Source organism: Dendropsophus ebraccatus, chromosome 9 (genome assembly GCF_027789765.1).
Source record: "Dendropsophus ebraccatus isolate aDenEbr1 chromosome 9, aDenEbr1.pat, whole genome shotgun sequence".
Taxonomy (NCBI): Eukaryota; Metazoa; Chordata; class Amphibia; order Anura; family Hylidae; genus Dendropsophus; species Dendropsophus ebraccatus.
The window spans coordinates 117,912,125-117,984,213 of record NC_091462.1 but is presented as its reverse complement, the minus strand read 5'-3'; the positions used below and the strand labels follow the sequence as shown (position 1 = coordinate 117,984,213).

Genomic DNA, 72,089 nt, shown 5'->3' with positions numbered 1-72,089 from the left:
GTTATGTACAGTATATTCCCTGTTATATCGCTGTTATGTACAGTATATTCCCTGTTATATCGCTGTTATGTGTATTCCCTGTTATATCTCTGTTATGTGTATTCCCTGTTATATCATCACTCTTATGTGTATTCCCTATTATATCGCTGTTATGTGTATTCCCTGTTATATCTGTTATGTGTATTCCCTGTTATATCATCACTCTTATGTGTATTCCCTGTTATATCTCTGTTATGTGTATTCCCTGTTATATCATCACTCTTATGTGTATTCCCTATTATATCGCTGTTATGTGTATTCCCTGTTATATCTGTTATGTGTATTCCCTGTTATATCACTGTTATGTATATTCCCTGTTATATCGCTGTTATGTGTATTCCCTGTTATATCACTGTTATGTATATTCCCTGTTATATCGCTGTTATGTGTATTCTGTTATATAGCTGTTGTGTATATTCCCTGTTATATCATCACTCTTATGTGTATTCCCTGTTATATCCCTGTTATGTGTATTCCCTGTTATATCGCTGTTATGTGTATTCCCTGTTATATCGCTGTTATGTGTATTCCCTGTTATATCGCTGTTATGTGTATTCCCTGTTATATCTGTTATGTGTATTCCCTATTATATCGCTGTTATGTGTATTCCCTGTTATATCTGTTATGTGTATTCCCTGTTATATCACTGTTATGTATATTCCCTATTATATGGCTGTTATGTGTATTCCGTTATATCCCTGTTATGTGTATTCCCTGTTATATCTCTGTTATGTGTATTCCCTGTTATATCATCACTCTTATGTGTATTCCCTATTATATCGCTGTTATGTGTATTCCCTGTTATATCTGTTATGTGTATTCCCTGTTATATCACTGTTATGTATATTCCCTGTTATATCGCTGTTATGTGTATTCTGTTATATAGCTGTTGTGTATATTCCCTGTTATATCATCACTCTTATGTGTATTCCCTGTTATATCCCTGTTATGTGTATTCCCTGTTATATCGCTGTTATGTGTATTCCCTGTTATATCGCTGTTATGTGTATTCCCTGTTATATCGCTGTTATGTGTATTCCCTGTTATATCTGTTATGTGTATTCCCTATTATATCGCTGTTATGTGTATTCCCTGTTATATCTGTTATGTGTATTCCCTGTTATATCACTGTTATGTATATTCCCTATTATATGGCTGTTATGTGTATTCCGTTATATCCCTGTTATGTGTATTCCCTGTTATATCTCTGTTATGTGTATTCCCTGTTATATCTCTGTTATGTGTATTCCCTGTTATATCATCACTCTTATGTGTATTCCCTATTATATCGCTGTTATGTGTATTCCCTGTTATATCTGTTATGTGTATTCCCTGTTATATCACTGTTATGTATATTCCCTGTTATATCGCTGTTATGTGTATTCTGTTATATAGCTGTTGTGTATATTCCCTGTTATATCATCACTCTTATGTGTATTCCCTGTTATATCCCTGTTATGTGTATTCCCTGTTATATCGCTGTTATGTGTATTCCCTGTTATATCGCTGTTATGTGTATTCCCTGTTATATCACTGTTATGTGTATTCCCTGTTATATCATCACTCTTATGTGTATTCCCTATTATATCGCTGTTATGTGTATTCCCTGTTATATCGCTGTTATGTGTATTCCATGTTATATCACTGTTGTGTATATTCCCTGTTATATCATCACTCTTATGTGTATTCCCTATTATATCGCTGTTATGTGTATTCCCTGTTATATCTGTTATGTGTATTCCCTGTTATATCGCTCTTATGTGTATTCCGTTATATCGCTCTTATGTGTATTCCCTGTTATATCGCTCTTATGTGTATTCCCTGTTACATGGCTGTTATGTGTATTCTGTTATATCGCTCTTATGTGTATTCCCTGTTATATTGCTGTTATGTGTATTCCCTGTTATATGGCTGTTATGTGTATTCCCTGTTATATCACTCTTATGTGTATTCCCTGTTATATCCCTGTTATGTGTATTCCCTGTTATATGGCTGTTATGTGTATTCCCTGATATATCACTCTTATGTGTATTTCCTGTTATATCACTCTTATGTGTATTCCGTTATATCACTCTTATGTGTATTCTGTTATATCCCTGTTATGTGTATTCCCTGATATATCGCTGTTATGTGTATTCTGTTATATAGCTGTTGTGTATATTCCCTGTTATATCATCACTCTTATGTGTATTCCCTGTTATATCCCTGTTATGTGTATTCCCTGTTATATCGCTGTTATGTGTATTCCCTGTTATATCGCTGTTATGTGTATTCCCTGTTATATCGCTGTTATGTGTATTCCCTGTTATATCACTGTTATGTGTATTCCCTGTTATATCATCACTCTTATGTGTATTCCCTATTATATCGCTGTTATGTGTATTCCCTGTTATATCGCTGTTATGTGTATTCCATGTTATATCACTGTTGTGTATTCCCTGTTATATCGCTCTTATGTGTATTCCCTGTTACATGGCTGTTATGTGTATTCTGTTATATCGCTCTTATGTGTATTCCCTGTTATATTGCTGTTATGTGTATTCCCTGTTATATGGCTGTTATGTGTATTCCCTGTTATATGGCTGTTATGTGTATTCCCTGTTATATCACTCTTATGTGTATTCCCTGTTATATCCCTGTTATGTGTATTCCCTGTTATATGGCTGTTATGTGTATTCCCTGATATATCACTCTTATGTGTATTTCCTGTTATATCACTCTTATGTGTATTCCGTTATATCACTCTTATGTGTATTCTGTTATATCCCTGTTATGTGTATTCCCTGATATATCGCTGTTATGTGTATTCCCTGTTATATCCCTGTTATGTGTATTCCCTGATATATCGCTGTTATGTGTATTCCCTGTTATATCCCTGTTATGTGTATTCCCTGTTATATCGCTGTTATGTGTATCCCCTGTTATATCACTATTATGTGTATTCCCTGATATATTGCTCTTATGTGTATTCCCTGTTATATCTGTTATGTGTATTCCCTGTTATATCTGTTATGTATATTCCCTGTTATATCTGTTATGTGTATTCCCTGTTATATCCCTGTTATGTGTATTCCCTGTTATATCCCTGTTATGTGTATTCCCTGTTATATCCCTGTTATGTATATTCCCTGTTATATCACTGTTATGTGTATTCCCTGTTATATGGCTGTTATGTGTATTCCCTGTTATATGGCTGTTATGTGTATTCCGTTATATCGCTCTTATGTGTGTTCCCTGTTATATTGCTGTTATGTGTATTCCCTGTTATATCGCTGTTATGTGTATTCCCTGTTATATCGCTGTTATGTGTATTCCCTGTTATATCACTCTTATGTGTATTTCCTGTTATATCACTCTTATGTGTATTCCGTTATGTGTATTTCCTGTTATATCACTCTTATGTGTATTCCCTGTTATATCACTCTTATGTGTATTCATATCAAAAATTGTATAAAAATCCGCAGCACTCAGGTGGTCGGTGATTTGCTGGGTAACAGCTACCTCACCTTTGATCCAAGAGGTGTCTATTCAGACAATGCAAACAAAATGGTTGCGGCACTCCAGACTTCAGTGAAAAAGTGTTTATTGCGTCAAAAACACACGGAAAAACAGCGACATTTCGCTTTCTCAAGCCAGTGAATACATTCATGAAAAACAGTGATATATATATGTGACAAAGTAATTACAAAATCTAGTGCATCTGTGTATGCGTGATGCGTCAACCTGTTGACCAATCACGTTATATCAAATTAGCATAGTGCGTAGGGGAAGAGTTTTCCACAAACAGGTGAGAATGGGCATACAAAGTATACATTCGTGATCATAAAGTGAAGTTTAAAGAAGTAATAAACATTGTACTAATCAGAGTAGATCTAGTTCGCTCACATACACAACAGCAGTTCCCTCAGCATCGACCGCAATGTAAGTTTCTTGGACCGCACGCTCAAGTGGAACGCACGGCCATCTTGGATGTGTCAAAAGAAAGAGGAGGTGTTTTGGTATCCAAGCATATGTAAATTGTACTGAAGGCATGTGCAGAACCCGCTATACGGCCAGTTGCGCTGTACTGAGACCTGCCAATTAACACAGATAACCATCGATAGACAGATGGACAAAGGGACATCCGGAGGGCATCCTCGTTCACGGGAGCACACACGTCAGGACATCACCAGTTCTCTGTGGGGGCTCATTTTGCAGCGGCCAAGGGTTCAGAGCAAAGTTGCCTTGTTCCAAATCGGTAAGTATCTTGGTTGCTGTTCACACCTCATAACTAGATGATTGCAAAAAATATACTTGGTGATGCTGCAGGTTCTTGCCGGTGTGGAGCCACCTAATCCACTCTGAGTGATAAGCTTGCAAACATAGTAGTCTAAGATAGAAAATAGGAAAAATTATTTACAAAAACATATTAAATCATATGTAAATAGTAAAATCTCAGCATAAAAGATGTATTCACAGATCATCGGATAATGCTGTATCCGCATACATCGAAAGATAATTGTAGCTACATCCTAGTTATATATTTATCTGGAATAACAATATCGGGGTAGAATCTTAAAGTCTACATTAAGTCCTTGGGGCCTGAGGGAGTTCAAACGGAAAATCCATTCTAGCTCCCTACGTTTTAACATGGACACTTTATCACCTCCACGTGTAGGAGGAGATATTTGATCAATGAACATCATTTTCAGATCACCTTCTTTATGATTTTTTTCAAAAAATTGTTTTGGCACAGGGAGATTTTGTTTACATTTTCTTATATTATAACGATGTTGGTTCATTCTCGTTTTTGCATCATAGGTCGTTTCCCCTAGGTAAATTAAATTACATGGGCACCATAAGACGTAACCTGTCCCTGGATGTATAAACATGTGACCCCTCTGTACATGTCTACAGTGTACACAGTTACCACATGGATAGCCCCCCCTGACTCTGGGACCCAGAAAGGTAAGTGGTGTTTTCTTGCGTAATGTTACCTCTGTCTTGACAATCATGTCTCTGATATTAGGTGCCCTCCTATAGGACATCAAAGGTCTGTTGTGAAATTCCTCAATATGTGGATAACTATGTTGGATAATGTGCCAATATTTGTTAACTATCCTGGCTATCTCCGGACTGAGGGAGTTATACATAGTGACAAATGGAATACGTTTTCCCGATGTTGGGTAAATAGATTGGTTCTATCCAACTCCGCTTCCTCATTTTTTTGTTGCTCAGTTAGGGATTTAGGGTAACCCCTTTGGTAAAAATGGTTGGCTAAGACTGATACAGCCCTCTCTCATTTATGTTCATCTGCCACTATCCTCTTAGCTCTTAAAAACTGGCTTTTGGGCAGGTCCCTTTTCATTTGTATAGGATGATTAGATTCATATCTCAGCAGGGTGTTTTTATCAGTGGATTTAACGTACATATCTGTCATTAATCTCTTCCCCTGTTTGTATACCAGGGTGTCTAGAAACGCAACCGGTGAAGAGGAATGTGTCATGGTAAATTTTATATCTTTATCAATCCTCTTCAGAAAGTCCCAAAATTCAATAAGTTCCACTTCTGTACCCTTCCAAATCAGGAAAACATTGTCTATGAATCTCCACCACCCCAGGAGATTCCGGGAGTGGTGGGAGACAGACAGATGTTTCCTCAAGATGATCAACAAAAAGATTTGCGTACGTTAGTGCGACGGGACTGCCCATGGCAGTCCTGATCCGCTGCAGGTAGTATTGTCTATTGAATGTAAAATAATGACATGTGAGTATCATATGTAACAATTTCAATAGGAAGTCTTGACATGGAATTGAAAGGGAAGTTTTAGGAAGTACATTTTTAATGGCTGTTATACCTTTATCATGAGAAATTGAAGTGTATAAACTAGCTATGTCCATGGATGCCAAGATGGCGTCCTCCGGAACCTCTATCATTGATTTTACTGATGAAATCAGAAGTGTCACAAATGTATGACTTCATTTTGCCAACATGTTCTTGTAAAATTCTGTCTAGAAATATGGCAGAATTACTCAAAATCGAAGCCCTCCCTGAGACGATTGGTCTCCCAGGAGGGTTTCGTGTGTCTTTGTGTATTTTTTGGTAAAAGGTATAGTCTGGGGGTTAGTGGGTGTTCTACCCATAGGAAATTGCATAATGTATTGTATATAATGCCTTCAACAACTGCTGAATTAATAATGTGTTGTAACTTATGTTTTACAGAGTTCAAAGGATCATGATCAGCAGGTAAGTAGGTCTTTCTGTCGCTAAGTTGTCGTATGGCTTCATTGATGTATTGGCTAGTGTCCATTATCACAATCCCTCCCCCCTTATCTGCAGGTTTTATTGTTACTTCGTCCATGTTGATTATTTGTGTTAAACTATTTTTTCTTCAGATGTCAAATTGGGTCTCCTCAGAAAGCCATCAGGGGTATTTTTTCTGAGGCTTTCCAAATCTTGTTTAACCAGTGATGTGTAAGTTTCCAAAGCATGTGATGTAATTAATGGCACAAAGTCACTTTTAGAAAAGAGATTAAGATTTTCTGCAGATAATTCACAAGAAGACAATGATATAACACTATCCTTAGGATCACTGACAGTATCACTCCAAATCTTAAAGCGCAACTATAAAATATTTTGACCATTCAGTATTAGTTAGCTTAGGTCATGATAAGACTTTTTGCAATATACATTAATAACCTAAAATGAACAGTTTTTTAAATACATAAGGCTGACTATGCCCTTACAGCTCTGTCTGGCTCTGACTTATTTCTGCATTCCTGCTGGACACGCCCCTCCCTGCAGATCTGTGACAGGAGAATCAGATAACAGCCCTGACACAGAGAGAGACATAAACAAAACCTCCTCCCCCCCCTCCTAGCAGCACGTTCTCCCCCCTCCCCCCCTCCTAGCAGCACGCTCTCCCCCTCCCCTCACAGAGGTGACTTAGCAGAGCTGAGGGTGTTGTGTGTGAGGAGCAGCGCAGGGGAAGAGCTGGATGGAGGGACAAGTTTATCCAGTGCCACCATGACTCCAATGTACTGCATGAGGGAGAGTGGGTGAGTTACTGAGGGGAGGACTACAAGTCCCAGCACAACACAGCTGTAGTCCTTCCATAGTACATTTAACATTCACTATCAGATGTCTGCAGCAGGTGCCCCCACCTCCATGGCTGACATTATCCTACAGAGCTTTGAGAGCAGATGACTGTATCAAATCCCACTGTGTGTGATACCATCTGCTGGAGCTCTGTATCTAATCTTACATTGTGATACTGTATGTTGGGGCTGTATCTAATCCTGCTATGTGTGATACATCTGCTAAGGTGCTGCTCAGTGAATGGAGGGACCCAGCCAGGGAGATAAGAGATAGGCCACGCCCACTTTCTCTCAGCCAGGAGAAAAATTCATTTATTCTTCTCAGCCAAACAACTGGGGATATCTCAGCGAGAGCACACGCTATCAATGCAGTTTAGGGCTCTTTTTAAAAGGTAACACATGGGCTTTTTATTTGAGGAATTTCATTTTTTGGCTACTGAAATTATAGTTGCGCTTTAAGTTTAATCCTCCTTTAAAAATAGATATAAATCTAATTCCACATCAAACCATTTAGTGATAGTATCAGGACAAAAAGATAATCCTTTACTCAAAACATTAATTTGTGTGTCAGAAAAATTAGAAGATGAGATATTTACCACTGTCATAGTAGGTTCAGAGTCCATTAATTGCTCTTGTTTTCCTCCCTCTTTTTCTCCTTCTCCAGAAACTTGCGGGTCACTTGTGTCCTTGCGGTTTTGGCTGAAGGTGTTTTTGCGGTATCGACGTCTTCTTTTCCCTCCACGTCTGGTTGGACGCTTGACCTTGAGGGCAGACGCTTGCGCTGGACACAAGTGACCCGCAAGTGTCTGGAGAAGGAGAAAAAGAAGGAGGAAAACAAGACCAATTAATGGACTCTGAACCGACTATGACAGTGGTAAATATCTCATCTTCTAATTTTTCTGACACACAAATGAATGTTTTGAGTAAAGGATTATCTTTTTGTCCTGATACTATCACTAAATGGTTTGATGTGGAATTAGATCTATATCTATTTTTGAGGAGGATTAAACTTAAGATTTGGAGTGATACTGTCAGTGATCCTAAGAATAATGTTATATCATTGTCTTCTTGTGAATTATCTGCAGAAAATCTTAATCTCTTTCCTAAAAGTGACTTTGTGCCATTAATTACATCACATGCTTTGGAAACTTACACATCACTGGTTAAACAAGATTTGGAAAGCCTCAGAAAAAATACCCCTGATGGCTTTCTGAGGAGACCCAATTTGTCATCTGAAGAAAAAATAGTTTAACACAAATAATCAACATGGACGAAGTAACAATAAAACCTGCAGATAAGGGGGGAGGGATTGTGATAATGGACACTACCCAATACATCAATGAAGCCATACGACAACTTAGCGACAGAAAGACCTACTTACCTGCTGATCACCATCCTTTGAACTCTGTAAAACATAAGTTACAACACATTATTAATTCAGCAGTTGTTGAAGGCATTATATACAATACATTATGCAATTTCCTATGGGTAGAACACCCACTAACCCCCAGACTATACCTTTTACCAAAAATACACAAAGACACACGAAACCCTCCTGGGAGACCAATCGTCTCAGGGAGGGCTTCGATTTTGAGTAATTCTGCCATATTTCTAGACAGAATTTTACAAGAACATGTTGGCAAAATGAAGTCATACATTTGTGACACTTCTGATTTCATCAGTAAAATCAATGATAGAGGTTCCGGAGGACGCCATCTTGGCATCCATGGACATAGCTAGTTTATACACTTCAATTTCTCATGATAAAGGTATAACAGCCATTAAAAATGGACTTGCTAAAACTTCCCTTTCAATTCTATGTCAAGACTTCCTATTGAAATTGTTACATATGATACTCACATGTCATTATTTTACATTCAATAGACAATACTACCTGCAGCGGATCAGGACTGCCATGGGCAGTCCCGTCGCACCAACATACGCAAATCTTTTTGTTGATCATCTCGAGGAAACATCTGTCTGTCTCCCACCACTCCCGGAATCTCCTGGGGTGGTGGAGATTCATAGACAATGTTTTCCTGATTTGGAAGGGTACAGAAGTGGAACTTATTGAATTTTGGGACTTTCTGAAGAGGATTGATAAAGATATAAAATTTACCATGACACATTCCTCTTCACCGGTTGCGTTTCTAGACACCCTGGTATACAAACAGGGGAAGAGATTAATGACAGATATGTACGTTAAATCCACTGATAAAAACACCCTGCTGAGATATGAATCTAATCATCCTATACAAATGAAAAGGGACCTGCCCAAAAGCCAGTTTTAAAGAGCTAAGAGGATAGTGGCAGATGAACATAAATGAGAGAGGGCTGTATCAGTCTTAGCCAACCATTTTTACCAAAGGGGTTACCCTAAATCCCTAACTGAGCAACAAAAAAATGAGGTAGCGGAGTTGGATAGAACCAATCTATTTACCCAACGTCGGGAAAACGTATTCCATTTGTCACTATGTATAACTCCCTCAGTCCGGAGATAGCCAGGATAGTTAACAAATATCGGCACATTATCCAACATAGTTATCCACATATTGAGGAATTTCACAACAGACCTTTGATGTCCTATAGGAGGGCACCTAATATCAGAGACATGATTGTCAAGACAGAGGTAACATTACGCAAGAAAACACCACTTACCTTTCTGGGTCCCAGAGTCAGGGGGGCTATCCATGTGGTAACTGTGTACACTGTAGACATGTACAGAGGGGTCACATGTTTATACATCCAGGGACAGGTTACGTCTTATGGTGCCCATGTAATTTAATTTACCTAGGGGAAACGACCTATGATGCAAAAACGAGGATGAACCAACATCGTTATACTATAAGAAAATGTAAACAAAATCTCGCGTGCCAAAACACTTTTTTGAAAAAAATCATAAAGAAGGTGATCTGAAAATGATGTTCATTGATCAAATACCTCCTCCTACACGTGGAGGTGATAGAGTGTCCATGTTAAAACGTAGGGAGCTAGAATGGATTTTCCGTTTGAACTCCCTCAGGCCCCAAGGACTTAGGGTACTATTACACGGAACGATAATCGGCCGAATTGGCCCGATTCGGCCGATTATCGGTCCATGTAATAAATGCAACGATCAGCCAATGACAACGATCATCGGCTGATCGTTGATATAGGTTAGACCCTATTTTCGTCGGGCGCCGACCGCGCACCGTGGCGTGTAATAGCGGTGCGTGGCCGGCGACTAACGATATACATTACCCATCCACGTTCCAGGGCTGCTCCTGACGTCCGCTTCTCCCGGGGTCCCGTACGCGCTCTAGCTTCACAGAGGCCTGTCAGCTGATAGGCCTCTCAGCCAATCACAGGCCGCGGCGGTCCCGGCCTGTGATTGGCTGAGCGGCCTACCAGCTGACAGGCCGCTGTGAAGCTAGAGTGCGTACGGGACCCCGGGAGAAGCGGACGGCAGGAGAAGCGGACGGCAGGAGCAGCCCTGGAACGTGGATGGGTAATGTATGCCAGTTTAGCAAGGGCTGCAAGGACATCGGTAACGATGTCCTTGCAGCTCTTGTCAAACGATTATCGGGCCGTGTAATAGGCCCAGTAAACGAGCAACGATCTAGCAGATCGCTGCTCGTTTACAGGTATTATCGGGCCCTGCTCGGTCCGTGTAATACCACCCTTAATGTAGACTTTAAGATTCTACCCCGATATTGTTATTCCAGATAAATATATAACTAGGATGTAGCTACAATTATCTTTCTATGTATGCGGATACAGCATTATCCGATGATCTGTGAATACATCTTTTATGCTGAGATTTTACTATTTACATATGATTTCATATATTTTTGTAAATAATTTTTCCTATTTTCTATCTTAGACTACTATGTTTGCAAGCTTATCACTCGGAGTGGATTAGGTGGCTCCACACCGGCAAGAACCTGCAGCATCACCAAGTATATTTTTTGCAATCATCTAGTTATGAGGTGTGAACAGCAACCAAGATACTTACCGATTTGGAACAAGGCAACTTTGCTCTGAACCCTTGGCCGCTGCAAAATGAGCCCCCACAGAGAACTGGTGATGTCCTGACGTGTGTGCTCCCGTGAACGAGGAAGCCCTCCGGATGTCCCTTTGTCCATCTGTCTATCGATGGTTATCTGTGTTAATTGGCAGGTCTCAGTACAGCGCAACTGGCCGTATAGCGGGTTCTGCACATGCCTTCAGTACAATTTACATATGCTTGGATACCAAAACACCTCCTCTTTCTTTTGACACATCCAAGATGGCCGTGCGTTCCACTTGAGTGTGCGGTCCAAGAAACTTACATTGCGGTCGATGCTGAGGGAACTGCTGTTGTGTATGTGAGCGAACTAGATCTACTCTGATTAGTACAATGTTTATTACTTCTTTAAACTTCACTTTATGATCACGAATGTATACTTTGTATGCCCATTCTCACCTGTTTGTGGAAACTCTTCCCCTACGCACTATGCTAATTTGATATAACGTGATTGGTCAACAGGTTGACGCATCACGCATACACAGATGCACTAGATTTTGTAATTACTTTGTCACATATATATATTCATGTTTTTCATGAATGTATTCACTGGCTTGAGAAAGCGAAACGTCGCTGTTTTTCCGTGTGTTTTTGATGGAATAAACACTTTTTCACTGAAGTTTGGAGTGCCGCAACCATTTTGTTTGCATTGTTATGTGTATTCCCCATTATATCACTCTTATGTGCATTCCTTGGTATATCGCTCTTATGTGTATTCCACTATATGGCTGTTATGTGTATTCCCTGTTATATCGCTCTTATGTGTATTCCCTGTTATATCGCTCTTATGTGTATTCCCTGTTATATCGCTCTTATGTGTATTCCCTGTTATATCGCTGTTATGTGTATTCCTTGGTATATATCGCTGTTATGTGTATTCCCTGATATATCGCTCTTATGTGTATTCCCTGATATATCGCTGTTATGTGTATTCCCTGTTATATCCCTGTTATGTGTATTCCCTGTTATATCACTCTTATGTGTATTTCCTGTTATATCACTCTTATGTATCCCTGATTCCCCCGAGGACCATTATCCAGGCTGAAGTTGCAGATATTTGCCCTGTATTCCCTGTTATATCATTGTTATGTATATTCCCTGGTATATCGCTCTTATGTGTATTCCTTTATTAGACTGTTATGTGTATTTCCTGTTATAACAGGGAATATACATAACAGGGATATAACAGGAAATACACATAACAGCCTAATAAAGGAATAAACATAACAGTGATATAACAGGGAATACACATAACAGATATAACAGGGAATACACATAAGAGCGATATAACAGGGAATATACATAAAAGCGATATAACAGGGAATATACATAACAGGGATATATATCGCTTTTATGTATATTCTGTGTTATATCGCTGTTATGTGTATTCCCTGATATATCACTCTTATGTGTATTCCATTTTACCGCTCTTATGTGTTTTCCCTGTTATATCGCTCTTATGTGTATTCCCTGTTATATCACTCTTATGTGTATTCCCTGTTATATCACTCTTATGTGTATTCCCTATTATATCGCTCTGATGTGTTATATTGCTTTTATGTGTATTCACTGATATATCACTCTTATATGTATTCCGTTATACCGCTGTTATGTGAGTTCCCTGTTATATCACTCTTATGTGTATTCCCTGCTATATCGCTGTTATGTGTATTCCATGTTATATCACTGTTATATATTTTGACTGTTATATCGCTGTTATGTGTATTCTGTTATATCCCTGTTATGTGTATTCGCTGTTATATGTATTCCCTGTTATATCGCTGTTATGTGTATTGCCTGTTATATAACTCTTATGTGTATTCCATTATATCACTCTTATGTGTATTCCGTTATATGGCTGTTATGTGTATTGCCTGTTATATCACTCTTATGTGTATTCCCTGTTATATCACTCTTATGTGTATTCCGTTATATATGGCTGTTATGTATATTCCCTGTTATATCACTCTTATGTGTATTCCCTGTTATATCACTCTTATGTTTATTCCCTTTTCTATCGCTCTTAATCACTGATAATGCTGCAATCTGCTTTGTAGCGTGTAGTGTTAGCCTGAGAATATGGTGTCAGGGCTGCGGCGGCGTGCCGTGGTCTGAGCCGCCGACGCACCCACTCTCCCTCTCGTCTTGCTGCTGCAGCCGCTGGAGCCCCTATGCAGGGGCTCACCGCTGCTGTAGTTTCGGCCCATGGGGGCGTCTCACCGTCCCTCAAGCCTGCTCCCCGCCGTCCCAGCCGGCGTGCGCGTCCCCACCTCCTAGGGCGTGCACGCACCGGCCGTCGCAGATTTAAAGGGACAAGTCGCCCTTAATTGGTAGTTGCACCAAACACACTGACATTATAAATATCCCCACCTGCCCTGGCCTTGTTGGAGCCTCTGCATGCTTCCCATTAGCGTGTGGACCAGCTCTCTGTTGTTCCAGCCCATTGTCCCTGCCACCTGAGGTTCCAATCGTGACTGCTATCCGTGTGACCACCTGCCTTCCTGCCCGCCTGCTTGCCTACTGTTCCTGCTACACCTCGTCCGCCGTCACTACCAAGCCAAGCCAGCATGTTCATCCCACCTTGCGGTGGGCCCTTGTGAAAACCAGCGGCTCCTTAGACTCCACTCTCTGGTACTGTTTACGCCATCGCTGGTGACGATCCAGTGGATCCACGACTCCAGTCATTACACATGGGCGCAAGGATCGAGATAAAAGAACAAGCCAAGATTAAATAAAGAAGGTACCTTTGGGTCGCCCCAGAATGTTTAGAGACCACACATAGCTTCTCTCTACCCAGCTTTCACGACTAAACCCCTGGGGCCTAGAGAGGAGTGAGATGGCATTTGATTGGGTCATGCGATCCGGAGAATGTAACTGTTATGCACCTAGGAGGCATGGTAACTCGTTATGGAATTACGGTTCCTGTCCACGTACATATTTTCTCAAATCCAATTCCAAGCAGCTAGATTCCAACAGCGGGAGGTTCTGATAACAGAGCCTGGAGCCTATAGACTATGAGAGGTGGGAGATCTAACACCTGGAGGGCTATAGATGGCTCAACACGGTATTCATCTTTAGACCAGATTCTTGTTCATCTATAAAATTCTCCACCCGAGAACACCTAAGACATGGTATGGTGGATGGAATGAGCGTGTCACATTAAGATGGTGCAGGTAAGGCCACCTCTGCTTCTGGACTGTAGATCATAATTGATGGCGATTATAGGATGAGATACAATGGGATTAAATGCACTAGAAAGGGAATAACTAAAGTGTAAATCTACTTTACATAATTAATATTCCACTTACCCAGTTGGGCGTAAATCTCGGCTCTCTGGAAGCTGTCCATGGATGAATATCCTCTGTTGTCCACTATGGTGATGTTGTTGGTGAGGTCGTAGGATTTCCTTACCATGGTCATGGCTCCTCCATCTTCTCTTTCTCCAGCTTCAGCAATTTTTGCGAACCTTCCTCTCTCATCGATGACGTACTTACAGGAGTTGATGAATGATGATTTCCCGTGACCGCTGTAACCAAAGAGCTGGAGGAGAACCCGGGAGTATCCCTGATTCCCCCGAGGACCATCATCCAGGCTGAAGTTGCAGATATTTGCCCTGAGTTGGTTGACGTCCATGTCTGTACACGGCTTCTTCTCCTCTGAGTGATATCTACATAAGGTGCAGCAGCTTATATACCTCTAGAATACTTTCACTTTCCTGAACTGAAACTGAAATAGGTAGAAATAAAATGTTTTGGCCTGGGGGGGGGGGGGGGAAGAATAGGAAAATGAACATAAACACAACAAACCCTTACACGTGTGGTATCTGGGTCTCAGAGAGGCAGTCCAATTGGGCTGACTCCTGGTAGTAGTGTAAGATAATAGAGTGCATGCCTCCAGCTCCGGCCATTGTAACATAGGACCAGTAAATAAGTCCGAAATACAAAACTTTATTGTTCAAATGCATTACATGTACATTAGGTCATTCCCATAGCTCAAGCCAGAAGGAAAGCGACTGTCTAATGTGAGTTCTCGAATGCTTCCCTCACAAACAGACTCCATGCCAAAGCGCCTCCCTGTTTGGTTTTTGATACGTCTTCTGTTGCACCTACTTGAAGACTGGATACATCTCCTTGGTGACTTTCAAAGAAATGTCTGGACAAACCAGATAATGATTTAAGTGGCACCAACCTCACGGCTGTGGAAACGGCTGCCACATGTTCTGCTATATGGACCTCGACTTTCCTCATTTTACAGTCAACATATTGTATAATGGCCATTCGAGTTCCACATGGCCATTCGAGTTCCACTTAGCACCCTCCAGTCGGGCTCCACTGCTGGTCCTGGGGTTGCTTTTCTTTGTGTCTTCTGGCGTCTTCTTCCTCCGTCTGGTTCTTGCTGCAATGGTGTCTCTGGCCACTAGGGTCTGCATGTGGCCAACTGCTCTGGAATAGTAGAGGCAGCTTGTCTCCACGTGCTAGTGCCATCTGCCAATCCACTATGACTCCTGTCTTGCCAGTTACTGTGCTGACTCTAACGCTGATGACCCGGCCTGCTGACCATGTATACTCGGCCTGTTCCCTGGTGCCTTGCAGTGACTTTGGTTCTTAGGAACCAGCTGCTGCTCACACCAGGACCAGGTGCTCTCTAGATGCAGAAGATCAGCTTCTGCATCCCGGGGCGAAACAAAGGGAGAAGACATAGAGGGCACTTAGACTCTATTCCTTGGTGTGGTCCAAAGCCTAACTGGTTGAGCAGCAGAGAGGGTCCACACTGACCAAGGTGTCAGCAATGACCAATTGACCCGACTACTTTGTATGGGGAGGATTTCATATCGTAATGGAACAATGCGTTATCGGACTATTCATTCAGACTCATGTCCATGTCGCTGTTCCTGAATAGTGTTGAATGGAGGTACCAAACTGTTCAGATTCGGCAATGTTCTCCAAACCTGAACACTCGGCATTTGACTCCTGGCATCTGGAGAAGTTAGATGCTGCCCTCGGAAAACATGGATACAGCTTATCGCCTATGGGTGTATCCATGTTTTCCAGGAATTCCTAGGGTGGCATCTAAAATCTCCAGATGTGGGGAGTCAAATGCCGAGCATTTGAGTTCGGAGAATATCGAACGTTAACAGTTTGGCAACTCCGCTCAACACTGTTCGTGAGGAGACAAAATTAGAGGAGTTGGAACAATAAATTTACATTTCCTGATTATGATGAACTCCAAACCAAGATGAATGAGGCTCTTTATGCTCTGAAAAAGTATATAGCTAAAAAAGAAGTCCAGCGGGGCAACAAAAATTCTGTTTGGGCAGGGGGTGGGGGGGAACATAATAAAGAAAGCACATTTACCGCTCACGGTGCCTGCACTGCACTGCGCTCCGATCCAGGGGCACCTGTCGGCATTCTCCAGCTTTCAGCTCTTCCACGTCATGACCTGGTTGATGGATGCCCTGCTCAGCCAGTCAGCGACTGGGACATGGCATCACTGCAGTTACATCCATCAGCCAGGTCAGGCATTCCCCCCCCCCCCCCCGTGTCATGACGTCATCAGAACTTGGGGGAGGGGGTCTCGGACCCTCTGGCATGGCAATTTGCAGGCATGGGGAGTGATAAGTAGTTGTCGCTTATTATGTTCCCCCCTGCCCCTGATGGCTGTTAAAATAAAATAAAAAAATGACGGACTTCTCCTTTCAAATGAAAAAGATTTTGTTCAACCGAGATGTGAAGGACTATTTGTCTGACAGCGTGTACACGTGAAACGAGAAATACAGAACACAATGGGCGGTATGTCCTATCCTGAAACATACCAACAATGAATGCTCTCGTAAAAAAAGGGTCACATCTAGTGCTATGGAGGGGAAGACCCCTGATACTCAGACTGAATGCTCTGAATAAGACGACGCCAACAACAGTCCGTCTCCAGGCACATGGAAACCAAAAGGAACATATAGACCTCAAATAAGATCTGCTCGAAACGCTCAGAATGTGAATGCTGCCCAAGCATCGACTTCAAAGAGCAAGGTCACACACGGAAGGCAAGCAGGAAATATAAACCACGGAAACAGATACCCAGGTGACGCCACAAGCCAAATAGCTTCCTTATGGGTATTGTCATTGTCCTAGAGATTCTGTACTGTGTTGTGTGAGAGCAAATATTTAGTTACCTTGGTGTCATAGACACAGACGCACATATACACAGACGCATGTCATCTTACTGAGGAATGGGACCGGTGCCCTGGAGACACTTTTCGTATGAAGGACTACAGCCCTGCGTGGTCTAGTTGATGCATAGTGGGGCAGTAGTGGGGCAATTCGTATTACATGGGATTAGTAATCCTGTATATAAATGATGATTTTAGTCATGTTTTCAGCATTATTATACAGATTCAAGCCATGTTCACACTACGTAAGTCTCCGGACGTAGCGCGTTCTGTGAATAAGCGGCCGGAGACTTACGTGGTTTGCGTACAATGGAAAGTATACGATCTACGGCCGCACAGTTCACACTACATACGAATTTACGCGAGGATCGTACGCGCCGCCGTAATAAATGAGCCATCCCGTTGTCTGAGGACGAAAATGCCGTAACTTACGCCCGTAGCGTAACATGCGGTCCCGTACGTAGTGGTGATTTCTTCTTTTTTGCAGCTTTTTGTGCCGATCCAAAAGGTTCTGTGGGGTGTCCGGGGCTAGGCGAAGATTTCCAAGTAAAATACCGCTCAGGAAGCGTAAGTAGACAGCGGGCGTAAGTTCGCGCTCCGTACGTAGCCAGCCGCAAGTAGCGTAAATCCCCGGCCGGAGTTTAACACGTATATGTCCGGCCGCATATTTTCGCGGCCGGACATATACGCAGTGTGAACATAGCCTCAAAGATTGAAAGCTCTTCCTGTATTTTTCACTATATAAGATGCAGCCCTGGGCGGCTACCTCATCTCCCATTGTACAGTGCTGGCCAAAAGAATTGGCACCCCTGCAATTCTGTCAGATAATACGCAATTTCTTCCATATAATGATTGCAATCACAAATGCTTTGGTAATAATATCTTCATTTATTTTGCTTGCAATGAAAAAACATGAAAGAGAATGAAAAAAAAAGTGAAAATAACTGGGAACAACCACTTCCGGTAACCATCACTGAGTATCTTACAAGGCTCGGCTGGAATTTTAGACCGTTCTTCTTTGGCAAATTGCTGGCGGTCCCTGAGATTTGAAGGGCGCCTTCTCCAAACGGCCATTGTGAGATCTCTCCACAGGTGTCTATGGGATTCAGGTCTGGACTCATTGCTGCCACTTTAGAAGTCTCCAGGGCTTTCTCTCTCCGCCATTTTCTAGTGCTTTTTGAAGTGTGTTTTGGGTCATTGTCCTGCTGGAAGACCCATGACCTCTAAGGGAGACCTATGACCTGTGAGGGAGACCCAGCTTTCTCACACTGGGCCCTACATTATGTTGCAAAATTTGTTGGTAGTCTTCAGACTTCATAAAGCCATGCAGACGGTCATCAGTCCAGTGCCAGAGGCAGCAAAGCCACCCCAAAACATCAGGGAACTTCTTTTTTCCCTGTAAACTCTATGTTGATGCATTTTTCCAAAAAGCTTTACTTTTGTCTCATCCGACCAGAGAACATTCTTCCAAAAAGTTTTTGGCTTTCTCAGGTAAGTTTTGGCAAACTCCAGCCTGGCTTTTTTAGGTCTCTGGGTCAGAAGTGGAGGGTCTTCCTGGGTCTCCTACCATAGAGTCCCTTCTCTTTCAGACGGTGACGGATACTACGGGGTGACACTGTTGTACCCTTGGATCGCAGGGCAGCTAGAACTTGTCTGGATGTTAGTCAAGGTTCTTTAGCCGCCATCCGCACAATCTTTCGTTGAAATCTCTCGTCAATTTTTCTTTTCCGTCCACATCTTAGGAGGTTAGCCACAGTGCCCACATCTCAGGAGGTTAGCCACAGTGCCCACATCTCAGGAGGTTAGCCACAGTACCCACATCTAGGGAGGTTAGCCACAGTGCCCACATCTCGGGAGGTTAGCCACAGTACCCACATCTAGGGAGGTTAGCCACAGTGCCCACATCTCGGGAGGTTAGCCACAGTGCCCACATCTAGGGAGGTTAGCCACAGTGCCCACATCTCGGGAGGTTAGCCACAGTGCCCACATCTCAGGAGGTTAGCCACAGTACCCACATCTAGGGAGGTTAGCCACAGTGCCCACATCTCGGGAGGTTAGCCACAGTGCCCACATCTCAGTAGGTTAGCCACAGTACCCACATCTAGGGAGGTTAGCCACAGTGCCCACATCTCAGGAGGTCAGCCACAGTGCCCACATCTCAGGAGGTTAGCCACAGTACCCACATCTAGGGAGGTTAGCCACAGTGCCCACATCTCGGGAGGTTAGCCACAGTGCCCACATCTCAGGAGGTTAGCCACAGTACCCACATATAGGGAGGTTAGCCACAGTGCCCACATCTCGGGAGGTTAGCTGCAGTGCCCACATCTCGGGAGGTTAGCCACAGTGCCCACATCTCAGGAGGTTAGCCACAGTGCCCACATCTCGGGAGGTTAGCCACAGTGCCCACATCTCAGGAGGTTAGCCACAGTACCCACATCTAGGGAGGTTAGCCACAGTGCCCACATCTCGGGAGGTTAGCTGCAGTGCCCACATCTAGGGAGGTTAGCCACAGTGCCCACATCTCGGGAGGTTAGCTGCAGTGCCCACATCTAGGGAGGTTAGCCACAGTGCCCACATCTCGGGAGGTTAGCTGCAGTGCCCACATCTAGGGAGGTTAGCCACAGTGTCCACATCTAGGGAGGTTAGCTGCAATGCCCACATCTCAGGAGGCCAGCCACAGTGCCCACATCTAGGGAGGTTAGCCACAGTGCCCACATCTATGGAGGTTAGCCACAGTGCCCACATCTCAGGAGGTTAGCTACAGTGCCCACATCTCAGGAGGTCAGCCACAGTGCCCACATCTCAGGAGGTTAGCCACAGTGCCCACATCTCAGGAGGTTAGCCACAGTGCCCACATTTTAGGAGGTTAGCCACAGTGCCCACATCTCAGGAGGTCAGCCACAGTGCCCACATCTCAGGAGGTTAGCCACAGCGCCCACATCTCAGGAGGTCAGCCACAGTGCCCACATCTCGGGAGGTCAGCCACAGTGCCCACATCTAGGGAGGTTAGCCACAGTGCCCACATCTCAGGAGGTCAGCCACAGTACCCACATCTAGGGAGGTTCGCCACAGTGCCCACATCTCAGGAGGTTAGCCACAGTGCCCACATCTCAGGAGGTCAGCCACAGTGCCCACATCTCAGGAGGTCAGCCACAGTGCCCACATCTCAGGAGGTCAGCCACAGTGCCCACATCTCAGGAGGTCAGCCACAGTGCCCACATCTCGGGAGGTTAGCCACAGTGCCCACATCTAGGGAGGTTAGCCACAGTGCCCACATCTATGGAGGTTAGCCACAGTGCCCACATCTCAGGAGGTTAGCTACAGTGCCCACATCTCAGGAGGTCAGCCACAGTGCCCACATCTCAGGAGGTTAGCCACAGTGCCCACATCTCAGGAGGTTAGCCACAGTGCCCACATTTTAGGAGGTTAGCCACAGTGCCCACATCTCAGGAGGTCAGCCACAGTGCCCACATCTCTGGAGGTTAGCCACAGTGCCCACATCTCAGGAGGTCAGTCACAGTGCCCACATCTAGGGAGGTTAGCCACAGTGCCCACATCTCAGGAGGTCAGTCACAGTGCCCACATCTCAGGAGGTCAGCCACAGTGCCCACATCTCAGGAGGTCAGCCACAGTGCCCACATCTCAGGAGCTCAGCCACAGTGCCCACATCTCAGGAGGTCAGCCACAGTGCCCACATCTCGGGAGGTTAGCCACAGTGCCCACATCTAGGGAGGTTAGCCACAGTGCCCACATCTAGGGAGGTTAGCCACAGTGCCCACATCTCAGGAGGTTCGCCACAGTGCCCACATCTAGGGAGGTTAGCCACAGTGCCCACATCAAGGGAGGTCAGCCACAGGGCCATGGGCTTTACACTTCTTGATAACACTGCGTACGGTAGACACAGGAACATTCAGGACTTTGGAGATGGACTTGTAGCCTTGAGATTGCTCCTGCTTCCTCACTATTTGGCTCAGCCAGTTCTTTGGTCTCTTTCTTTTCTCCATGCTCCATGTGGTCACACAAGGTCACAGGACAGAGGTGGAGGCAACTTTACTCCATTTCAACTGGCTGCAAGTGTGATGTAGTTATTGCCACCACCTGTTATGTGCCGCGGGGAAGTAACAGCTGCTGGGAATTACACTAATTACACAAGCATCACAGGGTTTCTCTAAAAGTGGGTTTACACGAAACGATTATTGTGCGAATTTGCGCAATAACGATCGAATTCGAACGATAATCGTACGTGTAAACGCAGCGAACGATCAAACGACGAACGAGAAATCGTTCATTTTGATCTTTCAACATGTTCTCAAATCGTCGTTCGTCGTTGGCAAAAAATTCACAAATCGTTCCGTGTAAATAGTCGTTCACCGATTTAACCAATGTGTGAGATAGGCTTAAGCGATCGCAAAACGAACTTTCCGTACGATATATCGTTCCGTCTAAATGCTGATCGTTATGAAAAAAAAATCGTTACTCCGACATCGCTAATCGTACGATCGGGCCAATTATCGTTTCGTGTAAACGCACCTTAAAGGGGTTGTCCGGCGATAAAAAATTATTCACAGAATAACACACATTACAAAGTTATACAACTTTGTAATGTATGTTATGTCTGTGAATGGCCCCCTTCCCCGTGTTTCCCCCCACCCACGCTAGACCCGGAAGTGTGGAGCATTATACTCACCGCATATCGTGTCGTCCACGGTCTCCGATCGTCAGCAGTGACGTCTTCTTCGGGAGGCCAGCGGATCTTCCCGAGTGCCGGCCGCCCTCTGCAGCGTCATCCGAAGCTCAGCCGCGATTGGCTGAGCATAACTGTGATCAGCCAATCGTGGCTGAGCGGCTGATGACGTGGCCACGTCATCAGCTGCTCAGCCGCGATTGGCTGAGCACAGTTATGCTCAGCCAATCGCGGCTGAGCTTCGGATGACGCTGCAGAGGGCGGCCGGCACTCGGGAAGATCCGCTGGCCTCCCGAAGAAGACGTCACTGCTGACGATCGGAGACCGTGGTCGGCGCGTGACAGGTAATGTATAGCGCACCACACTTCCGGGTACACGGGTGGGGGTGGTGGGACACGGGGAAGGGGGCCATTCACAGACATAACATACATTACAAAGTTGTATAACTTTGTAATGTGTGTTATTCTGTGAATAATTTTTTATCGCCGGACAACCCCTTTAAGGGTCCATTTACACAGAAAGATTATCTGACAGATTATCTGCCAAAGATTTGAAGCCAAAGCCAGGAATGGATTTGAAAAGAGGAGAAATCTCAGTCTTTCTTTATGACCTGATCTCTGTTTATAGTCTGTTCCTGGTTTTGGCTTCAAATCTTTAGCAGATAATCTGTCAGATAATCTTTCTGTGTAAATGGACCCTAAGGGTGCCAATACTTTTGTCCACCCCCTTTTTTATGTTTGGTGTTAAATTATATCCAATTTGGTTTTTTCACAATTCTTTTGGCTTTTTCGAGTCCATCTGAACCCGAACGTTCGGCATGTGATTAGCGGCGGCTGCTGAACTTGGATAAAGCCCTAAGGCTATGTAGAATACATGGATATAGTCATTGGCTGTATCCATGTTTTCCAGACAACCTTAGAGCTTTATCCAACTTCAGCAGCCGCCGCTAATCAAATGCCGAATGATCGGGTTCAGATGGACTCCAGCTGCTCCAGGGTCGCTCATCTCTAACCAAAACACATCTGTTGTTTTTAACATACACAAAAAATGTGGTCAACCAAGTTTTTGTGTACGTAAAAAGTAAAAGGATGCGTATTGATAAACTTTTTTTTATTTTTAATAAAGTCAGTGGAAAAACGGTTCAGAACGGTTGCACACAAATTCATATGAAACAAACGGATTGTAAAAACGTGGTGTGAACCCAGCCGTACACCGAGATCAGTGCTGACTTACAGCCACTCTGTTTGTGAGATTGGAACAGATGTAATTCACACACTTTATACCTGGACAGCGGCGGCTACGTTTTCTAGTATTAGGACCACTTGGAGAGTTGGACCGGACACCCCTGAGGAAGTCAGCAGGCAGACGTCGGAATGAATGGCGGAGGGTTTTGGTTCCAGGACAGCTTTTCCTTCACACCCAAGGGCTATGTTATGGTCATCCCAGGCATGTTACATACAGTATATGTGTATGTTCATGATTTTTTGCTTATTTATTATGTATATTTGTGTATAAAGATGTATATGTGTATAATATTTTATATTTGCACATACTAAGTGACATCACAGCCCGGCCACCACTATCAGACTGGTGATCGGTGGTCGGGAAACTTGGCAACGAGCTGTCAACTCTATAGGGAGAGAAAGGGGCCAAATATAATTGCTTTCCTTTGCATTTCCTATCACCTAGTGATGGGAATATGGCCTTATGCACCCGTCCCGTAATTTATGGATCCGAGTTAGTGCACATTGATGTCTATTGGGCTATTCACTACATCAGTAGTAGAAATGGATGAAAATCTAGTCCTAGTCCTAGTGCTGACCGGGTGCGGACCCAATTTTTTTTGCGGATCCTCTCATTGAAATCAATTGTTTACGGATTGTAACATGTTGGCATCCGTATTTCCACAAAATAATATGGATGAAGTGCATTGAAAAGCAATGAGTAGTAAAAAAATGGAAATACGTATGGAATACGGATGGAATACGGATGTCCAATCCGTAATTTCTCACGGGTTGTTTCAGGACCAGAAAAAAATACTGAACGTGTGCATACAGCCTATCCCTTTAATGGGGTTTTGATAAGTTGCCATATTTTCTGGTCCCGCAACGCAGTGTTCTTCAATACCTCTCATTCAGCTGGACCTGGAGGAAGCCATGTAGTCTGGCGGCTGCTGTGCCGTGTAGTGGAGGCTGCTGACATGTGGTGTCGCTTTCATTGCCGTCCCACCATTATACATTGGTCACATGCTTTAGCGGCGTCTTCCATCGTATGAACGGCTCTTCACCTTCTCCACCCCAGGTACCTGCCGACCACCACATATAATGCTTTACAACCTTCACTCGATTAGAGAGGATTTCCGATCCCTTAAAGGGGATATATCAGCAGGTTAGATGACTCTATCTGATATGTCCCTCTTGCACAGGAGACGCAGAGGAGGAAGGTAAGTCTCTTACAGTATGTCTCTTACAGTATGTCTCTGACCCGCCTGCTTAGTGCCGTTCCGGTGAAGTTAGTAGTTGTACCCATGGCCCGTTGAGACTTTTAGGAGCACTGGGGCACATGTTAGGAGTGCTGCCCACCCCCATAGTGCTGATCCGGCCCACCCCTGTCCTGCTCCATTCATTATCATTAGAAAGGGGTGGGCTGGCGGGGGGGATCTATGCAGGTGGGCAGTGCTCCTAACGGGTGACCCAGTGCTCCAAATGGTCTCACTGGACTGTGGAATAGGGACATAACAGGGTAGATTAGATTAGTTCCCCTTTAAGTTTGCTGACTGACTTGGCCGTACATGAAATCAATCAATAATTTGTCATCAAGTGTCGTATGGAAGCAAGTCTATTGGTGGAAACAATCTGTATGTCGGGGCTCTGTTCAGGAAGATGATGGAGATTCTTTTCTGAACAGTTTATTGGTGGAACATCCTGTTCTATGGAAATGGCCAAATGGTTTGGTGTTGTAGCCCATAGCCATTCATACAATAGCTGAGCTGGAGCTGCTGCATTGGCCATCAGCTGATTGGTTGCTCTTTTCTCCAGTTGTCGTCTACAGCGAGGAAAGGTCGGTCCTTCTGATATTTATACTATTGCCAGTGCCTAAGTCAGACATGAACTAAGAACCCTCTGACATCAGCAGATACAATACATACTGGAGGCACAAAGGGACAAAATATCTATCTATCCATCCTAGTGTATCCCAGTACAGAGAGTGTACGATGAAGGGCGACGACAGGGAGATATTGTGTGGAATAAACAGGTAATAAACAGATTACAACTCAGCATAAGGGAGACCCCTAGTGGTGATCAGCAGTAATAGTACAATATGCTGTAATAGAGTCTCATAACTCTCATCTGCTAACAACCCCAGAGAAAGCCAATCAGCATCCTCCTCCTAACTCCACCCCCATGACTCTCTAATATTGTCTGCTGGCCAGCAATTAGCTTATTCTGACAGTTGGGGCCTAGTTGCTGCAGAACTTAGCACATGTGGATGCGGAGGCGATGCGGGGGTGATGCGGTGATGCACTGCTGCATTCGCACGTTCAGTAATTTTCCCGGTCTGTGATTGTGGTCTGCTAGCTACCTCCATGATCCGTGCAAAATAGTCCGTTTTTCTGCCGTTTTGCATCTGTGTCCGTTTTTTTCACGAATCTGTTTTAAAGCATTTTAAATTACATTGATTACATCACATCCGTGTTTTTTATGTATGAACACGGATCTCACATCCGTGAAAAACACGGATCTCATTGATTTCTATGGGGAATCCGTTCCGTGCTTCTGTTCAGAGTTATGACGTCCTATTTTTAAACGGAATGGATAACGTATCCGTGAAATCACGGAACGTCTGAATAGCCCAATATAAAGCAATGGGCTGTAAAATTGTCTGTGCGCGCGGATCAGTGAGCACTGACAACTTACTCTGTCTTGGCTGTGCATCCAGCGGGAGTGATGCAGGGGTGATGCAGTGGTGATGCGGGGGTGATGCGGTGGAGATGCACTTACTCTGTCTTGGCTGTGCATCCAGCGGAGGTGATGCAGGGGTGATGCAGTGGTGATGCGGGGGTGATGCGGTGGAGATGCACTTACTCTGTCTTGGCTGTGCATCCAGCAGGGGTGATGCGGTGGCGATGCACTTACTCTGTCTTGGCTGTGCATCCAGCAGGGGTGATGCGGTGGCGATGCACTTACTCTGTCTTGGCTGTGCATCCAGCAGGGGTGATGCGGAGGTGATGCACTTACTCTGTCTTGGCTGTACATCCAGCGGTGGTGATGCGGGGGTGATGCGGTGGTGATGCAGGGGTGATGCGGAGGTGATGTAGGGGTGATGCGGAGGTGATGTAGGGGTTATGCGGAGGTGATGTAGGGGTGATGCGGAGGTGATGCACTTACGCTGTCTTGGCTGTGCATCCAGCAGAGGTGATGCGGTGGTGATGCACTTTCTCTGTCTTGGCTGTGCATCCAGCAGGGGTGATGTGGGGGTGATGCAGAGGTGATGCGGTGGTGATGCACTTACTCTGTCTTGGCTGTGCATCCAGCAGGGGTGATGCGGAGGTGATGCACTTACTCTGTCTTGGCTGTGCATCCAGCAGGGGTGATGTGGGGGTGATGCAGAGGTGATGTGGGGGTGATGCGGTGGTGATGTGGGGGTGATGCGGTGGTGATGTGGGGGTGATGCAGAGGTTATGTGGGGGTGATGCAGAGGTTATGTGGGGGTGATGCGGTGGTGATGCAGAGGTGATGCAGAGGTGATGTGGGGGTGATGCGGTGGTGATGCGGAGGTGATGTGGGGGTGATGCGGTGGTGATGCGGGGGTGATGCAGAGGTTATGCGGGGGTGATGCAGAGGTTATGCGGGGGTGATGCAGAGGTTATGTGGGGGTGATGCAGAGGTTATGTGGGGGTGATGCAGAGGTTATGTGGGGGTGATGCACTTACTCTGTCTTGGCTGTGCATCCAGCAGGGGTGATGTGGGGGTGATGCAGAGGTGATGTGGGGGTGATGCAGTGGTGATGTGGGGGTGATGCGGGGGTGATGCAGAGGTTATGTGGGGGTGATGTGGGGGTGATGTGGGGGTGATGTGGGGGTGATGCGGGGGTGATGCGGGGGTGATGCAGAGGTTATGTGGGGGTGATGCGGTGGTGATGCAGAGGTGATGTGGGGGTGATGCGGTGGTGATGCAGAGGTGATGTGGGGGTGATGCGGTGGTGATGCAGGGGTGATGTGGGGGTGATGCGGTGGTGATGCACTTACTCTGTCTTGGCTGTGCATCCAGCAGGGGTGATGCGGTGGTGATGCAGAGGTGATGCGGTGGTGATGAAGGGGTGATGCGGTGGTGATGCACTTACTCTGTCTTGGCTGTGCATCCAGCAGGGGTGATGAACTCCAGAAGCTTGGGGGGCTGTGGGGTCACAGGCAGAATCCTCCAGGCACACAGCCCAGGACCCGGCTGCTCTGCACAGATGATACTGTAGTTACTGAAGCGGCTGGGCTTAGACCGGCATCTGTTCCCCAGTTGTAATGTACGGCCATGTTGTATAAATTACATTTACTTGCACCAGTGTAGCTGACACACACACACACACACACACACACACCTGGTTGTCAGGCAGCAGCGCCACCAGCAGTCTCCTATGGAAACTGCTCCCAGCTGGGTGGAAGGATCCAGTAAGGGGCGGAGCTAAGTCAATAGGTTCTCCATGGAAACTGGGCTGTGACCGGACAGTAGTTAGTTGTCAGTGGTCAGCTATAAAAGAAAAGATCAGGAAGAAGAGGATAAGCCGAGAACTGAGGTTGGTTAACAAAAAAGTCACCATCTAGGCGTCTATACTATTACCCAGGGAGAAGGAATGAAAGGACCCGCAGTCTTTTCTAGGATCCGTCCATATTGGCTTCAGGCCTAGATATCCAGCAAAGCCCAAGTCTCACTGTGAGGTAACCTAAGGCTGTCAGCCATATCATCTCTATGACAGGACTGTACTGTGAGGCGTCAGCCATATCATCTCTATGACAGGACTGTACTGTGAGGCGTCAGCCATATCATCTCTATGACAGGACTGTACTGTGAGGCGTCAGCCATATCATTTCTGACAGGACTGTACTGTGAGGCGTCAGCCATATCATCTCTATGACAGGACTGTACTGTGAGGCGTCAGCCATATCATCTCTATGACAGGACTGTACTGTGAGGCGTCAGCCATATCATCTCCATGACAGGACTGTACTGTGAGGCGTCAGCCATATCATCTCCATGACAGGACTGTACTGTGAGGCGTCAGCCATATCATCTCTATGACAGGACTGTACTGTGAGGCGTCAGCCATATCATCTCTATGACAGGACTGTACTGTGAGGCGTCAGCCATATCATCTCTATGACAGGACTGTACTGTGAGGCGTCAGCCATATCATCTCTATGACAGGACTGTACTGTGAGGCGTCAGCCATATCATCTCTATTACAGGACTGTACTGTGAGGCGTCAGCCATATCATCTCCATGACAGGACTGTACTGTGAGGCGTCAGCCATATCATCTCTATGACAGGACTGTACTGTGAGGCGTATATCATCTCTATTACAGGACTGTACTGTGAGACGTATATCATCTCTATTACAGGACTGTACTGTGAGGCGTATATCATCTCTATTACAGGACTGTACTGTGTAACCTCGACAACTCCGGCAGCTTTCAGTACCCACCATTTTTCTCAGGTACTACTACGCTCATCATTGTTCATTTTCTTAAATTGCACCAACACCAAAAGGTGTCCCTGCTATAACCAGACAATACAGACAAGGTGAAATTACCACAGTGACATCACCAATGACACGTCTTGTATAGTGACATCACCATGCTGACAGCGCCACGTCTTTTAAAGTGATGTCATCATGATTCTGCATCTGCCACACTGACATCACCACAGAGATGAGGATCGGCTGTGGTCATACATGAAACGGTGCCAAAAAACACTGTACTGCACAGTGGTAGAGATTTTACAGTCTAAGTAGGTTTTCACTTTTTTTTTTTTTTTTTTAGCAAAATGTGCACAGGAAAAAAAAATTACAGTAAAATGTTCTCAAAAATATGTTTTAATTATTTCTTTACTTTTTATATAATAATATTAATAATAATATATCCTTTACTTCAGTACCAGGTACGGCAGCCAGGAGACACATCTATCCACATTATCTCATGGCTTCAAGAACAGCAGCAACAGAGAGACAGGGACCGCCCACACGGATCTCACATATTGCAGGACCCCCCCACAGATTCCGCCTATTACGGGTCCGCCTGCGCGGATCTCACATATTGCAGGACCCCCCCCCCCCACCGCACAGATCTTACCTGTAACGGACCTATGACGGGGCCACAACCCCCGTGCGGATCTCACATATTATCAGTGCTTAAAAAATGTGGTTAAAAAAATAAAAAATTATGAAAACTGATTCCAAAAACATCTGAAAAATACATCTCATGTATAAATAACAGAAAATAATAATAATAAAAAAGAAAGTGTGTGCTGATCAGGGTGCACGGAGGGCAGCGTCTCTACTGCGCAGGAGGCTGGACTGCTTCTCCATCAGTCTACTGAACAGTCCCTCCCGGTTCTGTAGAAGCTGCTCATGTTTCCCACATTCCACCACTCGGCCCTGGTCCAGGACGGCCACAGCGTCTGCATTCTGGATGGTCGACAGCCGATGGGCAATAATGAGAACGGTCCGACCTTCCATCAGACGGTCCAGGGCTTCTTGGACAAGGTATTCGTTTTCTGCATCCAGGGCGCTGAGAGGAAAAAAGGGCAAAAAATTAATGGAAGTATTGGGAGCCGGGGGAGCTGGGGGGAGAGGGCTGCTTACTGTGGTGTCCTGCAACAATAAAAGTTCTAACCCAATTGAGGAATATGCTAGCGAACCAGCATGAAATAAGTATAAGAAATATTAAAGGGGTATACACTCAAAGGAATATTCAGTCTCCTTCTCCCAGTTCTGGGCTGCTGCTTTCTGGTGAAGAAACAAAAATCTAGGTGTGAGCTTTTCTCTCTGTCTCCCCCCCCCCATCTGAGACTGTTGATGTAAACAAGTCCCTGACTGGCTGTATCTGCCACATTGTAGCTTATTTGTAATGCTGGGAAGATTGTTCTCAGGTCAAGTTGTTGATGAACTCACTGTGATTATCCCCTCCCAGCATTACAGCTGTCTCAGAAGGGAGGAGGGGAAGACACAGTTTTTTTGTCTCTTCAGCATAAAGGAGCAGGATAATATTCAGCCCCCTTCCCCCAGTTATTAAGTATGTAAGGAATTGTTAGTCTCACCATGGGGAGAAACATATCAAAAGTTAAGTCTGAGTGGAGTACCCCTTTAAGAATTTGTAAGGCCTTGTTCACCAGGGGATATGGAGGTTGGACCCCCGCAATCTCTTACTTGTCCCCTATCCTGTGGAGAGTGGAAAAGTTAGTTTTTCCCAGACAAACTCGTGAACAAGGCCTAAAAATGATATTATGAGCAGATGAATATGTGGGGTTCGGGTTCAAAGAGGGAAAATGAAATATTTAAATATAATAGTTCTAAAAAAAATTTTAGAAAATTGCTGTACAAAAAAACCCCACATGGAAATAGAAGAAAATTGTATTATGGGGGGAATAACTGTATTAGGATCCTATCACTCAGGTCATCAGTAATCCACTCTCCCTCATATCCATCAGCAGCTCCACTCCCCCTCCTATCCGTCGGCAGCTCCACTCCCCCTCCTATCCGTCGGCAGCTCCACTCCCCCTCCTATCCGTCGGCAGCTCCACTCCCCCTCCTATCCGTCGGCAGCTACACTCCCCCTCCTATCCGTCGGCAGCTACACTCCCCCTCCTATCCGTCAGCAGCTACACTCTCCCTCCTATCCGTCGGCAGCTCCACTCCCCCTCCTATCCGTCGGCAGCTCCACTCCCCCTCCTATCCGTCGGCAGCTCCACTCCCCCTCCTATCCGTCGGCAGCTACACTCTCCCTCCTATCCGTCGGCAGCTACACTCCCCCTCCTATCCGTCGGCAGCTACACTCCCCCTCCTATCCGTCGGCAGCTCCACTCCCCCTCCTATCCGTCGGCAGCTCCACTCTCCCTCCTATCCGTCGGCAGCTCCACTCTTCCTCCTATCCGTCGGCAGCTCCACTCTCCCTCCTATCCGTCGGCAGCTCCACTCTCCCTCCTATCCGTCGGCAGCTCCACTCCCCCTCCTATCCGTCGGCAGCTCCACTCTCCCTCATATCCCTCAGCAGCTCCACTCCCCCTCCTATCCGTCGGCAGCTCCACTCCCCCTCCTACACGTCGGCAGCTCCACTCCCCCTCCTATCCGTCAGCAGCTCCACTATCCCTCCTTTCAGCAGCTCCACTATTCCTCATATCCCTCAGCAGAGTTCAATGGTTGGATTTATGCTCCATATTATCAGGGCTGGATCCCGGCAGAAAGGAACCCTCCAGTCCGGTCCTTCCATTGCTGCAGGCTGAGGTTTGGCCATGGACCAAGTATGTCTGTGGATTAACCCTTAGCTGCCAGAGGTTGAGTAACAATGGGATCTGTGTAAAATCTTGGTACTGGATCCGGGGATGAGTAACGTTACCTTGTTGCTTCATCCAGAAGAAGAATCCTCGGGTTCTAAAGGAGAGAAACAGATGGAGTAGCTGATCGTACTAATGATTATTGTTCTGTGTAATATGGGGGACAATTTTAGCGTAACAACAAATAATCTCACTTATGATCCTTTATCTTTAAAATTTGCGTCTTCTAGGACCCTTACCTTAAGCAATGCTCGGGCAATGGCGATTCTTTGTTTCTGTCCACCTGAAAACATAACAAAAAAATGTGGATGTGTATTGTGTAGATTGTGTGATTATTGTAGTCTACACAGAATGAATGATGGTGGTGGCAGTGGGAGGGGGGGTCATGCTTTGTCCAGAAGACAATCAGAAAGCACGAGCTTGGTTGTAGGGTCATAGTTGCCTGCATGGGCCCTAGGTGAGGTGGATTTAAAAGCCAAACAACTTCAAGGGCCGCCATGTGTCCTCTTCGATAGAAAGTTCAACAAAATGACCACGCACTATGATGCTCATGAGCACCCTCCACACTCCCGAACTCCACCAGTCCGGTCAAGCAATCCAATATATACAATAAATGTGAAGGAAAGTGATTCGCTCACCATGTAGCCGCAATCTTCGGGTAGTGAAACCCAATATACTCCAACTATGTGGAGCACTATACTCACAGAGTCGATATGACTTCAGAATTCTTTTTTATTTTCTTATGTAGATAGATGCAGCATACCAAAAGTTACATGCTCACAGCTGATGTGACTCTCACATCCGGACGCCCAAGTACGTCCTCCTCGCGGACGTTTCGGAGGATACAGACTCCTCCTTCCTCATGCGCGAGGACGTAAGAGACAGGGCGGGATTATAACGAATCAGCATTTAACCCTGTAAGTGTAGCTCATCAGCAGTATACATACAATCTAACATAATGCTACAAATTCATTATAATACATGATAATTGGGTGAAACAGAAGGTAATAACTATACGTACTAAATACTTACAAAATGCACTGAAACTGCACACTTCATTGAGTCCGTTAGGACTCAGTGTTTCTAATTTGGAAATCCAATACGTCTCACAACGGAGTAACCGCTTGCGGTTCTCCTCTCTATCTGCACACAGCTCAACCTGCTCCACTATTTGCCGTCTTAAATCACAGATATTATGGCGATTTTCAGAAAAATGTCTCGCAACGGTCGTCTCACCAAATGTTTTCTGCTCCTCCTTTACTCTACTGTCCTGTTTAGTGCCAAATCTGCGTATAGCTGTCTTGTGTTCATTAAGACAAATTTTTATCGGGCGACTCGTCTGGCCCACATACCCTAGTCCACACGGACATTTAAGAACACTAATTATGTTTGAACATATGGTACTGCAGGACGCCCATGCACTATGGGATCATGCGATTACCAAACATGTCAATTTGACCAAAGATGAAGTTATTGCATTGAATATTTTGCAAAATGACGCCTCCATAGTTATAAAGAAAGCGGACAAGGGGGGTGCGATTGTAGTCCAGAATCGCACCTCCTATGTCAATGAAGCCCTACGCCAGTTGGCGGATGAAAAAACGTATCAGAGATTACCTAGTGATCCCACAATGCGGTTTAAGAGTGAGGTTGACTCTTTCATTAATGAAGGAGTGGTAGGCGGCGTCATTCAGCAAAACACAGCTGATGCTTTATATGAAGAAACCCCTCGTGTCCTGATCCTGTATCTCCTGCCCAAAATACACAAGGACTGCAGCAGCCCACCCGGGCGGCCCATTGTTTCGGGCTCCGGGTCGCAGTCCTTGTCTGTATATGTGGATTCCTTGTTGCAGGAAATTGTGAAGAAATTGGATAGGTGCCTTCTGGATACTTGCCATTTTCTCAATGCGTTGGAACAAATAAATTGCACAGATGTTACCTTTCTCTGCACACTTGATGTGCAGAGTCTATATACTAATATCCCGCAAGATGAGGGTATGGCATATATCAGGGAACAACTGAATAAGAATAGCAAATTGAGTTAATAACATGATTAATTTTCTAATGGGATTGCTAGAACTTGTCCTAAGTAGAAATTATTTAAGATTTGATGAAGACTTTTTTCTACAGACCCATGGTGTTTCTATGGGGTCGTCAGTAGCCCCAAGTTTGGCGAATATTTTTATGCATGCCTTTGAGGAGAAGTTTGTCGTCCCGATCATGCCCACATCGTCCGCGTGGCTGAGGTACGTGGATGACGTGTGCCTGCTCTGGACGTCAGATGAAAAATCTTTGTTGGCAATCGTTGAGACTTTGAATAAGTGTCACGAATCCATAAAATTCACATTGGAATACAGTAGGAATAATATTAATTTCTTGGACGTGGAGATTATAAAACTGGAGACAGGATTCGAGACAACGATGTTCTCTAAACCTACCGATCGTAATAACTTGTTACATCGAGACAGTCAACATGCCCCCCATGTTTTTAAAAGCTTACCGAAATCGCAGTTTATAAGAGCGAGGCGTATAGCCAGTACTGAGAATGAGTACAGAAAAAATGCAGATAAGATTAAGGTTACGTTTGAAGAGAGGGGCTATAATAGGAAAGATGTAGAAAGAACAGAAAAAGAAGTTGCGATGTTACGAAGAGATGATTTAAGAAAAAAACGTGTTAGAACAGACAAGAAAGAAAAATTGGTATTTTGTACCACTTATGATAGACATGCTGACATAATCAGAAGATGTGTTTTGAAGCATTGGGGGACCCGAAGTATAGTAATATCTTTAGAGAGAACCCGATCTTCTGCTATAGGGAAAACAAGTCAGTGGGTAACAAACTGATTAGAGGTGATGTAGCCAAGAAAAGGATTCCTAAACAGACATTTCTAGCCAGCAGACGTAAAGGCACATTCAGTTGCCTATCTTGCCAACACTGTAGCGCTATCATAAAAGGAGAGTATATCAGTCATCCTAGGAAAGGGACTAAATATCCAGTGAAAGGCTTTTTTACCTGTAATGATAAAAACGTAGTGTATCTTCTAAAGTGTCCGTGTGGACTAGGGTATGTGGGCCAGACGAGTCGCCAGATAAAAATTTGTCTTAATGAACACAAGACAGCTATACGCAGATTTGGCACTAAACAGGACAGTAGAGTAAAGGAGGAGCAGAAAACATTTGGTGAGACGACCGTTGCGAGACACTTTCCTGAAAATCGCCATAATATCTGTGATTTAAGACGGCAAATAGTGGAGCAGGTTGAGCTGTGTGCAGATAGAGAGGAGAACCGCAAGAGGTTACTCCGTTGTGAGACGTATTGGATTTCCAAATTAGAAACATTGAGTCCTAACGGACTCAACGAAGTGTGCAGTTTCAGTGCATTTTTGTAAGTATTTAGTACGTATAGTTATTACCTTCTGTTTCACCCAATTATCATGCGTATTATAATGAATTTGTAGCATTATGTTAGATTGTATGTATACTGCTGATGAGTTACACTTACAGGGTTAAATGCTGATTCGTTATAATCCCGCCCTGTCTCTTACGTCCTCGCGCATGAGGAAGGAGGAGTCTGTATCCTCCGAAACGTCCGCGAGGAGGACGTACTTGGGCGTCCGGATGTGAGAGTCACATCAGCTGTGAGCATGTAACTTTTGGTATGCTGCATCTATCTACAAAATAAAAAAGATTTCTGAAGTCAGATCGACTCTGTGAGTATAGTGCTCCACATAGTTGGAGTATATTGGGTTTCACTACTCGATAGAAAGATTGGCAAAGAGCAGGTCATCCTATCATGTGTACAGCTAAATCCGTATTGGTTGGTGCCATGTTGGTGGTTGTACCTGACAGAAGGACGCCTTTCTCCCCAACAACAGTGTCAAAACCTTTTGGAAATTTTTCAATGAATCCCATGGCGTTGGCGACCTCGGCCACTCTCTGGATCTGCTCCTGTGTCACTGTGGAAGGGTCTTCTGCCCCATAGGCAATGTTCTCTGAGATAGAACAGGAGAATAAGACTGGTTCCTGCAGGGATGACAAAGGTAAGACCAATAACTCACTAAAAGCCTCTCCATCAGCTCTTACAGAATGTCCAACACAGACCTATTCGAGGAGGAGAGGGGGATTAGGACTCTCATGAGGGGCTGGGGCAGAGGGGTGGTAATGGTGCAGTGCACAGATTACCCCCCTCAATCAGCAGACCCCTATGGACTGCAGATGTGTCATCACCCTGGAACGTGTGGCCTCAGGTAACAGGATGCCCCCTACTCTCTGGGGGTGGATTGTGACCACCAAGGACATGCACCATCACTTATAATCATAATAATCATCTTTTCTACAATACAAGGCCAACAAGTCCATCCCGCCCTGGAGCTGCATCGTACACGGCCTTCTTCCCATGGATTACTACTGCTTTCAGAGAGATACATAGAGTGTCACTGGGTCTTGGCCATCTCTGAGGAATGTCAACATAATAAAGGATGGTGGCGATTACCTGGCTGACGGTGCCGATCCTAGACCGTAACCATAGTGGGTTGAGGTCACGCACATCATGGCCATCAATATGGATGGATCCTAAGGGAAAATAAATCATCGTTCCAGGTAAGTGACCGTATGGCTATTCTGATAGAGAAGATACGCACACAGCCCAGACCATCTATATAGTGGAGAAACCATCATGGGATGACGAAACCCAACAAAAGTAGGACTCATCACCCAACAATGCATTCTGTCATTGCTATAGCCTGGGGCCGTTATATGGTGCAAGTACAGGGCCGGAGCATCCAATGGATCAGCCCAAGTGCCCGACACCCTCCTGGCTGTAGAGGAGAAGCTCTTACCTGTGTTGGGATCATATAGCCTCAACAGTAGAGAAACTAAGGTGGATTTTCCAGAGCCGCTGGGCCCAACAACGGCCATCACAGATCCCGACGGGACGGAAAGGTCCAATCCCTGGAAAATAGGAGCATCGGGCCGGCTGGGGTACATGAAGCTGACATCTCGGAAGTCCAAGGCTCCTCTAAACTTCTCTGGTGTAATTAATAAACCCTCTGTAATGTGCAACCAAGAGAAAACAGAGAGTCATCATCCATCGTTAAGATTATCAGAGACCAATCTCACTCAGCATCAGCCGCCAGAGACCAATCATCACTCAGCATCAGCCGCCAGAGACCAATCATCACTCAGCATCATTCGCCAGAGACCAGTCATTACTCAGCATCATTCGCCAGAGACCAGTCATCACTCAGCATCAACCGCCAGAGACCAGTCATCACTCAGCATCAGCCGCCAGAGACCAGTCATCACTCAGCATCAGCCGCCAGAGACAGGTCATCACTCAGCATCAGCCGCCAGAGACAGGTCATCACTCAGCATCAGCCACCAGAGACCAGTCATCACTCAGCATCATTCGCCAGAGACCAGTCATCACTCAGCATCAGCCACCAGAGACCAATCAGCATCAGCCACCAGAGACCAATCAGCATCAGCCGCCAGAGACCAGTCATCACTCAGCATCAGCCGCCAGAGACCAGTCATCACTCAGCATCAGCCACCAGAGACCAATCAGCATCAGCCACCAGAGACCAATCAGCATCAGCCACCAGAGACCAATCAGCATCAGCCGCCAGAGACCAGTCATCACTCAGCATCAGCCGCCAGAGACCGGTCATCACTCAGCATCAGCCGCCAGAGACCGGTCATCACTCAGCATCAGCCGCCAGAGACAGGTCATCACTCAGCATCAGCCGCCAGAGACAGGTCATCACTCAGCATCAGCCGCCAGAGACAGGTCATCACTCAGCATCAGCCGCCAGAGACCAGTCATCACTCAGCATCAGTCGCCAGAGACCAGTCATCACTCAGCATCAGTCGCCAGAGACCAGTCATCAATCAGCATTAGCCACTAGAGACAGGTCATCACTCAGCATCAGCCACCAGAGACAGGTCATCAATCAGCATTAGCCACTAGAAAGCATCATGTCAGACACCAATCATCGGACAGCATAGTCAGCATCATCATCAGGATTATTAGAGACCAGTCATCACTCAGCATCAGCCACCAGAGACCAGTCATCACTCAGCATCAGCCATTGCCACCATTATCAGGCATCAGCCACCATCGTCCATGGGTCTATGCTGGTGTTAAGGCTTCCTGCACATGGAGCTACACTCTGATTGGTGGGCGACCTCCATCACGCTCATTGCCCGGTGCCTCGCTGTATCAGCTTTGACATTATCTATATCTTAGACCGCCATGTTCTCTGTTGTGCGTCAATCAGAGCAGAGCTTTGCAGGAAACCTTCTAACCATCTATCAGTAAGATAACAGACTGTGCCGCCCCTCCTCCGCTGCCCACACATCTCCTGGTACTTTCCGGTCGTGGTGTCCAGGTTCGCATCTTATCTTCAGGACTTTGCTCTCACCATTGAACGGCATCAGAGGCTTCCGATCCAGCAGTTCCCAGATACGAGATCCGGCGCCAAATCCCTTCATCAGCTCCGAGTAGAAGGAGCTGAGGCCTGGAACATAACGATGGCCATAAAGACATTATATGACTTCCAGGCCATTACCCCTGCCCCCGATATTCTCCATATCTATCAAAGATCCGTCTCCAGGAAACTGGGAAATGTCTCGCCATGTAATAGAGAACACGATAAGTGGAAACCATCACTGAACTCCAACATGGAGTATTCCCCCCCTCCCAAGCCCCCTTAAGGTTCAAAGGCCAACCAAGACCATGAGGTCAGCCAGACATCACAGTATAGATGCTTGCTGGACACATCACAAGCGACGTGATGTATAGTCTGATACCGCGTACCTCCAATGCTGATCCCCACCCAGAAGGCATACATCAGGAAGGAGGACAGTTCGCCCACCGTCATGTGTGCGGCCCCCGTCAGCAGGCCGCCTTTATATAACACTGCCAGCACAATGAGGTTCCCAGACAGGCCGGTCTGCAGGACACAACAAACAGGAGGAAAAACCTTGTGTTACGGCAGATAATACTGAGGAACGACCCCATTACATCATAGAAGAAGAAGAGCCCCAGAGCGGCCAAGGGACAATACTCACAAGGCCAAAGAAACCGGCCCGGGCAAAGGCCTCCTTATAGGCCAGCTCCAGCACATAGTCCACCTTACTGTCATACTTCTTCATCTCCAGCATCTCCTTCCCAAAGGCTCGCACCGTCCGGATGTTCCCAATACGTTCCTCCGACAGCTGAGGACACAAGAGCAAAGCTTAGGGCTGAAAGGGCAACACGAGGGCCATTAACGAGAAGCCAGCACAAAGGTCACCAGAGACGGTTACACAACGACACCTGACACGTGAAGAGATGGTAACGCTGATCCGATACGGAGGACGAAATACCATAGAATGATGTCATAAAAACAAACAGGAGGTGAAGGTTGTGGCCGGGGCAGCGGACTACCTGAGAGGCTTCAGCAAGCGAGTCCTGAGTCAGTTTAGAGACTTTACGTAAATATCTCCCGTAAATCACAGCGACTACGGCGAGCGGCGGGACGATGCTCAGGACGAACATGGCCAATTGTGGAGACACGAAAAACTGCAGCGGAGGGAAAGAAAATCATATGAAGAGGAAGCAACACAGCAATGTATGTATGTATGTGTATATATGTATGTGTGTATGTGTGTGTGTATATGTGTGTATGTATGTGTGTATGTATGTGTGTGTGTATGTGTGTATGTATGTGTGTATGTATGTATGTGTATATATGTATGTGTGTATGTATGTATGTGTGTGTGTATGTGTGTATGTATGTATGTATGTGTGTGTGTGTATGTGTGTATGTATGTGTGTGTGTGTATGTGTGTATGTATGTGTGTATGTATGTGTGTGTGTATGTATGTGTGTATGTATGTATGTGTGCATGTATATATATATGTGTGTGTGTGTATATAAAATAAGCAAACATGTACAAACTAGTCTGTTCAGCTGTTGGTAAAGTAGCTCTCAGTAAACTCAATGGGGGAGATTTATGGAAGGGTGTAAATATAGACCTGGTGTAAACTGCCCACAGCAACCAATCACAGCTCCTCTTATATTTTACCAGAGCTGGAAGCTGAGCTGTGATTGGTTGCTGCGGGCAGTTTACACCAGGTCTATATTTACAACCTTTCATAAATGTCACAGAATCTACTCTGCGTCCATCCTCCTTCGCCATGTTTCCAGGCCTCTGCTGTCTGTCTTCTCCTGATCCTCCCCGCCCACCCTCTTGGACCTCTCCAGTCCACCCTCCCGGACCTCTGCCATCTGTCTTCTCCTGATCCTCCCCACCCTCCCGGACCTCTCTTGTCCATTCTCCCAGGCCTCTGCCGTCTGCCTTCTCCTGAACATCCCCGCCCACCCTCCCGGACCTCTCCAGTCCATTCTCCCAGGCCTCTGCCGTCTGCCTTCTCCTGAACATCCCCGCCCACCCTCCCGGACCTCTCCAGTCCATTCTCCCAGGCCTCTGCTGCCTGTCTTCTCCTGATCCTCCCCGCCCACCCTCTTGGACCTCTCCAGTCCACCCTCCCGGACCTCTGCCATCTGTCTTCTCCTGATCCTCCCCACCCTCCTGGACCTCTCTTGTCCATTCTCCCAGGCCTCTGCCGTCTGCCTTCTCCTGAACATCCCCGCCCACCCTCCCGGACCTCTCCAGTCCATTCTCCCAGGCCTCTGCTGCCTGTCTTCTCCTGATCCTCCCCGCCCACCCTGCCGGACCTCTCCAGTCCACCCTGCCGGACCTCTCCAGTCCACCCTGCCGGACCTCTCCAGTCCACCCTGCCGGACCTCTCCAGTCCACCCTGCCGGACCTCTCCAGTCCACCCTGCCGGACCTCTCCAGTCCACCCTGCCGGACCTCTCCAGTCCACCCTGCCGGACCTCTCCCATCCATGCTCCTGGACTTCTCTGCAGAGTATGAGCCTGTAATCCTCCATCTCCTCCTCAGCATGCTGTACTCTAATGGCCTTTAGGACTCTCTCTCTCTCTCGGACTGTTTCCTCCTCGTTTTCTTTCTCCCTCTCCTCACTCGCAGACCTCCTTCTCTTGCTGTTGGGATCCTCGGGGATCAGTCCTGAGTCCTCCCCTCAGTGATGTCTGATCCTGTCTGTACTGTATGTATTGCTGTCAGGTATATATCATTACCATCATCCCCACTCCGACCGACGCCTGCGCCAGGGCTCGCAGTCCATCTGACAGGTTCTCTGTGACTGATCGGCCAATCAGAACTGTGTCCGATGACAAGCGATTGATCAGCTCCCCCGTCCGGGTCTGGTCAAAGAAGCCGACCTCCTGCCTGAGCAGCGAGGAGAAGAGATGGGAGCGCAGTCTGCGTACGATCCGCTGCCCTGAGGAGGAGAAGACGCAGTGATGAGTGATGGCACCGCCACCTGCCGCTCCTGTTACATATCACCCACTATCTACAACATGGATGGTAAGTGGGGGCCCCGGGGGAGGAGGGATAGTGGATCACAAGTGGTTAATACCCGGACTTTATACTTAGGACAGGGAGTAATAGAAGGGATTACGCTGCTATATCCAGTCTGGCAGGTTTGGGATGTAACCAGAGACCTCGTCTGTTATTATTTACCACAGGACCGGGCCCCAGGGGCAAAGTAAGGGCCCGCGATATTACCGATCCAGTATACAGGCGGCACCAGAGCACAGGGGCCACCAGCTCTATGTGCCAGGTCTTTGTTATTCTAGGATGCCGTGCCATCCTGCGGCCCCATGCCATCCTACAGCCATAAACTCGGCTCTGCACCATCCTGTGGCCCTATACTCGGCTCTGCACCATCCTGTGGCCCTATACTCGGCTCTGCACCATCCTGCGGCCCCATGCCATCCTACAGCCATAAACTCGGCTCTGCACCATCCTGTGGCCCTATACTCGGCTCTGCGCCATCCTACAGCGATAAACTCGGCTCTGCGCCATCCTACAGCGATAAACTCGGCTCTGCGCCATCCTACAGCGATATACTCAGTTCTGCGCCATCCTACAGCGATATACTCGGCTCTGCGCCATCCTACAGACACATACTGGGCTCTGCGCCATCCTACAGCGATATACTCAGTTCTGCGCCATCCTACAGCGATATACTCGGCTCTGCGCCATCCTACAGTCACATACTCAGCTCTGCACCATCCTACAGTGATATACCCGGCTCTGCGCCATCCTACAGTGATATACCCGGCTCTGCGCCATCCTACAGCGATATACTCTGTTCTGCGCCATCCTACAGTCACATACCCGGCTCTGCGCCATCCTACAGCCATAAACTCGGCTCTGCACCATCCTACAGCGATATACTCAGTTCTGCACCATCCTACAGCGATATACTCGGCTCTGCGCCATCCTACAGACACATACTCGGCTCTGCGCCATCCTACAGCCATATACTCAGCTCTGCGCCATCCTACAGCCATATACTCAGCTCTGCGCCATCCTACAGCCATATACTCAGCTCTGCGCCATCCTACAGCCATATACTCAGCTCTGCGCCATCCTACAGCCATATACTCAGCTCTGCGCCATCCTACAGCCATATACTCAGCTCTGCGGGATCCTACAGCAATATACTCAGCTCTGCGCCATCCTACAGCCATATACTCAGCTCTGCGCCATCCTACAGCCATATACTCAGCTCTGCGCCATCCTACAGCAATATACTCAGCTCTGCGCCATCCTACAGCCATATACTCAGCTCTGCGCCATCCTACAGCCATATACTCAGCTCTGCGCCATCCTACAGCCATATACTCAGCTCTGCGCCATCCTACAGCCATATACTCAGCTCTGCGCCATCCTACAGCCATATACTCAGCTCTGCCCCATCCTACAGCCATATACTCAGCTCTGCGCCATCCTACGCTCACACACCATGTGCTGTACATTATACCTGAGGTTTGCATGAGGTAGACGCGGGTCCCGTTGGCGGCGGCTCCGCACAGGAACACCCCGCTCAGTAAGGCACACAGGCTGGTGAGGCTGGACGTCAGATCCTGCCCGGGATTGGAGTAGATCACATCGATGACTTTTCCCAAGAAGAAAGGAGCCGACATGGTGATGACACTGGAGACCGTCAGGAAGCCGACAGCCGCTGCGGAGGAAGAAAACCTGGCGTCAGTTCACTAACATCTCTTACTGTCTGCTGATCAGGAAGAGGCCGCGGGGACCCCCAGACCCCACATCATGGGGACAGCAATGCCCATCACTAAATACACAAGAAGGGTCACCATTACTATGACTAGAAGACACGGAAACAGCCAGTATGTGGGATTGGTAGGGACCATTAAAGGGTAAGTTCCACCGCCACCTCTGTCCATGTCAGGAACTGTCCAGAGCAGGAGAGGTTTTCTATGGGGATTTGCTGCTGCTCTGGACAGTTCCTGACATGGACAGAGGTGGCAGCAGAGAGCATGTGTCAGACTGGAGAGAAAACACCACTTCCTGCAGGACATACAACGCTGATAAGTACTGGAAGACTGGAGAGAATACACCACTTCCCGCACCACCAGCAGATACCTGGGCGACATCAGGTAACAGTGCGACAGCGATCAAACACATCACAGTATCAGCAGATGTCACTGGGATAATCCGGAGGCTGGTAACCAGCAGTATACAGTATATAGCGAGTGTGTGTGTGTGTGTGTGGGGGGGGGGGGGGGTTAGGGGTTGGACGATGTCATCGTATATCTGGGTGTGAACAGGGTGCAGCGAACAGATCACAGCAATCAGCAGCCCCTGAGCACCAGCAGGGGGCAGATAAGAGCAGAAGCCATGGTAAGGGGTGGGGGGTGAGGGGGTTAGGATTACACCAAAGCATTGGACACACCAAGGTACAGGTGGGATTGTTAAACAGATAGCGGATGACATAGTATGGTGCGGTGTTTTCGGGTCTGGTCCTGTGGCATGGGGGTCGCAGGGCCGTCCCATGGCCCCCTTCCCTGACTGTGCACGCCTGCGGGGTTGGCAGTCGCTGACTGGCACGGTATGGACTTAGTGTAGGGACCCATGTGCATCAGATACCGGCACGAGGTACATGGGGCAGTATGGCTTGATCAATTCATACATAAAATTCTGATGTTTTTTATTTAGCCGAGGGGCACTAGTATCAGCCATAGGTGTGAGGTGCAGCACTCTGTTTCTTCCCTGAACCATAAATATAATAAACACTTTCATTAGTCAACGTGTTTCGAGAACAGGAGTCGCTTCATCAGGTCATACACAAAAAAAATTATATTAGTATTTATAAGCCATGGAGGGGGAGGAGGGATCTGAGGCTTCACTATAGCAGCAGAATACTGAACACTGCACAAAATCTGTAACGTCTGCAGAGAAGCCGGGTGTATCCGAGGAACCGGGTGTATCCGAGGAGCCGGGTGTATCCGAGCACAGCAGAGCAGGCGGCTGGAAGATAAGACCCAACATCTGATGGTGGAGACTGTGGGGAGAAGACTCTGAAGTTACTTATCTATGTAAGACATGGGCCGCCCAACACCCATCACACCCCACCACAATGGCTGAATAAGCATGATGGCAGCCGGGCGAGGTCCTGGAGACCTGAACCAGAACGTATCCTGGAGGAGAGCAATTCAGGAACGGCCAGGAGGGTGTGTGACCGACGGCTCCAGAACGGACCGGACACCCCTCTGTGCTAATATAGAGGGGTCCGGCTGTGGAGGGGACAGCCGGCCCCTAAGGCTCCTCGGCCACATAAAGCAGATGATAAGAGAAGATCCAAACATAGTGTGTGTGCTGGGGCCCAAGAGGCCGTCACGTTATTCTGGTAGAGAAGTAAAAACACGTCCCAGCCCAGGTGGGAAAAGGGACAACATAAGAGAGGGGCCGGGGCAGGAGAGAGGAGAGGAAGCCTCCCGAGGGGCCGGGGCAGGAGAGAGGAAGCCTCCCGAGGGGCCGGGGCAGGAGAGAGGGAGAGGAAGCCTCCCGAGGGGCCGGGGCAGGGCAGAGGGAGAGGAAGCCTCCCGAGAGGCCGGGGCAGGAGAGAGGGAGAGGAAGCCTCCCGAGGGGCCGGGGCAGGGCAGAGGGAGAGGAAGCCTCCCGAGGGGCCGGGGCAGGAGAGAGGAAGCCTCCCGAGGGGCCGGGGCAGGAGAGAGGGAGAGGAAGCCTTCCGAGGGGCCGGGGCAGGAGAGAGGGAGAGGAAGCCTCCCGAGGGGCTGGGGCAGGAGAGAGGAAGCCTCCCGAGGGGCCGGGGCAGGAGAGGAGAGGAAGCCTTCCGAGGGGCCGGGGCAGGAGAGGAGAGGAGAGGAAGCCTCCCGAGGGGCCGGGGCAGGAGAGAGGGAGAGGAAGCCTCCCGAGGGGCCGGGGCAGGAGAGAGGGAGAGGAAGCCTCCCGAGGGGCCGGGGCAGGAGAGAGGGAGAGGAAGCCTCCCGAGGGGCCGGGGCAGGAGAGAGGGAGAGGAAGCCTCCCGAGGGGCCGGGGCAGGAGAGAGGGAGAGGAAGCCTCCCGAGGGGCCGGGGCAGGAGAGAGGGAGAGGAAGCCTCCCGAGGGGCCGGGGCAGGAGAGAGGGAGAGGAAGCCTCCCGAGGGGCCGGGGCAGGAGAGAGGGAGAGGAAGCCTTCCGAGGGGCCGGGGCAGGAGAGAGGAAGCCTCCCGAGGGGCCGGGGCAGGAGAGGAGAGGAAGCCTTCCGAGGGGCCGGGGCAGGAGAGGGGGAGAGGAAGCCTTCCGAGGGGCCGGGGAGGAAGGGGGGGGGAGAGGAAGCCTTCCGAGGGGCCGGGGAGGAAGCCTTTCCGAGGGGCCAGGGCAGGAGAGGGGGAGAGGAAGCCTTCCGAGGGGCCAGGGCAGGAGAGGGGGAGAGGAAGCCTTCCGAGGGACAGGGGCAGGTGGGGAAGCCCTCAAAGGGGGCCAGGGCAGGAAATGAAGCGTTTTTAGGGTCCGGGGTTGGAAAAGAAGCCTACAGGTCACTGCAAAAAAAGGGCAAGCGGAAAAGCCAGATCCTACTACAGCTTATTACCAGCAGAAACACATCCAGTGCCGAATCCCCAAAGAGCTCTGCTAACTAGGGCCCCAGGGGCCCCAGACTAAGAGAGCAGCTGATCAGGAAGAGTGACTTATATAAAGCTCTGATCTGTAATAAATATAATGTATACATAGAGTATATTACTAGAAATATCTGTGTGTATAATATATATATTATATATATATATATATACATACACACACACACACTGAAGATTACACCCAGCATACAGGACAGGAGAAGTGGTACTGTGCACTGTGTGTATATATATTATATATATGTACATACAAGTGGTGCCTTGGATTACGAGCATAATTGGTTCCAGGACCGTGCTTGTAATCCAAATCCACTCTTAAACCAAAGCAAATTTTCCCATAAGAAATCATAGAAATGCAGACAATTGGTTCCAAACCCCCCAAATAATGATTTATTATTCTGAGTAAGATGTAAAACAGATGAAACAAACATTCAGAAACAGCAGAATCTGTGATATTATAAGTTACTGTACAGTAATGGGGAGGATGGGAAACACAAGGGCGGACAGAGACTGCAGGGAGCAGGAAGGAATGAGCAGGGAGATGTGGGCACATACATGCAGCGCTCTCTGTCTGGGGAGAGAGGGGTTACAGCTATGGAGAGATTACCCCCACAGTCCTGTCCCCTGATGCAAGCCCCAGCCTGAAGTGTATCTGCTATAGAAGGTGAGGGAGACTTCCTGGGTCAGAGTACAGGGCTGTAGACCCTGCTATGCAGACCATGCCCCTCCCCCACTAGCGCTCCCACCCAGCACAGGGAGCTCTTAAACCAAAGCAATGCTCTTAAACCAAGTCATAATTTTGAAAAACTGTGAGCTCTTAAACCAAAACGCTCTTAAACCAAGGTACCACTGTGTGTATATATATATATATATATATATATATATATATATATATATATATATATATATATATATATACAGGACAGGAGAAGTGGTACTGTGCACTGTCCATACTCACAAAGCAGTATGGGATTATAAAATTTACATGGCTCGGTTCACACTATGTAAAATGTCTGCCATCATTCACAATAACTGCAATAATTAATATTTTCCATTATATAAAAAAGGAAGTTATTTGCACTACAGTTGCTGTTGTTATGTAAGACGGCCGTTGTTTCCACATAGTGTGAATGTAGCCTATACGTGTAAAGACAAGAGTTGAAATTCCCATCGGGAACATCGAGACTGGAGATCGGGGATCAATAAGAAGCTTCTAAAATGTAAATATTTACTCTGAGGTGTTTATAGAAGAAAATACAACTGGAGACATGAGCGTGGGAGACCCGGCGACCCCATCCTCAGGAGAGGGAGACACCCCGACCCCATCCTCAGGAGAGGGAGACCCTCCGACCCCATCCTCAGGAGAGGGAGACCCGGCGACCCCTTCCTCAGGAGAGGGAGGCACCCCGACCCCATCCTCAGGAGAGGGAGGCACCCCGACCCCATCCTCAGGAGAGGGAGACCCTCCGACCCCATCCTCAGGAGAGGGAGACACCCCGACCCCATCCTCAGGAGAGGGAGACCCCCCGACCCCATCCTCAGGAGAGGGAGACACCCCGACCCCATCCTCAGGAGAGGGAGACACCCCGACCCCATCCTCAGGAGAGGGAGACACCCCGACCCCATCCTCAGGAGAGGGAGACACCCCGACCCCATCCTCAGGAGAGGGAGACACCCCGACCCCATCCTCAGGAGAGGGAGACACCCCGACCCCATCCTCAGGAGAGGGAGACACCCCGACCCCATCCTCAGGAGAGGGAGACACCCCGACCCCATCCTCAGGAGAGGGAGACACCCCGACCCCATCCTCAGGAGAGGGAGACACCCCGACCCCATCCTCAGGAGAGGGAGACACCCCGACCCCATCCTCAGGAGAGGGAGACACCCCGACCCCATCCTCAGGAGAGGGAGACACCCCGACCCCATCCTCAGGAGAGGGAGACACCCCGACCCCATCCTCAGGAGAGGGAGACACCCCGACCCCATCCTCAGGAGAGGGAGACACCCCGACCCCATCCTCAGGAGAGGGAGACACCCCGACCCCATCCTCAGGAGAGGGAGACACCCCGACCCCATCCTCAGGAGAGGGAGACACCCCGACCCCATCCTCAGGAGAGGGAGACCCGGCGAGCCCATCCTCAGGAGAGGGAGACACCCCGACCCCATCCTCAGGAGAGGGAGACCCGGCGAGCCCATCCTCAGGAGAGGGAGACCCGGCGAGCCCATCCTCAGGAGAGGGAGACCCCCCGACCCCATCCTCAGGAGAGGGAGACCCGGCGAGCCCATCCTCAGGAGAGGGAGACCCCCCGACCCCATCCTCAGGAGAGAGAGACCCCCCGACCCCATCCTCAGGAGACACCCCGACCCCATCCTCAGGAGACACCCCGACCCCATCCTCAGGAGACACCCCGACCCCATCCTCAGGAGAGGGAGACACCCCGACCCCATCCTCAGAGGATGCACACACCATACCAGCCCCATCCTCTGGACACAGAATAGTCGGTGACTACCAGGTACCTGTAAGCCTCCACTTCTCCGGCTGGGCCAGGGCCAGTAGCCTCCTGACATCCTGAGAGGCCAGGTTCTTATCCGTCTTCCTTGGCTCCGGCACCTTCTCAGCTGCCCCCTCATCTCTGTTAGCTGGTGTATTGCTGTACCACCTGTAGCTGGCAGCGGTAAGTGGCTGGCAGTGCCATGTCTTATCCGGTCTCCTCCAGGGCTCCGGCCATTGGTGTCTTGGCTTGCAGATGCTCCTTTGAGGGTTTGTGCAGAAAGTCCTATAGGAATAGACAGGCTGTCTAGAGAGCAGCCATAGTCTGCCCCTGGCAGTGCCATGTCCCAGATGCCCCAGAGAGAGGCAGCTGCCCAGCATGCCTGCCCCAGGTGACAGCACAGCAGCAGCTCGGGTGTAGTGAGGGGGCAGGGGGGCAGATCATGAATGGGCAGAGGGGCAGCTGAAGGTCAGGAGCTGGGGGTCACCTGTGGGGGGCTTCCTCCATGTGCTGCTGTAGTGGTGGTACTGGCTGTAATGTGGAGTATGGGGCCTGTGTGTGTCAGATAAGCTGCTCCCTCCTCCTCCTCCTCCTCTTCCTCAGTGGGTGTGAGCCTCCTGATCTGCCATGTCATGCTGTCTGCTGCAGCCTCCCTCTGTATTACACCAGCCTCCTGCCCCTCCCCAGGTTAACCCCCTCCCTGCCAGCTGCTCACCAACCACCCTCCATGTATAGACAGAGCTCAGAGGCTGCTACTACATGGAAGGAAGAGGAAGGAGAAGAAGGGACAATATAACTATTATTATTATTATTATTATTATTATTATTATTATTGTTATTATTATTGTTATTAGTAGTAGTAGTAGTAAACATTCTATCCTCCTATCTCCTATACAGTATGTGTATATATATATATATTGTATTCTCCTGTACAGTATACACCTCAGCTGCTGCAGAACCTCATACTACACCTCAGCTGCTGCAGTACCTCATACTATACCTCAGCTGCAGAACCTCATTGTACACCTCAGCTGCTGCAGAACCTCATCATACACCTCAGCTGCTGCAGAACCTCATACTAAACCTCAGCTGCTGCAGAACCTCATCATACACCTCAGCTGCTGCAGAATCTCATACTACACCTCAGCTGCTGCAGAACCTCATCATACACCTCAGCTGCTGCAGAACCTCATCATACACCTCAGCTGCTGCAGAACCTCATCATACACCTCAGCTGCTGCAGAATCTCATACTACACCTCAGCTGCTGCAGAATCTCATACTACACCTCAGCTGCTGCAGAACCTCATCATACCCCACAGCTGCTGCAGAACCTCATACTAAACCTCAGCTGCTGCAGAACCTCATACTACACCTCAGCTGCTGCAGAATCTCATCCTACAACTCAGCTGCTGCAGAATCTCATACTACACCTCAGCTGCTGCAGAACCTCATCATACACCTCAGCTGCTGCAGAACCTCATCCTACACCTCAGCTGCTGCAGAGCCTCATCATACACCTCAGCTGCTGCAGAGCCTCATCATACACCTCAGCTGCTGCAGAACCTCATACTACACCTAAGCTGCTGCAGAACCTCATACTACACCTAAGCTGCTGCAGAACCTCATACTACACCTCAGCTGCTGCAGAACCTCATACTACACCTCAGCTGCTGCAGAACCTCATACTACACCTCAGCTGCTGCAGAACCTCATACTACACCTCAGCTGCTGCAGATTTTATGTTGATTTTCGATAACAAATCTTCTTGGACAATTTGATCATTTATTTATAGTTATTGTTTTACAGAGACGTATAATACAGATGTGTAACCGAGTTATTTACAGACATCTCCTCCATGAAGCCTTTACTCTCATCATGAAGATCCATCCTACCCCCTTCAAGCTTTTACACCTTCTATTAGATACCTACGACCTATGAAGCATCTATCCCCCCCATGAAGCATCTATCTTCCCCCCATGAAGCATCTATCTTCCCCCCATGAAGCATGTATCTTCCCCCCATGAAGCATCTATCTCCCCTATGAAGCATCTATCCCCCCCATGAAGCATCTATCTTCCCCCCATGAAGCATGTATCTTCCCCCCATGAAGCATCTATCTCCCCTATGAAGCATCTATCTCCCCTATGAAGCATCTATCTCCCCCCCATGAGTCATCTATCTCCCCCCCATGAGTCATCTATCTCCCCACCCCATGAAGCATATATCCCCCCCATGAAGCATCTATCTTCCCCCCATGAAGCATCTATCTCCCCTATGAAGCATCTATCTCCCCCCCATGAGTCATCTATCTCCCCACCCCATGAAGCATATATCCCCCCCATGAAGCATCTATCTTCCCCCCATGAAGCATATATCCCCCCCATGAAGCATCTATCTTCCCCCCATGAAGCATCTATCTCCCCACCCCATGAAGCATATATCCCCCCCATGAAGCATCTATCTTCCCCCCATGAAGCATATATCCCCCCCATGAAGCATCTATCTCCCCCCATGAGGCATCTCTCTCCCCCCCCCCCCCATGAGTCATCTACAGTACCTCCCTCCATTTATACAAAAAAAGGGACCAAATATAATAACAAAAGATCTTTATTCATCAATAACACAACTCAAAATCAAGAATATTAAAAATGACATAACATGATGTTTTATGGCATTCCAGATGAACTAACACGGTGAGGTAGGTAACATAGGCGAAAACAGGCAACTGCTCCGAAAGTGCTCAGTGCAGTGTAAACATAGGTTATACACAGGGGGATGGGATAAGAACCAAGTCCAAGCTTCCCACAATAGGGACTATCCACCTGACTTCCACCCAAGAGAACCATAAATCCTGTAAGCCAGTAACCAAGTCACCACTCACCCATGTCAGCGTCTCCCCAACGTACGTTTCACATTTCGCACTTCCTCAGGGGACGCCCTATTGTGGGAAGCTTGGACTTGGTTCTTATCCCATCCCCCTCATCCGGAGCAGTTGCCTGTTTTAGCCTATGTTATCTACCTCACCGTGTTAGTTCATCTAGAATGCCATAAAACATCATGTTATGTAATTTTTAATATTCTTGATTTTGAGTTGTGTTATTGATGAATAAAGATCTTTTGTTATTATATTTGGTCCCTTTTTTTGTATAAAAGATGTTATTATGGACTAAAGTTTGACTGAGTGGACATATAGTCAGTATTATACTGAGGAAGGGTTGTGCATGTCCAGTGGAATTTAAGTGTATAAGCACCTCCCCCCATGATGCATCTACCCTCCCCCCTCCTCCATAAGGCATCCTCCCTGACCCCCCCCCCAACATGAAGCATCTATCCTCCCCCCATGATGCATCTACCCCCCTCCTCCATAAGCCATCCTCCGCCCCCCCCCCCCCCCCCCCCAACATGAGGCATCTATCCTCCTCCACATCAGTTTTTCATTTCTCTCTCATGGAAGTATCTGGTCAGGAACTTCTTGCGCTCGGCCCGCTCTCTCCGGGGATTGCGCTCCTCAGACATTCGGAAGTTGACGTTTAATAGGACTTTATGGATCAGGTTGAGAAACTGCAGATGTCTCCCCAGGGTCTTTAGGTTGTCTTCAGAAGTGTAATTCTCCACAGAGAAGATTTCCTCGGCCCCCATCCCCTCAAACAAGTCCCGAAATTTGGAGAAGGGTCCGCTGGTCTTGTGGGTGAGCACGATAATGGGGAAGATCCCTGTTAGATGGAGAAGTAACATTCACAATGAGAGATCTATGAGAGAGGTCAATACATAATGCCACCATCCATGACCGAAAAGGAGCCAAAGAGAAGAAGAAGTGCTGCCCCCTGTAGGCTAGAAGAACAGCTGGGGACCATGTGACTATCTGACTCTCACTAGTGGGGAACTTGTGACTATCTGCCTCCGTCTACTGAGGCCCATGTGACTCTCTGTCTCCCTCTACTGGGGCCTATATGTCTATATGCCTCCCTCTTCTGAGGCCCATATGTCTATCTGCCCCCCTCTAATGGGGCCCATGTATCTATCTACCTCCCTCTACTGGGGCCCATATGTCTATCTGCCCCCCTCTACTGAGGCCCATATGTCTATCTGCCTCCCTCTACTGAGGGGCATGTGTCTATCTGCCTCCCTCTTCTGAGGCCCATGTGTCTATCTGCCTCCCTCTAATGGGGCCCATGTATCTATCTGCCTCCCTCTAATGGGGCCCATGTATCTATCTGCCTCCCTCTAATGGGGCCCATGTGACCATCTGCCTCCCTCTACTGGGGCCCATGTGACCACCTGCCTCCCTCTACTGGGGCCCATGTGTCTATCTGCCCCCCTCTACTGAGGCCCATGTATCTATCTGCCCCCCTCTACTGAGGCCCATGTATCTATCTGCTTCCCTCTAATGGGGCCCATGTGTCTATCTGCCTCCCTCTACTGGAGCCCACATGCATATTCTGCCTCCATCTACTGGGGTCCCATATGTACCATCTGCCTCCATTGACTAGGGGCCCATATGTACCTTCTTCCTCCATCGACTAGGGGCCCATATGTACCTTCTGCCTCCTACTTGGGACTCACATGCACCTTCGGCCTCTCTCTACTAGGGGCCCATATATACCTTCGGCCTCTCTCTACTAGGGGCCCATATGTACCATCTGCCTCCTTCTTCTGGGATCCCATATGTACCATCTGCCTCATTCTTCTGGGGTCCCATATGTACCTTCGGCCTCCATCGACTAGGGGACCATATGTACCTTCTGCCTCCATCGACTAGGGGCCCATATGTACCTTCTGCCTCCTTCTACTTGGGACTCACATGCACCTTCGGCCTCTCTCTACTAGGGGCCCGTATGTACCTTCTGCCTCCTTCTTCTGGGGTCCCATATGTAGCATCTGCCTCCTTCTTCTGGGGTCCCATATGTAGCATCTGCCTCCTTCTTCTGGGGTCCCATATGTACCATCTGCCTCCTTCTTCTGGGGTCCCATATGTACCATCTGCCTCCTCCTTCTGGGGTCCCATATGTACCATCTGCCTCCTTCTTCTAGGGTCCCATATGTACCATCTGCCTCCTCCTTCTGGGGTCCCATATGTACCATCTGCCTCCTTCTTCTGGGGTCCCATATGTACCATCTGCCTCCTCCTTCTGGGGTCCCATATGTACCATCTGCCTCCTTCTTCTAGGGTCCCATATGTACCATCTGCCTCCTCCTTCTGGGGTCCCATATGCCCATATGTACCATCTGCCTCCTTCTTCTGGGGTCCCATATGTACCATCTGCCTCCTTCTTCTGGGGTCCCATATGTACCATCTGCCTCCTTCTTCTGGGGTCCCATATGTAGCATCTGACTAACTCTACTAGGGGAAGGAGGTGATGTCCCCTCATGACCAGGAACCATAACTCTACAGATGATCAGTAATGAACAAGTTTACTAGACTCCATAGTGATAAGAAGGACCGTTATCCGAGTTACGTATCCTTCCCCCTTCCATAGTCTATGACACCACGAGCTCATCTCTATCTCTCAGACCATGGACAAGTAATAGTCATGTATATGCGCCCCCATAAGATGTCCAGTAAGATGTCCAGGTGCCGCATTTACCTGTGAGGTCTCGACAGGATTTAAGGAACGTCTTGATTTCCTCGACCTCATTGGCTGCAATTTCTCTTTTCACGCTGTAAAGAAAAAGTCATATTACGGCGCGGTCTCCACACAGGGCATCGTCTTCCTCTATTTGTCGGGGGAGGCCAAAAGCCTGATCGGGGGTTAGGACCACTATTTCCGGATGTTGCCTGCTCACACAACCTTTGTCTGATGACTTCTTGGACGTGGTCGATGCCCCTACCATTACTGACCATGTGTCCCCCTCATCTGGTAGATACATCGATTATCGGGAACTACTGACGAGGTACGAGGGATAGGAACGAGAACATTACATGTCATCCATTGTGCTGGATCTCCATGATTGTAGTGATCACTAAATAAGGTCCCATATCTAGTAACACTGTTACCACTGTGGCCATGTAGGTGACCCCGTGTAGATGATCATGTCCCCACAAAGTCCCCACTTACTCTCTCACCTGTAAACGAATACTGGAACAATAATATCGCTGAAGTTCGGCTCAATTTCAGAGTCTTCCAAGCGATTCACCACGTCACCAAACTCCTTTGTCCATTCAACCCTCTCATTCAATGGGATAAAATTCCCTGGAGCAAAACAAGAGTATATATATATATATATATATATATATATATATATATATATATATATATGTGTGTGTGTGTGTGTGTGTGTGTATAAACGTTAAAACTTAAAAACTTAACATTTACCCCAACATTATGCCCAGTGACATTTCACCTCAACATAAAACTACACCCAGTGACCTCTCACCCCACGTTTCACTCCACACCAGCCCCGTCAGTCTCCACCCAGTGACCTCTTACCCCACATAACAATCTGCACCAGCCTTGGCGGTCTCCACCCAGTGACCTCTCACCCCACATAACACTCTGCACCAGCTTCGGAAGTCTCCACCCAGTGACCTCTCACCCAAACATAACACTCCACACCAGCCCCCACACAACATAACACTCTGCACCAGCCCCCCCAGATTCTGCCCAGTGACCTCTCACCCCAACATAACACCCTGCACCAGCCCCCCCAGCCTCCGCCCAGTGACCTCTCACCCCAACATAACACTCTGCACCAGCCTCGGTAGTCTCCACCCAGTGACCTCTCAGCCCACATAACACCCTGCACCAGCCCCGGCAGCCTCCGCCCAGTGACCTCTCACCCCACATAACACTCTGCACCAGCCTCGGTAGTCTCCATCCAGTGACCTTTCACCCCACATAACACTCCACACCAGCCCCTGCAGCTTCCGCCCAATGACCTCTCACCCCACATAATACTCTGCACCAGCCCAAGCAGCTTCCACCCAGTGACCTCTCACCCCACATAATACTCTGCACCAGCCCAAGCAGCTTCCACCCAGTGACCTCTCACCCCACATAATACTCTGCACCAGCCCAAGCAGCTTCCACCCAGTGACCTCTCACCCCACATAATACTCTGCACCAGCCCAAGCAGCTTCCACCCAGTGACCTCTCACCCCACATAATACTCTGCACCAGCCCAAGCAGCTTCCACCCAGTGACCTCTCACCCCCGATGACTTCCTCAATTGGTTTATTGTTCTTATTTTGAAAGACCCTGTAAATAAAAAAAACCATCCCTTTGGGGTTGAAATCAAATGGTACACAGTCAAAACAATGATAATTTTTCTACTACAACCTTCTCTGTTACAACAAATAAACCAGAAAACAATGGGTTATGGGTGGGGGAACCTGACAGGTCTGAGACAGGTCTACTTCAATCTGTCCTTTCTGGATATTGGGATGACCCAACTTCTTTCTACCTGTTCTGGATATTGGAGTGACCCACCTTCTCTTACCCATTCTGGATATTGGAGTGACCCACCTTCTCTTACCCATTCTGGATATTGGAGTGACACACCTTCTTTTACCCATTCTGGATATTGGTGTGACCCACCTTCTTTTACCCATTCTGGATATTGGAGTGACACACCTTCTTTCTACCCATTCTGGATATTGGGATGACCCGTCTTCTTTTACCTATTTGGGATATTTGTGTGACCCACCTTCTTTTACCCATTCTGGATATTGGTGTGACCCACCTTCTTTCTACCCATTCTGGATATTGGGATGATCCACCTTCTTTTACCCATTCTGGATATTGGGATGACCCATCTTCCCTCTACCCATTCTGGATATTGGGATGACCGACCTTCTTTCTACCCATTCTGGATATTGGGATGACCCATCTTCCCTCTACCCATTCTGGATATTGGGATGACCCATCTTCCCTCTACCCATTCTGGATATTGGGATGACCCATCTTCCCTCTACCCATTCTGGATATTGGGATGACCGACCTTCTTTCTACCCATTCTGGATATTGGGATGACCGACCTTCTTTCTACCCATTCTGGATATTGGGATGACCGACCTTCTTTCTACCCATTCTGGATATTGGGATGACCCACCTTCCCTCAAACCATTGTGGACATTGGGATGACCCACCTTCTTTCACGTTGTTGCCCCTTGTTTCTGTAGATATAATTACCCAACACAAAGTGACTATAGTATTTCTTACCCAGTTGAGTATAAAACTCCCCGGTCTCGAAGGTGTTGAGTGTGGCACATCCTCGGTTGTCCACCATGGTGATTGTCCCGGTGAGTGGGTAGGCTTTCCTGGTAACGGTGAGACCCCCATCCGCTGATGCAGCTTCAGCGTGGGCCGTGAACTCCTTATCATGGAGGGCGTATTTACACGAGTTGATCAAGGAGGATTTTCCGTGTCCCAGGAAGCCGAGGAGCTGGATGAGGACCTGGGTGTAGCCTTGGTTTCCCAGGGCGCAGTTATTGAGGGTATATGAGAGTATATATTCCTTCAGCTGCCCGATATCCATCTCTGCCTTCTTTAAGATGAGGAAGATCACAATGGAATCAGAGTTATAACTGAAGTGAAAGTGAAATGGATTCCTGTAAATGAGGGGGGAGGAGGGGGGCGATGAGGAGGAAGATTTTTATATGGTGAGAGGTGACGGAATACTGTAAAAATAATCACTTCACCCAGTGCTGGACTTCTCCCTCCGGCTGTATGAGTTTGCTGTCACCTGTCTTCTCAGATCCTGTTCTTCAGGATTGTGATATCGTACCATTACCGACTTTCCTTACATCTCATGGTCAATATGGTGAATCTCAAAATTCTTAGAACTTGGAGCTGCTCTTGTCTCCTCTATCTACTGGTGTCACATGATGCTGCAATGCTGTACAGATCACTTTACAGCAGCTCCTCTTATCACCACAGACACAAAAGGAAGTCTCAGCTTAGTTTTAACCCCAGTGTGGAGAATGAAAACCCCTTTAACCCTTTAAGGACCGAACCAGTTTTCTTTTTTGCCCTTTAGTTTTTTCCTCCTTGTGTTTAAAACGCCTTAGCACTTGTATTTTTTCGTCTATGGATGCACACAAGCCCTTATTTTTTTACGCCACTAATTGCAATGACAGACTTTATTTATTCATATACGCTGTTTGCCCTATGGTAAAACTGATTTGTTATCTATGTTCCTCAGGTCAGTATGATTACAACGATATGTAACTTGTATAACTCTTTATAGCGCTTTTATCCTTTGGTCTATGGGGCTGTGTGAGGTGTCATTTTTTGTGCCATGATGTGTTCTTTCTAATGGTACCTTGATTGCGCATATGCGACTTTTTGATCACTTTTTATTACAATTTTTCTGGATTTGATGCGACCAAAAATGCGCAATTTTGCGGGTTCTTGCTCTTACGCCTTAAGAGTGGGCCCCCCCTTACCTTTCGGCACATTGTATAATATACTGAATTTGCCCCCACACTGTATCAAGAGCCCCAATACATACAGTAGTTCGCGTGATTATGCATGCGGCGATACCAAATATGTTGATTTATTTATTTTTATTTATAAAATGGGAAATTTTATTACTAAAAACACTTAAAAAAATAATAATTATACATTAATTAGAAGTCCCCCTGGGGGACTTTTACTAAAACTGCACTAATCTATCATATAGATCAGTGTAGAATACATTATACAGCACCGATCAATGAGATCAGTGCTGTATTACTCTGGTCTGCTGCAGCCCAGATCTATACATTACCAAGTTGGGATCAGCGTCATTTTGATGCTGAGGCCTGGCCGGGTAAGGAGAAGGGATCCGGCCACTAGACACCACGGAGGGGCTATGGAGGACTTTTAAATTTAGCTGTCATGTTTGACAGCAGCATTTAATGGTCCTATTTAGTGGGCATGGTGATCAGCCCACGGCCGCTAATCAGGGCCGTTTTAATACATTGGTGGGCCCAGTGCACAGCCACTTACCTTTCGGCACATTGTATAATGTACTGAATTTGCCCCCACACTGTATCAAGAGCCCCAATATATACAGTAGTTACCTTATAACACTATTTCCACCATTCAGTGATTACATATTACATAAAAACTGCGCTAAACAAAACAGAAAGATATCACCAATGATACCATTACATAATACCGCCACATCATGACCCCTAACACTACAACTGTATAACAGAGTGCAGTTACATCCAGTGACTCACCGGGGGCGTCTTCTCCGATCAGAGTCTGTCACCTTTTCTTTTTCTCTCCATCCAGCCTGGGCCACCTTGAAGTCTTCTCCTGGCTGTGAATCTTCTCTCCAGAATCTGCCAGACAAATATTTTAGGCTCCAACACATACAGTAGTTAGGTCCCTTGTACCCCTATACAGTAGTTACACCCCTCTGTACCCCTACATAGTTACACCCCTTGGTGCCTCCATAGTTTTAAGGTGTCCCTGTAGTATATAGACCCTCATGTGCTCCTCCAGTTATATACAGCCCTCCTGTGCGCTCCCCCATTAGTATATAGCCCCCCTGTGCACTCTCCCCAGTAGTATATAGCCCCCCTGTGCTCTCCAACAATAGTATATAGCCCCCCTGTGCTCTCCCACAATAGTATATAGCCCCCCTGTGCTCTCCCCCAATAGTATATAGCCCCCCTGTGCTCTCCAATAGTATATAGCCCCCCTATGCTCTCCCACAATAGTATATAGCCCCCTGTGCTCTCCCACAATAGTATATAGCCCCCCTGTGCTCTCCCCCAATAGTATATAGCCCCCCTGTGCTCTCCAATAGTATATAGCCCCCCTATGCTCTCCCACAATAGTATATAGCCCCCCTGTGCTCTCCCCCAATAGTATATAGCCCCCCTGTGCTCCCCCCAATAGTATATAGCCCCCTGTGCTCTCCCCAATAGTATATAGCCCCCCTGTGCTCTCCATAATATATAGCCCCCCTGTGCTCTCCCCCATAGTATATAGACCCCTGTGCTCTCCCACAATAGTATATAGCCCCCCTGTGCTCTCCCACAATAGTATATAGCCCCCCTGTGCTCTCCCACAATAGTATATAGCCCCCCTGTGCTCTCCCACAATAGTATATAGCCCCCCTGTGCTCTCCAATAGTATATAGCCCCCCTGTGCTCTCCAATAGTATATAGCCCCCCTATGCTCTCCCACAATAGTATATAGCCCCCCTGTGCTCTCCCACAATAGTATATAGCCCCCCTGTGCTCTCCCCCAATAGTATATAGCCCCCCTGTGCTCTCCCACAATAGTATATAGCCCCCCTGTGCTCTCCCCCAATAGTATATAGCCCCCCTGTGCTCCCCCTCAATAGTATATAGCCCCCCTGTGCTCCCCCCAATAGTATATAGCCCCCTGTGCTCTCCCCAATAGTAAATAGCCCCCCTGTGCTCTCCCCAATAGTATATAGCCCCCCTGTGCTCTCCAATAGTATATAGCCCCCCTGTGCTCTCCAATAGTATATAGCCCCCCTATGCTCTCCCACAATAGTATATAGCCCCCCTGTGCTCTCCCACAATAGTATATAGCCCCCCTGTGCTCTCCCCCAATAGTATATAGCCCCCCTGTGCTCTCCCACAATAGTATATAGCCCCCCTGTGCTCTCCCCCAATAGTATATAGCCCCCCTGTGCTCCCCCTCAATAGTATATAGCCCCCCTGTGCTCCCCCCAATAGTATATAGCCCCCTGTGCTCTCCCCAATAGTAAATAGCCCCCCTGTGCTCTCCATAATATATAGCCCCCTGTGCTCTCCATAATATATAGCCCCCTGTGCTCTCCCCCATAGTATATAGACCCCTGTGCTCCCCCATAGTATATAGCTCCCCTGTGCTCCCCCATAGTATATAGCTCCCCTGTGCTCCCCCATAGTTTATAGCCCCCTGTGCTCCCCCATAGTATATAGCTCCCTGTGCTCCCCCATAGTATATAGCTCCCCTGTGCTCCCCATAGTATATAGCCCCCTGTGCTCCCCCATAGTATATAGCCCCCTGTGCTCCCCCATAGTATATAGCCCCCTGTGCTCCCCCATAGTATATAGCCCCCTGTGCTCCCCCATAGTATATAGCTCCCCTGTGCTCCCCATAGTGTATAGCCCCCTGTGCTCCCCCATAGTATATAGCTCCCCTGTGCTCCCCCATAGTATATAGCCCCCTGTGCTCCCCCATAGTATATAGCCCCCTGTGCTCCCCAGTAGTATATAGCCCCCTGTGCTCCCCCATAGTATATAGCTCCCCTGTGCTCCCCATAGTATATAGCTCCCCTGTGCTCCCCCATAGTATATAGCCCCCGTGCTCCCCCATAGTATATAGCCCCCTGTGCTCCCCCATAGTATATAGCTCCCATGTGCTCCCCCATAGTATATAGCTCCCCTGTCTTCCCCTATAGTATATAGCCCCCTGTGCTCCCCAATAGTATATAGCTCCCCTGTGCTCCCCAATAGTATATAGCCCCCTGTGCTCCCCAATAGTATAGAGCCCTGTTCTCCCCATAGTATATAGCCCCCTGTGCTCCCCAATAGTATATAGCCCCCTGTGCTCCCCCATAGTATATAGCCCCCCTGTGCTCCCCCATAGTATATAGCTCCCCTGTGCTCCCCCATAGTATATAGCTCCTCCATAGTATATAGCTCCCCTGTGCTCCCCCATAGTATATAGCTCCCCTGTGCTCCCCCATAGTATATAGCTCCCCTGTGCTCCCCCATAGTATATAGCTCCCCTGTGCTCCCCCATAGTATATAGCCCCCTGTGCTCCCCCATAGTATATAGCCCCCTGTGCTCCCCAATAGTATATAGCTCCCCTGTGCTCCCCAATAGTATATAGCTCCCCTGTGCTCCCCAATAGTATATAGCCCCCTGTGCTCCCCAATAGTATAGAGCCCTGTTCTCCCCATAGTATATAGCCCCCTGTGCTCCCCAATAGTATATAGCCCCCTGTGCTCCCCCATAGTATATAGCCCCCTGTGCTCCCCAATAGTATATAGCTCCCCTGTGCTCCCCAATAGTATATAGCTCCCCTGTTCTCCCCATAGTATATAGCCCCCTGTGCTCCCCAATAGTATAGAGCCCCCTGTGCTCCCCCATAGTATATAGCCCCCTGTACTCCCCCATAGTATACAGCCCCCTGTTCTCCCCCATAGTATATAGCCCCCTGTGCTCCCCAATAGTATAGAGCCCCCTGTGCTCCCCCATAGTATATAGCCCCCTGTACTCCCCCATAGTATACAGCCCCCTGTTCTCCCCCATAGTATATAGCTGCTATATAACATTGAAAAAAACAAACACTGTTACTCACCTGGGTCCACGCGTTCCTCTTCTCTTCCCTCCTGTGGCCGCACTTCCTGCAGTCACAAGAGGCTGCACTCCCCTTACCCTCGCGCCGACGCTCCAGTGACGTCGGGCGCTAGAGGGAGAGTGCGGCCTCTTGTGACCGCAGGAAGTGCGGCCACAAGAGTGACTGACAGGAAGGGAGCCAATGGCTCTCTCTCTGTCAGTATCGCTGCCGCTGAAGCGCCGCAGCAGCAGCGGGCGAGCGGGGGCAGCGGCGAACGGGGGGGCCCTGCAGGGGGCGCCATGGAGGGGTAAGTAGATTACCCATCCATGGCGCTGCCCCCTGACAGGCTGGTGGCCGGAGCCCTGTGCGACCGCATTGGTCGCACATAGCAACGGCCGGCCTGCTCGGGGGGGGGGGGCCCCTTTAACCAGTGGGCCCAGTGCACGTGCACCATGTGCCCTCTGGGTTAAAGCGGCCCTGCCGCTAATAGCTGCGGTCCTGGGCTGCAGATAGCAGCTGGGATCGCGGTGATTTAGAGCGGGGTCGTGTCGTGGCCCCTCTCTCAATTTCCCTAGCGGCGTCATGAAGTAAATATACGTCATGGGTCGTTAAGCGCTTAACCCCTTCAGGACGGCTCCAGATAGTGTCTTGAGGACCAGAGCCCATTTTTGAAATCTGACCAGTCTCACTTTATGTGATTATACCGCCGTGATGCCATAACTTACCCTGAGTCTGTTTTCTCGTGAAATATTGTACTTTAGGTGAGTGGTAAATTTTTGCTGATAACCATACAATTTTTGTGTGAAAACTGCTCACATTTGATGAAAAAATAACATTAGCATTTTTCTACTTTTTTTAATTTCTGCTGTCACCGTGCGGGTTTAATCGTGTGATAATGTTATTGCCAGCTTCATTACGCATGCGGACACACTAAGTATGTATACTTTATTATTATTATTTTTTTTTTCTACATTTATTATTGCATTGGGGGCTATAAGGATTTTATGTGTTGTGTACTTTATTTATATTTTTATTTGTGTACACTGTTTTTACTGTCCCTCCATGGGGACTTACAACAACGACATCTAGTGGCAAACCTCTGGTACTGCTACATTACCACTTAAGGCACTATTACACAGGCCGACAATGAGGAGCAAACGAGCGCTGTCAGCGCTCATTTGCTCCTTGTTCCCCGTTTGCTGCCGCTGCTATTACACATGGCAGCAGCGAGCGGGTGAGTCTGGGGACAGCCGGGGGGAGCTGCAGGGGGGCTGCCCAGGTGATCGCTGATCATCCGGGCAGCCCATAGGATATAGCGGCGGTCTGCTGCCAACGCTCCCATTAGACGGAGCGGCGGCAGCAGATCGCTGCTTTATAAGTCGTTTGTCCTTCAACATGTTGAAAGACAAACGACTTCAACGATCAGCCAACATGAACAATGTCGGCAGATCGTTGCCTCCTAATAAACGGGATGATTATCGTCCGTAACTGCCGATCCATGGAATAGGGCCTTAACAATTAAAAGTACAGGCTTTTACAAAGGGTGTAACCAATAGCAACACCTGTGGTGGGACACCACATATGTATGTGTATGTGTGTGTATCTACTGTATGTGTGTGTATGTAGGTGTGTGTGTATGTATTTATGTGTGTGTGTGTGGGTGTATCTACTGTATGTAGGTGTGTGTGTATTTATGTGTGTGTGTGTGTGGGTGTATCTACTGTATGTGTGTGTATGTAGGTGTGTGTGTGTATGTATTTATGTGTGTGTGTGTGTGTGTGTGTAGGTGTGTATATGCATCAATGTATATATATGTGCAGGGGTGGAGTGAGGGGGGCACCTCTGTATATAATCCTGGACCACAGGCGTGGGATGAGTGCAGGACTGTGTGAGTCATGTGCCGGCATAGTGTGTACGTGACCTGGAGACCGGGTGACCCGCTGACCATTCTAATCCCTTAAGGCGAGGCTGCGCCCGTTCCTGGCCGTGTATATATTCCCCCCATGCCAGTCACCTGACATTACTCTATAAGCCGCCCGCCCCTTCAGTCTGAACCTTATTACATGATCTGTATTTTGATTGTTCTGACTGCTCGTTCGCTTTTTACAAATTTTCTTTTTCTCTATGATGTTGGTAATTCTGGCCGTTCACTGCGCAGAGTTTATAACATTATAGTTTAATAGTCCGGACAATCACTCACCGTGATACCACAAGTGTACTTTTATTTTTGTTCACTTTTTTTCCCCATTTAAAATAAGAGAAGGGGGGGGGGGTAGAATTTTCCTCATACTGAGGAGTGGTCTGTGCTCCCCACCTGCCGGACCCTCCTTTATTCGGGGGTCTCACTAATTGCCAATAATTTCCACCTGTTGTCTATCCCATTTGCACAGCAGCGGCAGCAGGTTGATTGTCAATCAGTCTTGGTGCCTAATGCGATGGGCTGGTGCTGTCGTGCTGTGTTCGGCCTTTAGCGTCCTAGGAGAGTTGGTAGTCTCCCTGCCGGCACAGCTGGTACAGAGGTGTGGTAGCCGAGTGGGTCTAGGGTCATTTGGGCACTTATGGTAGCCTGGAGTGGTGTAGGACCCAACCGGACAGTTTCACCAAAACAACTCAAAGCAGCAAAAAAGAGTTTAACCCCAGTGTATTGATGTGTGTGGGTGCGGGTGCCCAAGGAGTAAGCCGGAGTCCAGGGCCTTGGCAAATAATATACTTTACTTTGAATCAACGTAGTGCAATACCAAGAATGGTACATGTAGTGGTAGTACAGTCCAGTGCAGTATAACAGTTACAATCTTGTAATAACTCAGGTGCTGGTAGTTGGGGTAGATACCCAGTGCTTTTAGTGAGAAGGTGCTTTGCAGTAGAGAGTGGAGAGGAGAGGAGTTGCCAGAGGAGCCCTGCCCGAGGTACTGTAGAAATGTACCCTGCCGTAACAGTGGAGGTGTGTAGAAAAAGAGATAAAGATAAACTCACAGATGACTTCTAGTCTTGACCGCCTTATGCCCCCTAGGTAGGTATTATAAGCCCCAGGCCTTTGTTATCTGAGTGCAGCAGACTCCTGAGCCTTCAGAGTTGTTCGTCACTGCGCAGTGGGATACGTAGACGTTCCGTACCTTTGTTTCACTGGCATCAGTTTCTATTGCTTCTAAGGTAACTGCAATTTTTAGAGAGGTTCCTGGCGTAGGCAAGGAGTTCCCTGTTTGGCTTTTTTCCCCTTGTAAAGGCTTAGCACTGCATAGCGGTTCTAGTGCTCATAGAAGAAAACTGTAGCTTGCTTGGTTAGCTGTTCCCTCAAACATCCACTCACTAAGAACGACTAACCCTAACTGTGTAGCTTCCTCCCACCAGGAACTAAGTCCTCCCTACAGGGGCTAACTAAACCCTCCTGTGATTAGTGGGCTGTGTGTGAGGAGAGGGAGGATAGGACAAGAGGGAAAAGGCTCCTGCACCTGTAACTGGACAAAGAACAACATGTGACATATAATACAGTTAACATACGTTATATAGAAACACAGTAGTGACAACTAGTGGGGAAATTGCTATCTGCAGCAGATACCTCATCCCACTTGTGTGAACTCGAGGGAGTTACCTTACTCAGGTGCAATAGGACCGCACCCGGTGCTGGGACACTACACTAAGTGGACAGTGGGATTTCACAAAAGTTTGATGTACTTGGAGTTATATTGTGTTGTTTAAGGTTCCCTTTATTTTTATATTATTACAAGTTATGGACACTAGATTACATGTGATAAGACGCTGATCCAAGGATTATTCTGATTACTATTTTTCTCCCTGTGATGGGGCAATTTACAGTCAGACTGATCAGGAGAACAAGACCGGAAAAGTCAGCGTCTCTGTCTAGTGTAGGACAGTTCATCCCTATGGTACACTGAGGCCTGGAGGAGTACAGTCTGGCCTGGAGGGATATAGTCTGTCCTGAAGGAGTACAGTCTGGCCTGGGGGGATATAGTCTGGCCTGAAGGAGTACAGTCTGGCCTGGGGGGATATAGTCTGGCCTGGAGGGATATAGTCTGGCCTGGAGGTGTATAGTCTGGCCTGGGGGGATATAGTCTGGCCTGGAGGGGTATAGTCTGTCCTGAAGGGGTATAGTCTGGCCTGGAGGGGTATAGTCTGGCCTGGAGGGGTACAGTCTGGCCTGGAGGGGTACAGTCTGGCCTGGAGGGATACAGTCTGGCCTGGAGGGGTACAGTCTGGCCTGGAGGGATATAGTCTGGCCCAGAGGGATATAGTCTGGTCTGAAGGAGTACAGTCTGGCCTGGAGGGATATAGTCTGGCCCAGAGGGATATAGTCTGGCCTGAAGGAGTACAGTCTGGCCTGGAGGGATAAAGTCTGGCCTGGAGGGATAAAGTCTGGCCTGGAGGGGTACAGTCTGGCCTGGAGGGGTACAGTCTGGCCTGGAGGGATATAATCTGGCTCGGAGGGATATTGTCTGGCCTGGAGGGGTACAGTCTGGCCTGGAGGGGTATAGTTTGGCCTGGAGGGGTATAGTCTGGCCTGGAGGAGTATACTGTAGTTTGGCCTAGGACAGTTTATGCCTATGGTACACTGAGGCCTGGAGGGATATAGTCTGGCCTGGAGGGATAAAGTCTGGCCTGGAGGGGAATAGTCTGGCCTGGAGGGGTATAGTCTGGCCTGGAGGGGTATAGTCTGGCCTGGAGGGGTACAGTCTGGCCTGGAGGGGTATAGTTTTGCCTGGAGGGATATAGTCTGGCCTAGAGGGATAAAGTCTGGCCTGGAGGGGTATAGTCTGGCCTGGAGGGATATAATCTGGCTCGGAGGGATATTGTCTGGCCTGGAGGGGTACAGTCTGGCCTGGAGGGGTATAGTTTGGCCTGGAGGGGTATAGTCTGGCCTGGAGGAGTATACTGTAGTTTGGCCTAGGACAGTTTATGCCTATGGTACACTGAGGCCTGGAGGGATATAGTCTGGCCTGGAGGGATAAAGTCTGGCCTGGAGGGGTATAGTCTGGCCTGGAGGGATATAATCTGGTTCGGAGGGATATTGTCTGGCCTGGAGGGGTACAGTCTGGCCTGGAGGGGTATAGTTTGGCCTGGAGGGGTATAGTCTGGCCTGGAGGAGTATACTGTAGTTTGGCCTAGGACAGTTTATGCCTATGGTACACTGAGGCCTGGAGGGATATAGTCTGGCCTGGAGGGATAAAGTCTGGCCTGGAGGGATAAAGTCTGGCCTGGAGGGGAATAGTCTGGCCTGGAGGGGTACAGTCTGGCCTGGAGGGGTATAGTCTGGCCTGGAGGGGTATAGTCTGGCCTGGAGGGGTACAGTCTGGCCTGGAGGGGTATAGTTTTGCCTGGAGGGATATAGTCTGGCCTAGAGGGATAAAGTCTGGCCTGGAGGGGTATAGTCTGGCCTGGAGGGATATAATCTGGCACGGAGGGATATTGTCTGGCCTGGAGGGGTACAGTCTGGCCTGGAGGGGTATAGTTTGGCTTGGAGGGGTATAGTCTGGCCTGGAGGGGTATACTGTAGTTTGGCCTAGGACAGTATATCCCTATGGTACACTGAGGCCTGGAGGGGTATAGTCTGGCCTAGTACACTGAGTACACCTAGTATACTGAGGCCTGAGCTAAATTACAGCTGGATTTAAAGGGGTTATCCAGTGTTACAAAAACATGGCCATTTCCCCCCCTCTCTTGTCTCCAAATTGGGTGGGTTTTTAAACTAAGTTCCATTGAAGTAAATGGAGCTTAATTGCAAACCACACCTGACCTGGAGGCAAGAGAGGCGGGAAAGTGTCCATGTCTTTGTAGTGCTGGATAACCCCTTTAATAAGGGAAGGGGTTCATTTACCTGCTCCACTGGAATTCTACATCCACCTCTGATCTCACATGACTGATCCTCTCCTGTCTTCTGCCGCCCCCTGCTGATAGTACTGAGTACTGCAGCACAATGACACCTGGGAGAGCGAAAGAGAAAGGAACGTCCATCAACGAGGAAACGATCACAGATCCTCCGGGAGTCCGACACACCTATATACCCTACCTGCCTCCTATATACCCCCTCCAGCCTCCTATATACCCTACCTGCCTCCTATATACACCCTCCTGTCTGCTATATATCTCTACCTGTCTTCTATACACCTCCACCTGTCTCCTATATACCCTACCTGCTTGCTATATACTCCCACCTGCCTCTTATATACCTCTACCTGTCTTTTATATACCCCCACCTGCCTCCTATATACCTCTACCTGCCTGATCTATATCTCTTCCTGTCTCTAATATATCTCTACCTGCCTCCTATATACCCTCTCCTGCCTGCTATATACCCTACCTGCCTCCTATACACCTCCACCTGCCTCCTATATACCCCCTCCTGCCTGCTATATACCTCTACCTGCCTCCTATATACCCTCACCTTCCTCCTATATACCCCCACCTGCCTGCAATACTCATCTACCTGCCTCCTATATACCTCTACCTCCCCTCTCCACACACAGAGCTCAGCATGAGGCGGAAGGTAAGTGCAGCACAGCAGAGCCGAGAGCAGCACAGCAGAGCCATGGAAGCATTTGTTATGGATACAGTAATACTTTGTCCTGCCTGTTGTGCCGGGGTCTCCGGTGTATGTGGGGTCTCAGGGTGAGGGGTTATGTGATACTAGAAGAGAGGGGGAGGGTGTATACAGGAGAGGGGAGGGGGTTTATACAAGAGAGGGGAGGAGGTGTATACTGGATAGGGGGTAACAGGGCCGTTTCTAGGTAATTTGTACTACAGGGCGAATCTTGCTAAAAGCGCCCCCCCCCCCCCCCCCCCCCCAAAAAAAAAAAAAAAAAGTAATTCAGTGACTCACAGGTGACGTCTTCTTTGATCTGAGGCGTCAATTTCCTTTTACAAGAACTTTTACAACAACTTCCACTTTTTTGAGTCATGTGCAGTGAAGTCAGTAGGTATGTGGGTTACCCCCTGTGTATAGGATCCCCTGCTGTGACCCCATATAGTAATAATCCCCCTGTGCTTTGTCCCCATAGTAATATCTTCCCCTGTGCTCCCTCCTATAGTAATAAGCTCTACTGTGCTCTGTCCCCATAGTAATAATCCCCCTCTACTCCACTCTATAGTAATAATCCCCCTGTACTCGTCCCCATAGTAATAATCCCCCTGTGCTCCCCCCACAGTAATAATCCCCCTGTGCTCCCCCATAGTAATATCTCCCCCTGTGCTCCATCCCATAGTAATAATCCCCCTGTGGTCCCCCCATAGTAATAATCCCCCTGTGCTCCACTCCATAATAACCTCACCTGTGCTCCCTCCCGTAGTAATAATCCCCCTGTGCTTTGTCTCCATAGTAACATTCCCCCCTGTGCTTTGTCCCCATAGTAATAATCCTCCCTGTGCTGTCCCCATAGTAATAATCCCCTTGTGCTGTCCCCATAGTAATAATCCCCCTGTGCTCCACTCCATAATAACCTCACCTGTGCTCCCTCCCGTAGTAATAATCCCCCTGTGCTTTGTCTCCATAGTAACATTCCCCCCTGTGCTTTGTCCCCATAGTAATAATCCTCCCTGTGCTGTCCCCATAGTAATAATCCCCTTGTGCTGTCCCCATAGTAATAATCCCTCTGTGCTCTGTCCCCATAGTAACATCCCCCCTGTGCTGCCCCCATAGTAATAATCCCCCTGTGCCCCCCCATAGTAATAATCCCCCCTGTGCTCCCCCCATAGTAATAATCCCCCTGTGGTCCCCCCATAGTAATAATCCCCCTGTGCTCCACTCCATAATAACCTCACCTGTGCTCCCTCCCGTAGTAATAATCCCCCTGTGCTTTGTCTCCATAGTAACATTCCCCCCTGTGCTGCCCCAATAGTAATAATCCCCCTGTGCCCCCCCATAGTAATAATCCCCCCTGTGCTCCCCCCATAGTAATAATCCCCCTGTGCTCGTCCCCTTAATAATAATCCCCCTGTGCTCTGTCCCCACAGTAATTATCCCTCCTTTGCTCCCCCCATAGTTATAATCCCCCGTGCAGTCTCAATAGTAATAATCCCCCTCTGCTTCTGCCCCCCCCATAGTATTAGTCCAGATAGTAATAGCCCCATAGAGGATAGCCCTCCCCCCGTGCAGCCCCCCACAGTATAGACCCCAAGTGTATCCCCCCATAGTAATGCCCTCCCCCGGTGTAGACCCCCAAAGTATAGCCTAGCCCCCCATAGTGTAGCCCCCCATAGTATAGACCCCCTGTGTAGCCCCCCATAGTAATACCTTCCCCTGTGTAGACCCCCAAAGTATAGCCTAGCCCCCCATAGTATAGACCCCCCTGTGTAGCCCCCCCATAGTAATGTGCTCCCCCATGTAGACTTCCATAGTATGGGCCCCTTTGTAGCCCCCACATTATGCAGCGATTATGAGGGGAAAAAAATACACTCACCTCTCCTGGATCCTGCAGCAGCGTCTCCCTCTAGCAGCTGATCTTCCAAGTACAGTGAGCTTCCGGCACAGGCAGTCTGGCACACACCGGCCCGGAAGCTCACCACTGTAGCCCCGCAGCGCCCGGACTTCTCTCCTCACCTCGGCGACGGTCATGTCACGTCACATGTCCACCGCCAAGCATGAGGGAGAAGTCCGGGCGCCGCGGGGCTACAGCGGTGAGCTTCCGGGCCGGTGTGTGCCAGACTGTCTGTGCCGGAAGCTCACTGTACTTGCCAGAGATCCTGCGGCCGCTTAACGACCCTGGAGGGACCGGCCCCGGGGCGCACGCCCCCCGGCCCAGCCTGACCCTGCCGGGCGTGGGAGCGGCAATCTGGCCAGGCGGGCGGCCTGGCGGGGGAGCGCGCCGTTAGGTGAGGTCCAGGGGGGTGGATGTGCCACCAGCGCCCCATAGCGGCAATCCTTTTTTCTGTTACAATTTTTGCTTCTTTTATTAGTTTTTTTTTACACAATTTTATTCTGTGTATAATTGCTAAAAGCTTCCCCACCACCTTCTTGTTTTAGAAGTCTGAATGTTTGTTTCTTATCATTCAATGCCCCCCCCCCCCCTTACAGCTGTCATTACCACATTGGTTTTCTCCTATTTCTACTACGTTTATTCCCATCTGGTTTGTGTCGTTCACACGATCTACCCAGGATGCTCTTAAATATGTCCCAAATATTGTCCCCAGTCTATGTCCCCGGGGTCCTCTCTTATATCTCAGGGCAGTGTCCCCCCAGTCTATGTCCCCGGGGTCCTCTCTTATATCTCAGGGCATTGTCACCCCAGTCTATGTCCCCGGGGTCCTCTCTTATATCTCAGGGCAGTGTCCCAGTCTATGTCCCCGGGGTCCCCTCTTATATCTCAGGGCAGTGTCCCAGTCTATGTCCCCGGGGTCCTCTCTTATATCTCAGGGCAGTGTCCCCCCAGTCTATGTCCCCGGGGTCCTCTCTTATATCTCAGGGCAGTGTCCCAGTCTATGTCCCCGGGGTCCTCTCTTATATCTCAGGGCAGTGTCCCCCCAGTCTATGTCCCCGGGGTCCTCCCTTATATCTCAGGGCAGTGTCCCCCCAGTCTATGTCCCCGGGGTCCTCTCTTATATCTCAGGGCAGTGTCCCAGTCTATGTCCCCGGGGTCCTCTCTTATATCTCAGGGCAGTGTCCCCCCAGTCTATGTCCCCGGGGTCCTCTCTTATATCTCAGGGCAGTGTCCCCCCAGTCTATGTCCCCAAGGTTCTCTCTTAATTTTTGGAAATTAGCCTTCCTGAAATTTAATGTTTTTTGTAGCCCCTCTACTAATGATTTTCTTAAAGGATAAATTAAAACGTATTATGTTATGATCACTATTACCTAGGTGACCCCCCCACCTCTACTTTTGATATTCTGTCGGCCTATTGGTTAGTATCAGGTCCAGAAGTGCCCCCCCCCCCCTCTTGTTGTTTCCTGTACTAGTTGGGAAAGGTAATTATCTTTCATTATTTCCAGTATCTGCTTTGTTTGCTGGAGTTGCAGGTTTCTGCTTTCCTGTATATATTTGGGTAGTTATAGTCCCCCATAATAATGACTTCCCCTACTTCGCTGCCGCATCTATTTGTCTTATAAGAAGATTTTCTGACTCTTCCACTATACTTGGAGGTTTATAACTCACTCCTATAAGAATTTTATTATTCTTCATCCCTCCCCTTATTTCTACCCAAAGAGACTCCACATTATCATCACATATATCCTCCCGCAGAATAGGCTTAAGACAGGACTTAACATAAAGGCAGACCCCTCCCCCTATAGGCCGACTCCTCCCCCTATAGGCAGCACCCCTCCCCCTATAGGCAGACCCCTCCCCCTTTCTTATTTTTCTGGTCATTTCTGAATAGACTATAACCCTGGATATTAACGGCCCAGTCATAGGTTTCGTCCAGCCATGTCTCGCTTATCCCCACTATATCATATTTCTCTTCCACCATTAGGAGTTCTAATTCCTCAGCTTTATTAGTGCGGCTTCGAGCATTAGTATACATACATTTATTATGTTTGTCCATATTCCCTTTCCTCTTGTCACTAGTGACTGTTCTGTCCCCTCCCGCCGCTCTACCCCCAGTTCCATAATCTAGGCCCAGCTCTCCATCTACTCTGTCTTTACTTACTATATTGTAGTTGCCCTCCCCCCCGGTCCCTAGTTTAAACACTCCTCCAACCTCTTAGCCATCTTCTCCCCCAGCACGGCTGCACCCTCCCCATTGAGATGCAGCCCGTCCCTACCGTAGAGCCTGTAACCGACCGAGAAGTCGGCCCAGTTCTCCATGATCCCAAACCCCTCTATCCTACACCAGCTCTTGAGCTACTT

At 48.1% G+C, this 72,089-nt stretch overlaps 2 protein-coding genes and 1 long non-coding RNA gene across 3 annotated transcripts; 1 reads left to right on the top strand and 2 right to left on the bottom strand.

Moving 5' to 3' along the window:
- Positions 1–27,803: 27,803 nt before the first annotated feature.
- Positions 27,804–29,467, top strand: LOC138801662 (uncharacterized). Its single transcript, XR_011364643.1, has 3 exons — positions 27,804–27,939; positions 28,622–28,716; positions 29,154–29,467. It is a non-coding gene; the product is annotated as an uncharacterized lncRNA (long non-coding RNA).
- On the bottom strand, positions 29,083–48,656 carry ABCB10 (ATP binding cassette subfamily B member 10). The gene is made up of 13 exons (XM_069984703.1): positions 48,087–48,656; positions 42,452–42,652; positions 40,698–40,900; positions 38,980–39,114; positions 38,622–38,768; positions 38,368–38,503; positions 37,973–38,068; positions 36,389–36,598; positions 36,043–36,122; positions 35,393–35,573; positions 31,790–31,833; positions 31,613–31,647; positions 29,083–29,788 (listed from the first exon to the last, which is right to left on the bottom strand). Exons 1-13 carry the CDS (start codon positions 48,439–48,441, stop codon positions 29,530–29,532), a joined length of 2,082 nt encoding a protein of 693 aa, XP_069840804.1. The 5' UTR covers positions 48,442–48,656; the 3' UTR covers positions 29,083–29,529.
- Positions 48,657–51,488: 2,832 nt separating this feature from the next.
- Positions 51,489–56,575, bottom strand: LOC138800591 (uncharacterized). The gene is made up of 4 exons (XM_069982376.1): positions 56,223–56,575; positions 54,128–54,254; positions 53,649–53,722; positions 51,489–51,776 (listed from the first exon to the last, which is right to left on the bottom strand). The coding sequence occupies exons 1-4, from the start codon at positions 56,536–56,538 to the stop codon at positions 51,490–51,492; spliced, it is 804 nt and encodes a 267-aa protein (XP_069838477.1). The 5' UTR covers positions 56,539–56,575; the 3' UTR covers position 51,489.
- Between the last annotated feature and the right edge of the window lie 15,514 nt (positions 56,576–72,089).

What these genes read in the sequence shown, in the direction of transcription:
- ABCB10 (XM_069984703.1), bottom strand. Translation starts at nt 48,441, where the DNA reads ATGCTGGGCAGCTGCCTCTCTCTGGGGCATCTGGGACATGGCACTGCC. An exon ending in CGGTCGGAGTGGGGATGATG is followed by an intron (nt 39,115 to 40,697) that starts GTAATGATATAT and finishes CCTCCGCTGCAG; the next exon opens with TTTTTCGTGTCTCCACAATT. An exon ending in GAAAGGCGTCCTTCTGTCAG is followed by an intron (nt 31,834 to 35,392) that starts GTACAACCACCA and finishes TTATGTTTTCAG; the next exon opens with GTGGACAGAAACAAAGAATC.
- LOC138800591 (XM_069982376.1), bottom strand. Translation starts at nt 56,538, where the DNA reads ATGGATATCGGGCAGCTGAAGGAATATATACTCTCATATACCCTCAAT. An exon ending in GGAGTTTTATACTCAACTGG is followed by an intron (nt 54,255 to 56,222) that starts GTAAGAAATACT and finishes GTTTTGCTCCAG; the next exon opens with GGAATTTTATCCCATTGAAT. An exon ending in GTTCCAGTATTCGTTTACAG is followed by an intron (nt 53,723 to 54,127) that starts GTGAGAGAGTAA and finishes TTTTCTTTACAG; the next exon opens with CGTGAAAAGAGAAATTGCAG.